The sequence below is a fragment of the Amblyomma mixtum genome, chromosome 9, assembly GCF_055824585.1.
Source record: "Amblyomma mixtum isolate Tamu chromosome 9, ASM5582458v1, whole genome shotgun sequence".
In the NCBI taxonomy this organism is placed as follows: Eukaryota; Metazoa; Arthropoda; class Arachnida; order Ixodida; family Ixodidae; genus Amblyomma; species Amblyomma mixtum.
This window is the reverse complement of record NC_143020.1, coordinates 64,760,243-64,830,991: the sequence shown is the minus strand read 5'-3', so window position 1 is coordinate 64,830,991 and position 70,749 is coordinate 64,760,243. Positions and strand designations below refer to the sequence as shown.

At 48.8% G+C, this 70,749-nt stretch overlaps 3 protein-coding genes and 1 pseudogene across 3 annotated transcripts; 3 read left to right on the top strand and 1 right to left on the bottom strand.

The window, feature by feature from the left end:
- Nucleotides 1-23,032: 23,032 nt before the first annotated feature.
- LOC149329395 (uncharacterized) lies at nt 23,033-29,696 on the top strand. The gene is made up of 3 exons (XM_089560239.1): nt 23,033-23,731; nt 24,776-25,461; nt 26,843-29,696. Exons 1-3 carry the CDS (start codon nt 23,623-23,625, stop codon nt 26,933-26,935), a joined length of 888 nt encoding a protein of 295 aa, XP_089416365.1. The 5' UTR covers nt 23,033-23,622; the 3' UTR covers nt 26,936-29,696.
- Nucleotides 29,697-47,445: 17,749 nt separating this feature from the next.
- LOC149329394 (uncharacterized) lies at nt 47,446-50,441 on the top strand (annotated as a pseudogene).
- A 1,662-nt stretch (nt 50,442-52,103) lies between these two features.
- Nucleotides 52,104-55,466, bottom strand: LOC149329393 (uncharacterized). The gene is made up of 3 exons (XM_089559238.1): nt 55,441-55,466; nt 55,270-55,291; nt 52,104-53,186 (listed from the first exon to the last, which is right to left on the bottom strand). Exons 1-3 carry the CDS (start codon nt 55,464-55,466, stop codon nt 52,104-52,106), a joined length of 1,131 nt encoding a protein of 376 aa, XP_089415364.1.
- An 835-nt stretch (nt 55,467-56,301) lies between these two features.
- On the top strand, nt 56,302-64,293 carry LOC149329392 (uncharacterized). Its single transcript, XM_089562196.1, has 5 exons — nt 56,302-56,476; nt 63,249-63,495; nt 63,575-63,748; nt 63,819-63,917; nt 63,982-64,293. Exons 1-5 carry the CDS (start codon nt 56,335-56,337, stop codon nt 64,226-64,228), a joined length of 909 nt encoding a protein of 302 aa, XP_089418322.1. The 5' UTR covers nt 56,302-56,334; the 3' UTR covers nt 64,229-64,293.
- The last annotated feature ends 6,456 nt before the right edge of the window (nt 64,294-70,749 follow it).

The window sequence follows — 70,749 nt, the reverse complement described above, 5'->3', positions numbered from 1 at the left end:
ACGCACGGAATCTATGCAAGCGGACGACAGAGCGAAAGAAAATGTAAGACTCAAAAATGCGACCCGTCAATTTCAACCAGTCGGGAGACGGGAGCAATTGAGACGAACGGACGGCGGATATGTTTTTTCTTCTCCTGCTAATACCAGAGGACGTCCTCACTTCTGTTCATTACTTCTTTCCTTTTTATTCTTTTTCTTTCCGATTCACATTCATTTCTTTCCTCTTCATCTTTCTATACCCCTCATTCGGCAACATCGAGAAAGGAATCGGGGGCAAGAAATTCTGATTGATTGAGTTTAAGTTTCTGCATGGGCAAGATTGCGTTTCCTTGAAGAGCGTTGAGGGCCTGCGGGGGTATATGCTTCTTAGGTCTGGCTCGCGACCCCCTCATTTCTTCCAGCTGTTTCTTTTTTCTCTTTCTGCTTCTCTTTTAGTTTCGTCGATGCCTCCGCATTTCTCTCTCCGCTGCCTCAGACCCTTCAAAACGCGTTGCATCAGCAGCGCAGCGAGCGCGCGAAACGCCGGCAAGTTTTCCTTGGCAGCGCGCCGCTCCGCAGCAGCGCCCTCTACAAGAAAATGCGACGCCTTCAAATTCGCGAAAGTGAATTTTGGGAACGCGTACACACCGGCGCTGAGAGCACTCACGGACGGCTGCACTGCCCTTAAAACAACGATGCAGTTTCGATTTTGGGTTCGCAGTACATACATGCACATACCTCCCATGCAAGTCTTCGTGAGAGGCTTGCTTCGTCCCAGCACTTCGGAGAGAATAAAACTCTCATATCCTGCTTCCTCTTACGCTAAAGCTTGTGGCGCTCCTGTATATTATGTAGAGGCGAGTTAACATGCTGGAAGCTTTACTTTTATTTATATGAACATGTAATCACAGGTCGGCCGCTGATCGTGGCTCCAACTATTACCTCATAAGGGCAAAAATCGAGCAATAAAAGAGGGCATGATAGGAGATAGAAAAGAGCTACGGCAGGAAATGAACGACACGGTTCAGAACACGAAAGTAATATCTGCAATGAATGGTGCAAAAAAAAGAGACAGGGACAAGAAATTCAGCTTTTTTTGAACAATGAACAGCATTATACGTCCAATGTTCCAGCAATTATTGGTATAGCCAAACTAGAAAAATAAAATTACAAGCAAACAAGAAATCAGCAACGAACCAGCTAGGCAGCATTACGAATGAGTGGACCATAGAAAGAGTGTTTCTGACCTTCCGTTTCCCGGAATAAAACACACAGAGCAAACCTACGAAGGAGTCTACTCTATAGAACACACGATGAGCAAAAAGAGAGAAGTATGACTGCATTAGGTCCTAGTTATAGTAGAACGTAGTTTTCTAAGCAGATTCTGTTGGTTAATTGGGAATCCTTTCATACGGATCGCCTTTATAGATGTCTTCATGGCAGAGAAGTCCTTCTTGAGACACTTCTCACCAAGGGTTTTTTTTTTTTTTTTCAGTCAGTAATTCAGTGCATACGGCAGGATATTTTACAGATACATTAGCTAAAGGAATTCTCTTATTCTTGGTTAAGGCAATTCGATTCGTTTTCTGTAGTTTACGCGGTTGCTGTAAAAAGCTACCATTATTTAAACAAATGTCTCTGCGACGTACAAAATGAAACAAGAACGGAATTGAAAAAGACCACCTTTTCGTTAAGCCAATTCGATTCGTTCAATTCTGGTCCTACACACATACAAGAAGTTCAAAAACGACGCTCCTCTGTCTTGTGGATTCATTGCATCTAATCCGCACCTCCACACTCGCTATAGAAAAAAAAAAACAACCGGGCGTCGTGCTCGAGAATTATACCGTCATTGAGCCGGGATTATCCCGCCAATTAATTACTCAGCACTCGCCGGTGTCATAAAAAATGTCCCACTCGTCCGCCGCTGTTCATTAGGACCAAACGCGCGGTCATTCTTTCTCATTGCTGCACCGGACCCTGTCCGATCGAACGGCGCCCGGTACGCGAAGCAGCGAATTCGGCTGGCGTTCCTTCGCACCGTTCACTTTCTTTGCCACCGCTTCCTTTCCCGACTGGTTCGCGTTTGCTTTATTTTACTGTACCTCCATCTTGGTTCAACGCTGGGCGAGCCCAGAATTGTGAATAAGCTCTCCCGACATCCCTGTATTCCTAGATGGGTTCAACATTGCCAGCGAGCGTTTGGGCTCATTTTGTATTGCTGGCCGAGTTCAGCGTTTCCAACAAGCGCTTGTGATCACGGTGCACTGCGGGCCGACAGGCACTTCTGTTATTCATGCAGTGCTGGCTCAGTTCAGCATTGCCGATAGGTGCTCTTGACCCTCCTGCGCATGGGACGACAAGCTATGTAAGTACAGCCTTTGTCAAAAGTAACCAGGCTGCATGGTTTGCTTCTAGCACGTAAAGTGGAGCCCTCACAGCTTCCCTGAAGCTGAAATGGTCGATAAAGGTATGAACTGGGGTTCTTCTTACCTTCCAACACCTTTAGATCTCTCGGAAGGCCACAAGGGCTCCACTATAAAAGTTAGAAGCAAACCATGCAGCTTGGTTACTTTTGATAAAGACGGTACGTTTCATGCATGCAATAAAATCAGTTGGAATTTGGCGCTTCGTCCTGTCACCTACCTATGTGTCTTGTCTGTTTTTTGCGCCTAGAAACTATTTAATTATCAACAAGCACTTGTATGCACCATGCATTGCTGGCCAAATTCAGCCTTCACAACAAGCGCTTGTGATCACGGTGCATTGCTGGTCGAGTTCAGCATCGCCGACAAGTGCTTCAGAATCTTTGTGGAGCACTGCCTGATTTCCGGATTGCCGACTGCGTCCTCTCTTCTTCGTACGGTGCTAAGTGAGTTCAGCATTGCTGGCAGCCACTTGTGCTTTTCGTGCAATGCTGGTTCAAGTCAGCATTGCCAATCAGCGCTTGTGATCGCCATGCATTTCTGGCCGAGTACAGCATTTCATACAAGCGCCGGTGCACTTCGTAAATTGTTACGCTACTACCGGCTGCGTAATATGGTGGCACATAGGTTTGTAATATTTATGCGTGACGATAGCCGCCTACACCCGGTCCTAAAACTATTGATTCTGACGGCAGAGGAGAGTAGATTTCTATGGGAAGATTCCAGACACATGTAATTCGTAGGTGATTTCTTCGCCTCTTCTTGAAACTTCGTGAGATTTAAACTGAGCGCAGACGAATGGGGAGCATCAGTCTGGTACGCGATGACCACGCAGTAGGCTTGTGTTATCACCTCAGATTGGTTCAGTTCTTCGTGGGCGCAAGTCAACCCTATAATGAGTTTGTGTCAGTTCCTAGGTAGCAGTGTCGTCAATATAGGGTCAGCTGCAGCCGGTGCGGTGGCCAGTACGCCATCCCCCCCCCCCCCCCCCCCCCCCCCCCCCCCCCCCCTCTGCTTTTCTAGTGCACAGCGCTATCGCCGTTCTCCGCTTTAGTGTTGAGCTCGCTCCATATGCGACTTATAATTCACTAAATAATTGCATGAAAAACCCACTCGGTGAATATATTTGCGTGTTCATATTAGGAGGGCCAGAAAAACAAAACCTCTGAAATTTGCTCTTTGAACAAAGACGTACTAATTAAGATATAAACGCAACATGTTTTGAAGACATGGATGAGTATGGCAATTGACAGTGCGAAAAGAATTGCAAGTATTTAGTCAGCATTTAAAAGGTTTACAACGATACGAGCAGGAAAATCTAGAAAGAGTTGTGATGTTGTGATGGTGTTTCCATCTGTTCATTATTGGTTTCTATTCAGCTTTCTATGCAGACATCAATTCAGTGGTTCTGTATATCTTGAAATAATCGTGGGCGGGTTGAAGTTTTAAATGTGAAAACACGTGTACGCATTACGCAATAATGATCTAGGACAACTGCAGTAGCGAATGGCACAAAGCCCGTCAAACATACCGAAAACAACTGAATTGATTGCCGTTGGGAGTAAGCAAGAAGAAAAAATAAGCCATTCAAGAGCATTTCGACACATACCGGAAGACAGCTCAATTATATTGCATGAATGACAAGGAAGCTTTATTTATTACTGCAAAACAAACACCTCAAAACCTCTAGTAAGTCGTTTTCTATAATATGCTGAAACCCTTCTAAACATTTACAAGCTAGCACTTCGGTACGGTTAAAAAATTGGAAGTGACGGGGTGTCAAATGTAGTTAAGTGTGGGCTAGACAGAAATCAAAGGATTTTGAACTTTGCGCAATAGAGGCATTAAGGTTTCAAACTTCATCTAAAGAAATTTATTGTGCAAATTTCAGCTGGAAAGATTACGGAGGCTCTAGGAGAGATTGCGGAAAAGTTTGCAATACAGGAGGCGTTTTATTACTAAAGCGCACGCCACAGAATACGATGACTGGAGGAACGTGATTCAATAACGAAGGCATTACGGGAGAAATCAAAGTGAAGTGCCGTTTGGAGTTGTCGGAAAATGCGTTAGGGCAAGTCTCTTCACCCGCCGCGATGGCTCAGAGGCTAAGGGGCTGGTCTACCGAGCCGGAGTACCTGGGTTCGAACCAGACCGCGGCGGCCGCGTTTCGATGGAGGCGAAACGCAAAAGGCGCCCGTGTGCTGTGCGATGTCAGTGCACGTTAAAGATCTCCAGGTGGTCGAAATTATTCCGGAGACATCCTCTACGGCACCTCTTTCTTCCTTTCTTCATTTCCGCAGCCACTACGGCGTCCCTCATAGCCTGAGTTGCTTCGGGACGTTAAACCCCAATAAACCAAACCAACCAAACCTTTCTTCTTTCGCTCCCATCTTTATCCCTTCCCTTACGGCATGGTTAGCGTGTCCACCGAGATATATATGAGACCGTTACGGCGTTATTTTCTTTCCTCGAAAACCAAAAACCAAGAAAAAAGTCTTTTCACGACAATGCGCCAACATACAAGCCCCGCAAATACAAGTTATCTGGGCGTGCGGCTTCATTAAGCTTAAGCATTCACCCCCTGCCGTTCAGACTTGGGTACCGGTGATTACTTTCTCATTCGTAACTCAAAGAAATTTCTGCATGGGCAAAGATTTCCTGACGAAAATACAATGAAAAATGAATGAAAAAAACGGCAAGAAGATTTCTTTAGCACCAAAAAGTCTCCTCGGCTGTGCAGGTAACCGTAAAACATGAAATGGAGTTAGTGTGTTATTGTCAAAGGGTATTGTACTAATAAGTAGTTATTCAATTTCCTACAAATATTTTGTTTGCATATGCAAGTAGACAACTTATTGACACTAGGTGAATGAATTCACTCACTCAGAGTTTGTATAGAGCGAAAAAAAAGAATAAAACAGAATATTATTTTTTTCTTCACCGTTAAGGCTGCAAAGGTGCTGATCGTTTCTTGAACTTTGATGCTTTTTGCCAGTTTGTTTTTAACAGATAATACTGCAAGGCAGAGAACTTAGACTTACCATTGTAGATTGCAGAAGTATTTGATTTGTTGCAAGTTAAAACCCCCGACCCTCTCATGATACCCAGGCGGGGATATCCAGAGAAATATTCCAACGTATAGTGAACAGGTTGTCCAAGAAGAAAAAATCCAATTTAGGGATGGGTGTGAAGCGCAACGCTCACGAATGCTGAGTGTCCCCTTGGTCAATGCGCGCCGCTTCAAGGTTTCTCCATAGCCGTGGTATTTCGACTTGCGCTCTCAAACAACTATAGTCAGAGAAGGCTTTGAGTTTCGGAACTGAAACATTGATCTCAATCACAGTTAAGAAAAGCACTGCGGGAACCCCGCCCACCTTCTGTGCTGCAGCTGCCCCCCCCCCCCCTCCTTTGAGCTCTGCACCCGGTGCGAGCCACACCCTCGCCCCCCCCCCACCCCCCCCCTTATCCGTCACCCCACGCCACTGCACGGTAGTCTCCTATTGCGTTGCCCTCAGCATTGCCACCAGCTGGTGAGAATATAGAGCACGCAGGACGTTCTCTATACCCATTTTACTCTTGTTCTCTATATGGGCTCTGAAAGAAGCTCTAATAAAGTTCCAGTATGTCTGGGGTGTTAAAGCACGCTGCTTCACAAATATTTTCCAACAAGATTTTTTTTTGTAGTGCGCTCGGTAGAAGCTGAGTTCTGTATCGTCAGAATCTGCATTCCAGAGTCTCCTCACCTTTCCGTCATCTCTCGTCACTTTATGCTGGAAGACATCAGTGCAAAATGGCACACCACCAGAGTCCTCATGCTTTAAACGAGGCAGGTGCAACAGTGCGTCATGAGATGCAACTGCGCACCTGACAAGTCAGGTGCGCACTAGTCTACCCCTACCCCGCAATGCACCCAACTATACACTACCCACACATGCGGCCCTTCTGCTAGAATCGACTGCCGCTCGTTACGCCTTGCGCGTAGGACAAGGTTCCGGGCCTAAGCGTAATTCAATTTTGCTCTTTCATTTACCTCTCTCTCTCTCTTTCTCACTCTTCGCTCCGTCGCCTCGTGCGGCAACAAATTACGCTACGAGCGAAAATGTCCGGGCGGCGTGGCCTCGACAGAGTAACCGTGTACGAAGCCCAGATGAGGATTTGCGACCCTTCTGTTTACCTTAGTGCCAGTGGAGAGGGGCGGGCCCGACGAGGAGAGAAAGGGAAGCCATAAAGATTAATAAAGGCGTACGCACGTGCCGTCGATTTCGCCCCCCCCCCTCCCCCCCCGTCCCTTTTGTCATCTCATTCTGCAGCTTGCCGCAGATGAAAGATTGTCATAAGCCGACGGGTCTTGCGAGCGTCCGTTCGTTTATGAAGCGAGATCAGGGAAACGTCGGCCCTGCAAAGAGAACTCCGCTAAACCAAATGCTTGCATTTCGTCTTCTTTTATATTTTGCTGCGCTCTCTATGAATAATATGCTGCATGAACTGACAGGAAAGACGAAAAAAAAACGTTTCGTACCGGCTCTGCAACGAAAAAATTGGCGATCGCAATGAAGACAGGCGGGTTAATGCGGTCTGTTCGGGGTTAGTACATCTTGCTGCACCTTGTAGTGACTATCCTATTTTCTAGCCCATCCTTTATCTGTTTTTAAAGCTCATCCTTTTTTCTTTTGGTAGGTTCATAACGAGGATTTATTATTATGTTGCCTTAGACTGCGACGTGGATTAAGAACAGCGAAAGAAGGTGTTCAAGTAGCTTTTTCCTTTGGGATGAACCAGCTCTCCTATATGAGAGGATATAAATTTATGAAAAGAGGACGAAAAGTGTTGAATATTAGAGGTGGCATGACGGGAGTCCATGCAACGTTGTGGACACTAGGGTGCAATTAAATGTGGATTTAGCACGCGCTACTAGCACCTACCCGCCATCTAAGCTTCAGTGTGTTGATGGTCGACTTGCTCTTATTTTACCACCTCTGTGCCGGAAAGCTCATCTTAAGATTCTATGGAATAAGTGAGGATCGATTCCAGATATGAATCAACGTGGCTAGGAAAACTCGTGCGTTCTAAAGTTCCTTTCAGAAATCCTGATGGCCTGCTATCCATATAACTATTATACGTAGACGAGCATTACCTGCTGGAAGGAGGTGGTTTGGCTTCTTTTATGGGGTTTAACGTCCCAAAGCGACTCAGGCTATGAGAGACGCCGTAGTGGAGGGCTCCGGAAATTTCGACCACCTGGGGTTCTTTAACGTGCACTGACATCGCACAGTACACGGGCCTCGAATTTCTCCTCCAAAGAAATTCAGCCGCCGCGGCCGGGATCGAATCCGCGTCTTTGGGGTCAGCAGCCGAGCACCATAACCACTGAGCCACCGCGGCGGCATCCGTAAATTTGGACGCCTTGGGGTTCTTTAACGTGCACAGTACACGGACCACAAGAATTTCGCTTCCATCAAAATTCCACCGCCGATGGAAGCGAAATTCTAGAGCGAGATGTGAGAAGTTGATATGACAAAAGACATGCTACACAACGCGTCCATTGTTTACAACATCTTTTCAAGCTTAACTTTTTCTAATGCTTTCCATTAGAAGAAAATTGGGAAGGCCTGTTAGAAACACTTCCGCCCATTGATATAGAGTGCAATTCTCTCAGCCGAAAAACCTAAACGGCAGTAAGCCTCTGTCCAAAAAACAATTTGAAAAATTCCGAGAAGTAAATCATTCTTAAGAGATCCACAACAAGATATCGAGAGGACGTTCTTCCGCCGTAACCAGAACGCCTACCAGCACTATTGCGCTCATTCAATTCCTGCGGAACAATTACTACAAACGTAGCTCGAAAAACGCCTCAACAATGTGCCTCCGCTCTGCCCGATCCCGCTCCAACAAAGCGTGAAACGGCTTCCTCGTATCTCTCCTGGTTTCCGCCGACTGAGCGCGCACAATGCGCCGATCGATCACCTTAAAAACGGCGGGTGGGAAAGGTTAATAACAAGCAGATGGCGTGAACGGGTTTCGTGGAAGCGACGGGGCGACCACGCGGGGGGATCATTCAGAGCGGCAGAAAACGACTTCCGCTTAACGTGTCCCTATCGCAGTTGTGCATTCATGAAACTGTACGTTAATTTAAATAAGCGTCGCAGTTGCATCGAGGACCACCCACTGGAACTTCTGTTTTGAGTAACATTCGACTGTTTGGCTTCCTGTTTTGCTCAGTCGAAGTTCATTGGGGCAGCCTGATTACCATTCATTGCTGAGAAATGAGAAGTAAAAAAAAATTCAGGGGGCGGCACTTTGTGGACCTAAAGTGCGATGAGGGGAAAGCCTTTAGCGCGGTGTTGCTGCTTGTGTCATTGATGTGTGGTTAAGATGTTAATTACACGATTGTTTGTGAATCTTAAATTCTGGAGACGCCGGAGGGCGTTTGGGAGGCATCCGTTTGATTCGACGCCTTTCTGCAAACACTCTCCAGCGTCCTAGACAAGGAGAACTACATATGCGTACATATTAGAAAGTAGCGTAACCATTAGCACGCTCGGCTGCGGAACGGAAGGATGGTGGTTGGAATCCCATCGTGCACTAAAATTTTTTTTCTGGTCTGACTAGAAGAAACGTGACACCTCTGCTGACAACCTTCTGTCGACAACGATGAGGCATGAAAGGCTTTCGCCTTAATAAGGGCGATAAGTTAGGTTGATGCGTGGGAAATGCTAGAGCATGTTTATTCCACTGGCCAATCCATTCCGATTCTGATACTGTTATAATTCTGAGTTCATTCTCTTTCACTCCATAATCTGCTCCGATTGCGATTCTATCCAATTCCGATTTCGCAGCAACGCAAAAGACTAGGTCACGCCTCACACGAAGATTTGCCAGGAACTGCGGAGTTGAGTTCAACATTCCCTATCATCTATAAGGCCTTGAACTAAGCAGCCCTTCCACGTTTGCTCTCCACGTATTGGTTTTCATCAAGCTCTCGCCGATGTTTTGAAGACATCGTGCCCCATTTCGCCCTTTCTTAAGACCACGGACGCTGTTGAGAGAAGAGTTAAAAATTAAAAGCACTTGTCTAAGCGCTCTATACAGCGCTTAGGTCTGTAGACTTTTTATTAACTCTTTTGACTTCCTATAGATATTGCTTTTTGTATATTCATAGTCTATATACTGTCTATAGACAAAAGTGTAGTAAAAGTGTATGGCCATAAATCTATAGACTGTCTACAGGATTTGTATTGCCTATAGACTGTTCTCTAGAATTTGTCAAAAGACAGTCTATAGACTTTATAGACAGAAGTCTATAGACACTCTACAGACTGTCTAAAACTTTTTTGTAAAGGTAGTGTTCGCGATGAATTCTGATAATGGTATTTCTATGCGAGATGTCTTCCTCGCTTCAGCCGTTATGAAAACGCTTCAGTGTCGAAGAAGAACCTCGTTTAGGATATGCGTTCTCTGGTGTAAAACTTGTCGCCTTGGTGAAGAAGTTTAATCAGGCTCCGAAAGAAGGCCGCTGAAGCGTGGACTGTCATGCGTGGACGTGATATACAAGGACCCAAGAATGCAGCTAGCTGCACTTTTAAAGCATTCTACAAGGTGCCCAGACAAGTCAGTTCAGAACATCTAGTGGAGCATCCACTATTACTTCCAGTTCATAGCTGTTCCTTAGACTGGCGTCCATATCGTTGACCTTTGCGTAAACTGAGAGGCCAGATAGATTTCTCCCACTACGAAGAGGCTCACAGACTCGTAGTGCGAGGGGAATGCATGCAGCCTGTAGAAGGTTCAGCCAGCCTGAGCTTCTAACTTTCGTCGTACAGGATAAGTTCTGAGTTACCGCTTAGTTGTTCTAGAAGCTACTCGTACTTGCGTGCCGCAAGGCCATATTATCCCGAGCGTCGTTTAAAACGTTAAGTACCAATCTTTAAAGCGCGTTTTAGAAGTTGGCTGCTGTCAACACAAGCATTTAAACAAGCGAGCTCAGGAAGTCTATTACTATATGCGCGTAGCGTATAGCATATACCCGTACATGTGAATATGCATATATGTGTATATGTTTGGTTTATGGTTTTGGTCTATTGGGGCTTAACGTCCCGAAGCAACTCAGGCTATAAGGGACGCCGTAGTGAAGGGCTCCGGAAATTTCGACCACCTGGGGTTCTTTAACGTGCACTGACATCGCGCAGCACATGGGCCTCTAGAATTTCGCCTTCATTGAAATTCGGTCGCCGCGGCCGGGATTGAAGCCGCGTCTTTCGGGTCAGCAGCCGAGCGCCGTAACCGCTGAGCCACCGCGGCGGGCTATATGTATATGTGTATATAGCGTATATGTGCATAGCGTATAGCGTATATGTGCATTGCGTATGTTACAGTGTTATGTCCAACATTCTTGTACAAAAAATTTCAGTATTGGTAAAGTGTCCGACACTGGTATAAAAATATTGTAGACAATGGTCCATTCTCCAGGTATGTAGCGAAATCTTTCTTTTGTGATGTTTCCATCGGTCTCATAGAGCAGTGAAGACTGCAATAGAAAACCACTGGGGAACGTTTTCGACGACAGCAAAACCGTTAATAGCAAAAAAAAAAAAAATTTAAGCCTGCCGACGGGAGATCTGCAGATATATTGACTGTTATAGTGAAGCATTACAATATGTGAACAAAATTGCGTTCATAAACTCTTTTCCGTTCAAAAATGCTTTTGTCCAGAATTGTTGGGTATGGGTAGATAGTATTGGCGCTGTAGGCTTCTATCACCCCCTACACGTTGTGATAACCATCGCTTGCGGCGGTTGCGCGGTACAACTAACCAAAAATATTGCGAGGACACTTTGGCAACTAAAGGGTTGAGAGGCGAAAGCCGAGGACACTGTGCCGTGACGAATTCCGGTGGATGTGACGTCACACCGTTCCCGTGGCTATATCGACGTCTGCGTTATTTCGACGCAGTTTTGACATTTCTGCCGATAATTAATTAACTAATTGGTCTACAGTGATCGAACGTGGCTTCTAGGTTCATTTTTTCCTTCTCTATCTCAAGCAGCCATTCGTTTTCTTCTATCTTTTTTAGTTCCCGAGTTAACACGCTGCCAAAGGTGTGACGCCCTCTGCTAACGGACGACAGTATGAGTCATTAAATGCTTTCGCCTTAAAAACATCCGCCCATTCTGCTCCTAAATAAACACCGGAAAGTCCACGGTTGTAACTCTTACCAAGACGCTTAATCCTCTTAACGGAGTGCACATGGTTCTCGGGGGTTAAAGAAAGGCAACTTCAGCTCTTCCCATCGTTTTGTGCGTTCTTTTTCCTTGCCAATTCTTTCCCAGTCTCCCATTACCGGTCTCACAGCTCGCGTTAACCAGAATTTATTACTACTACACGCGACAGCTTCTCTGTGCTGTGGCCTCTCGTTAGGGCACTCCCGCTGACTGCTTCAGAAATCTTCCGGGTTGTTATTTTCGTGGTCCTTCTCGCTTAGCTATATCTCAGTCTCGGTGCGTTCCTCTCGGCTCTAACGTATTGTTTTGCACTTTGATAAAAACGACACGGCCGCTTTAGTTCTTTTCATCCACGCCCAGGCCTCGTTCAGGTCTGCGGCCGAATCGAGTGTCAAGCAGTTTCACGCGCTGTGCGGCTGACTGAAAGTTGCATTTTCATTTTCATTTCATATTATTTGTTCTTAGTTTTCTGTGTACAGAAAGCTAAAGGATCGGGGACAAAAGGTGCTGTTCACCTGACTAGGTCCCTAGACCCTTACTTTGTTCGGAAACAGTGCAATTTTCAGAACAAACAACACAAACTTCGAACCTAGGGAGTTCAAATGCAGCAACTACAAATACAGCACTAAAAGAATAGTGCATACAGAATCAATAAAGGAGCATTACAAAAAACACATAATACTGCTAGCAAAACAGTAGTAGAACTTATCAACAAAGCGGACATAATTCACCATGTAAAGCAACACACAGGTCTTGTACGAAAAGCGATCATGTATTCATGAACTGAAACGTGGTCTGGTCTGTTGGGTCGGGTTGGTCTATTTGCATGTAGGCGTAACGTAAACGTAGATGTAACGAAGACATTTGGGCCAGTGATTTTTAAGTCTTTCTATTTAATTCCCAACAGTTCCGCCAGTCATTTGTCTCTGTATATAGTACATAGCAACGGCCACGGGTGGCCGAACATTTCTTCGTCGCTGTCCATATTAACGCGAGAAAAAGACATGGACTTCAATGGGCTTGCTTTGTGCATTCTCAGTATTTCCATTATACGGACAACGAGTTTTCGTTTTAACGAGGCGTAAATACATTGCGGAAGCCCCAGCAAAACTATCCCTAATTCGGGTTGCCCATACTAACGGAGTCGAATTAATGAAGCATGGCTGTTGTCCTGACATGGTATGGAGCAAAAAGTGCTCAAATAGACGAAGGCACCAACAGACAACCCCCCCCCCCCCCCCCCAATTGCGCTTCTTGCTTCTAACCAAATTTTTATCCTGACAGACTTCAGTAATTATGCTTGAAATGTTTCCATGCGCATGCTCCCAATGACCTTCGGCAATGAGTGTTGGACGAAGTATCTGACAGAATCGAACGCACCTAAACTACAATAAAAGATAAGTTAGACTAATACTTAGTTGGAAAGCCGTATGTAAGGAAAGCTCACATTTACCGCCAGAATGCATCACACCTTCGACGATTTCTCACGTCATTTGTGTTTAGCTCCAAAACACGTTTAACCTTTTTTTAAAACTCAGAGAAGCAGACAGACTCCCTGACCCTTTCATTTAAATATCTTCGTGATTGTCTAATCTTTGTATGCTTTTTTTTAACAAACTCATTTTCGTGGTGCCAAGAGCATCACATAAAAACAAATTCATCGGCCCACTACTGACCAAACTACTGACAGCCGAATCTGTTTCTAAGCATCCGCACCAACACACCGAGAACATAAACATTGAAATTTGACATGATTAGAATTCGTTTGAATTAGTAGGTCTAGTGCCTGCCTTTCTATGCCGTCGTCTTTCGTCTGTATTATGCAGAGAACTGTAATGTTCTAATCCGCAACCAAAAATTCGCTCAGTGCGATCGAAAAATTTCTAGTTCGGGCCCTTTTCTTCCTTCAGAAGCGTGAAAATTCTGACAATTTAGAGAAAGTGAAACAGTTTCAGCTCCTAAAATTTTCTCGAACTCTGTAAAACTCCCGCTTCGCTAGATTGCGCTCCTTAGATACCCTGAAAAAAAAAAAGGAAAATTCCCCGAATGGAGCCAGACTCACCCACGGTAGCTACAGGTATGTTGTCAAAAAAAAAGAGATGCCGATCAGTTCTGGTAGTGATGTCTTCTAGGCAAGAGCATTGCGTTATTTGCCCCTAGGCGACTTCGGCAAGGTTCACGAATCGCTCCAAGTTTACACGGTACTCTTCAATAATTTCGCAACAACGTTGGCGGTCTGCGGAGTGTTTCGCCACTGCGCTGTGCTTTACTCGATTAATCTCCTGCATTAAGTCAGTGAACTAAATTAATTATTTCGTGCAGAAGCTTGCCCCATCGTGGAAGGCCCACGACGGGGCAAATGCTAATTAAAGTCATAGATACGCTAGTGTCAGCCTTTTTAAAAAGTACGTTAGTGCGAACCAGCAGAAGGTGAGCACGTAAAACAAAAAAAAACTACAGAAACACTGATCCAGAACCTAACTGCATTATTCCGAAGTACAACATCAACTATACATTCTGGCAGGAGCGCTAGTTTCATCCGCTACGACCTCAGTCTGCCATCCATTTCGCAGGAACCGGATCATAAATCAGACGCCTCGCAAGGATGGTAATGGGAGGGGGGAAAACAGGCGAGGAGGACGGGCGCAGGGTGGCCTTTCAAGGTCACCTTTAGCAACAGTCTGTAGAAGACGGCGTTATTATCTGAAACACGTCCCTCGTCGAGAGTTCATTCCCCTTTATGCGGCACTCATATCTGACGCCCGTACCATCTCCATCAACATAAAACTTTATTATATTATCACAACTTAGGAGTTTGAAGCACGGCCCCACTGCGCTCAAGCGTTTATGTTCCTGAGGCTGGCAGTACGGTCGGTAGCGAGGGTCCACACAACCGGGTCCTGGGAGACCCGCCGCGGTGGCTTAGTAGTTAAGGCGCTCGTGTACCGAGCCGGAGTACCCGGGTTCGAACCCGGCCGCGGCGGCCGGTTTCGATGGAGGCGAAACGCAGAAGGCACCCGTGTGTTGTGCGATGTCAGTACGTTAACAATCCCCAGGTGGTCGAAATTATTCCGGAGACCTCCACTATGGCACCTCTTTCTCTCTTTCTTCTTTCATTCCCACCTTCCTTCCTTCCCTTACGGCGCGGTTCGGGTGTCCGCCGAGATATTGTGAGACAGATACTGCTCCATTTCCTTTCCTCAAAAACCAATTTAAACCAAAAAGCACAACACGGTCTCCCTGTCCTCCCAGGTCTTGAGGTCATTTAGGCCCCGCGTATGAGGATCCGCCGGACAATGGAGAGCAGGAGATGGAGAGCAGAAGCGAGAGATTCAGAACAGAGTATACAGGGTGACTCGAGGAAATGGGGGGGATAGAGAGAAATAGCGAGAGGGAGAAGGGAGTGTGTGTGTGTTTGTAATGTGCGCCTAAGAAACGCCTGTCGATTGACTTGAGCGGTAGTGGACGCACGCACCCGCATACGCTCCCAAGGCGATGACATACCTTTATTAAGGCGGAAGCCTTTAATGCCTCATCGTTGTAAGCAGGGGTTGCCGACAGAAATGTCAAGCTTTTCAATTGGTCGAAACGGTGGTGACGTCACAGTGCGCGAATTTCAAACGGGCCCAATTGTACTTTGGCTAGTAACCACGCAACCAATTAAAGGGATGGTATAGTGATGCTCCAAGGAGAATAAATACATAAACAAATAAAACAGAGAAGGAAATTGGTCGAGTTGGGGAACCGAACCCCGGTCTCCGGAGTGCGAAACGAGGGCGCTAACCACTCCGCCACGCAAGCTCGATGGTTTGGAATGAACAAAGGCGCGTCGAGTGAATACGGTGTCATCGTTCACTCCTACCTCCCTTCCTTCCCTGACGGGAAAATTAAAAAAAATTAAGAAAGAAAAATTAGAAAAATAAAAAGAAAGCGTTAAAAATAAATAAAAAATGAGAAAGCGGGGGGGGGGGGAGAGAAAAAAATTAAATGAACTAAATTGATATCGTTTCCCTGTTCCCGTTCAAAACCTTGTTCTTGTGTTGGATTTCAGGCCGACAGTGCGTAGCCGTAACTAACTGGGCTTTCTCCACAGTACGTCTACGTTTGCCGTTCGTACCAACTTAGAGCCACACTCCAGCTTTTGAGCAGTGTGTGCGTAGCGTCCGAGTAACAAGTCGTGCTGAACTCCTCAATCGCGCTGTATGTAGGTGGCATCCACATACTTATTGAGGCAGTTACGCGCCTCTTCCTTTTCAGTGATTCAGTGGAAGAATTAGACTCGGTTGATTTTGAGGAAAGGGAAGGCGCATAACTTACTCCCTGCGTCAGCGGACACCTAAACCGCACTTTGAGGTATGTGGGGATTTTAAGCCTTTAATGCCTCATACTATCGTGACCAAGACCTGTTAGCAAATGTGTCTGCGTTTCGGATGCGTGCCTTATGTAGGCATATTCCAATCAATACTTAATCGGGTGCAATCGAAAGACACCGAAACATGATATAAAAGGATTTCAGGATTATATCATTGTACTTAATCAGTAAATGACTAATTGGTAATTAGTAGTAGTCAAGAAGTGGCATGTGGGACGTACGGTGCACTGCGCCTGTACCTTAACTCACACTAATTAATCAGTGTACTAGTTAAGGTCACGTTAACTATCACTAACCATACATTAACTAGTATCACGAAATGTGCATTAACTATCATGTGTAACGATCATTAACCATCTTTAATAGTTAGACGTTGCTAGAAGTTTCATAGACATTGTGTCGAACATTCTAGACTAGAGAGTTCCATCGCTTGACAGGTGGCTGACAGGACAGGATGGATGGCATTAGAACAATGGTAAAGTCCAATTAGTCTAATCAATTTTTCTATTTAGACCACATATAAAACCGAGTAGGAAATTGGTCGAGTTGGGGAATCGAACCAGGGTCTCCGGAGTGCGAGACGAGCACGCTAACCACTCCGCCATGCCAGCTCGATGGTCTGGAATGAACAAAGGCGCGTCTAGCAAATACGGCGTCTTCTTCACTCTCATCTTCCTCACTTCCCGTTACTGTGAGGTTCAGGTGTCCACCGAGATATGCGAGAGAGATACATTTCCTTTCCTCAAAAACCAATTTACCGTCGAGCAAGGCGTAGAGCCGAACGGGCGATGGCGTTCTGTGGACTCCCTCGCAGAGTTGCTGTCGCGTTCCACTCTTAGAGGCGAAGATTAACATCTTAACCAGACATCAGTGACACAAGCAGCAACACCGCTGCTTAAGGCTTTCGCCTCACCGCACTTTAGGTCAACAAAGTTCCCCCTGAATTTTTGTGCTCGGCCTCGAGCAAAATTTAGAATCGCAGTTTTAGAGTCACTTAAAATATACCGGTCTTCCGTGCGAGTGATAGCAAGTGCAATGGCGGCTTCCTCTGCAGCCTCTGGGGACGTGTCTGGAGGGAGAGGTAGTGTGAGGAGGGTGGATGAAGAGGAGTCCACCGCAGCTGCTGTCGCTTCATCACCCGTGCAGGCAGCGTCCACCCATAGCGTCCGGCTCGGGGCCGTACGCTCGATGGAGTGCCTTCGCACGGGCTCTGCGGCGCTGCTCATGGTGGGACGGGTGCATATTCCTCGGGAGCGGCCTGATGAGGAGCTCCTGGTGAAGGCGTCGTGGGATGGCGAGGAGGGTTGGGTCGTTGGCCGGTATTCTGATTCCGAGGGAGTCCAGGATATGCCGACCTGTGGAAGTTTGTGTGAGCCTGATGTATTGGACCTGTCGGTGTGCCTCCACCCGGCCGTGCAGACCATCGCTACCGGTCGGGCTGCCAGTGTTATGGACCTTAGGAACATAAACAGCTGAGTGCAGTGGGGTCGTGAGGGGACCCAGGGGCGTGCCCCGAATTCCTTGTACAATAAAGTTTTTTTCTCTCTCTTCTTTTCACCTGCGAGAAAACATCGCGAAATTTTTGTGCTTAGCAAATCGTAAACCGCCACCCATTTTTTTTTTAGAGCGCAGCGCTTTGGTGCCCGTTTCTGCGTTTCGCGGTGTCGCCGTCGTCGTTGTCCGTTGTGACCAGCAGTGGACATCTTTGGGTATGTTCCATCCTGTCAAAGGCTACAACAACAACATCTTAGTCGCACTTTAAGCTGCGAAACCAATGGAGCGGGAGATTGGAAGGAAAGAAAGCTAAATTGGTAAGTAGGTAAATTGGTTTTTGAGGAAAGGAAATGGAGCAGTATCTGTCTCTCATATCTCGGTGGACCCCTGAACCGCGCCGTAAGGGAAAGGAGAATGGTGGAATTGAAAGAAGGAAGAGAGAAAGAGGTGCCGTAGTGGAGGTCTCCCGAATAATTTCGACCACCTGCGGATCTTGAACGTGCGCTGGCATCGCACAGCACAAGGGCGCCTTTTGCGTTCCACCTCCATCGAAACGCGGCCGCAGCATAACTACTCCCTTGGAGCAGTGGACAGCTCAATCGTGCTTTAAGCTACGTGGCGGTAATGATAGATGTGCGCTGCATGCGTTGGCATTGACAGCGTTGTGCCAGAAACGCGGCGCTGACGCCATAGGCCTTCGGCGTTCGTTGTTTCATTGGCGTTGACGTTGACATCGTTTTACACTCCGACCATTTTAAGGAAGTGCGCATAATTGGTTCCCTGAGTAAGCGGACGCCTGAATCGCGCATTTAGGTATGTGGGGTGATGAGAGAGAGATGGTGGCTGCATGCGTTAGCGCTGACAACGGTGAGCGCTCTCTCGCGATCAACCATTAACTGCCACCTGCCAGCTAAATCAGAATTTGTGCACTTACGTCCCTCCCCTCGGGACACAACACCGCTTCGCATCAGTCTCCCCTCGGGACCGATCCGGGAGGCCAAGGAGATCCGCGTCCTTGGCCTCTTCATACACCACCAACGCAGAGTCGACACCACCCTAGCCAAACTTCGAACGGTGGGAGACCAGGTGGGCCGAATGGTCCGCCGGGTCTCCAACAAGCGGGGCGGATTACGAAGCAAGGATGCACTGCGGCTTGCCCATGCTTTCGTAACGAGTAGAATCCTCTACTCAACTCCCTACTTGCACCTGCGCAAACACGATGATGACCAACTGGAGGTCATCCTGGGGAAAGTCATCAAGCGGGCTCTCGATCTCCCGGTCACCACGTCCAACCAGAGACTTCTGGCCTTGGGCGTGGTGAACACATTCCGGGAGCTTCGAGAAGCCCACTTAGTCAACCAATACACACGTCTTGCACAGACCACGTCCGGTCGCCGCCTCTTGGACCGGCTACACATCAAACATAACTACCACATTGAGGAAAGGGAGAGAGTGCCAGAACCCTGGAGACGCGCCCTCCGGGTCCGACCCCTTCCCCGCAACATGTCCAGAGAAGACCATAGCGGTCGTCGCCAGGCGCGCGCGGAAGCGTTGGCGCGATACTATGGTAACCAAGAACATGTGTATTATGTAGACGTTGCCGGCCCACACCACGGGGGTGGTACACGGCCGCAGTCGTACACAACACAAACACAGTCAACGGGCTCACTTTCAAAGCCTACAGCGCAACACACGCGGAGGAGATTGCCATTGCTCTGGCTCTCACGAATCCCAAGTCAAAACACATCATCACCGACTCGCGAGGGGCCTGTCGGAACTACGAGTTGGGCTGGGCTCCCCCGCTTGCCTGGCGCATACTGGAATATAGCTGTCGATCTGAAGATCCAACTCCACGCAACCTGATTTGCGCCCCCGGTCACCAGGGACTCCAGGGAAACGAACAGGCCGATCAGGCCGCCCGCGCACTCTCTCCCCGGGCTATCTCCCTGTCCTTGGAAGGGTACTCCCAATCAGACAATCTGGCCATTACATTCAAACAAATCACCGATTACTACAAGGAGGAGCACCGGCGCTACCTGGCCCCTTGTAAGGGTCTGGATCGCGCTGACGAGCGGCTCCTCATCAAAATTCTCACTAACACTGTACTGTGCCCGGCGGTGCTTAAACATTTCAATGCATCCTTTGATGGCACGTGCCAGTTCTGTGGGGAGGTGTCTGACACCTTCCACATGGTTTGGGCGTGTCAATCTAACCCATCTATCCCTCCCAACCCCAACCCCACCAGAGAGGACTGGGAGGCGGCCCTGCTCGGCTGTCAAGATCTATAGAGCCAAAAGGCCTTGGTTCGACGGACGCGGGCGGCGTTGCTTGCCAATGGGGCCCCGGAATAGGGGCTCCACCTAGTACTGTGAGGGGAAAGGGCCAATAGGGTCCTACCCCAATCACCTTTCTGTAAAAAAATTAATTGCCCATAAATGTTTTTCACCACATCACCAGGGTGGATAGGGACTTGAGATATAGAGACAAACAAGAATTACCACTTATGCGGGTGAACATCCCGTTCCTCTCGCTCGTAACGTCTCTCACGGCTGTGAAAACCTCGTGAAATACTTGCACAGACCTCGGCTTTGAGAACCAAGCATTGGCCCAGCAAGTGGAGCGTATATCCATCTATTTATCCGACCACAAAGCTTCCTTCATGACAAGAACTGTTAGCGGAGTGTTTCTTGGAGAACGAATATGTGTGAAAATAACAAGTTTATAATTGTACTCCCCTTTGCCAAGAGTAACCGAGCAGTGGGGTTTGCTTCTCAGTCGTACTGTGGACCCTTTACGGCACTCCTAAGATCCAAAAGATCGCGAAATTTGAGGACGAAGGTTCACCTTGCCTTACGCAAGTTTGGAGCTTAAAGGGCTGCCACAAGTGCTCCACTACTGGGCTAAGAAACAAAAGAAACAAAACCCGTTTACCGATTACTTTTGGCAAAGACTGTACGTACAAGTCTCGTTCGAATTCTTTGCCTCAATCTTTTGAAAACCTGAAACAGCTGATGAGCTGTGCTCAAAGTTAGCATTAGGAAGTAATGCAATAGTCGGCATTTTTTTTTCTTTTTTTTGCAGCGTAATCTTCACTACGCTAGGTAAAGACAAGGTCACAATGCTTGCAGATTTCTCCTTCATTTGACCTTGCAAAGGATGAAGAGCGGCAGCTTCGAAAGCCAAGGAAAGGCGCATAACTGCCCCCTCTCCCCCCCGCATGGGACAGTGGATACCTCAGTCCTGCTTTAAGCTACGTGACCGTAGTGGCAGATTGCGTTTCATGCGTTGGCGTTGAAAACGTTGCGGCAGAAACGCGGCACTGAACCCGGGTTCCAACCCGACTGCGGCGGCCGCGTTTCGATGGAGGCGGAACGTAAAAGGCGGCTCTGTGCTGTGCGATGTCGGTGCACGTTCAAGATCCCCGGATGGTCGAAATTATTCAGGAGACCTCCACTACGATACCTCGAAAGGTATCGGCTGAGGTGTCCACTGCCCCAGGGGGCCACTTATGCGCCTTTCCTTTAGTTTCGAAGCTCCCGCTTAGGCAGACTTCTACATCCCCCCGCAGATAGTTATCCCAGCAAACCTCAAGGGGTTGTGTGGAGGCGACTCTAAACGAACACCTTCCGCTTCCCGCGGTATATGTCCGCATATATCCTGAGATCTACCCCCCTTCCTGTCAACAATGTGGCCAACATGCCACTCTATCCCACACACTCTGGGCTTGCCCTCGGGACTCCCCTCCTCGAGGCTTGCAGCTCTCGTATCAAGACCAGTGGGAGGCCGCATTGCTCAGTTCCGGCTCGGACACACAGATCCGGATTGTGACAAGAGCCCTAAGGTCGCCGAACGCCACGGGCTCATGGCCACTTGATGGGGCTATAACCCCTCATCATCTGCTACTTTTGCCGGCGGAAGTAAAGTTTATCCTCTTCCTGTTTTGAAGCTCCCGCTCTTCATGGGTTTCGTAGCTTAAAGCGCGAATAAGCCGTCCATTGTCCCAGGGGGTCAGTTATGCACTTTCATTTCCATTGCTTTATCTGAAGGTCAAGTGAAGGTGAAAACCGCAAGCGCCGCGAAGAAAGCCCGAGGTCCCGTAGTGAAGTTCAGAAAATCACGCTACTATTCAGTCAGTGCACAATAGCCTTCATCGTCGATCGGCTGACTTTAAATTGCCTCGAAAGCACACGTCCACCGTTTCCTGCTCCGCGTTCTCGCCGGATGTTTTCAAATTAGAGGCAGCGATAACCTCTTGCCTTCCGTTTGGGACTTATTATACCCTCAAGGAACGAAAGACAGGATTGCACGAGGTTTGCGCCATCGACAAACAAGCGTGATTTTATAGTGAAATTTTTTTAAGTACGATTCTACCTAGCCTGACCAGAGGAGCAGCCCTCCGTAACTTCGCCATATTTTACCAATTGAAGCGCCCTCTATAGTTCGTCACAATCGCCAATATTTGGCATCATTAGGTTACCCTAGCAGCACTAATTTAATGGGCCACTAATTCATGAAGCTCTCACCAGGTACTCATATAGTTACTTCGACGATCTTTACTTCCCTTAAGAGCGTATCGTGAAAGGGATAGTTCTCCTTTAATTGTAGCTAACGCTAGGAATTGAGAATAAAGCGAAAATGTGTGTGCTCAACCTCAGTACAGCTGCGCAAAAAAAGAAGAAAAATACTTCTAACCCATTTCGATTGCGATACTAAAATTGTGACAGTAAAAATGGGAATAGCATGCCGGAGTTTGGCACATGGACGCGGGGCTTTTTTGACTGGTGTTTTGCACGCGAAGCAATTGTGCTATAGTCGGATACAACTTTAGAACGAAGCAGCCAAATCAGGTCAAAGGGGGCCTTCTAGTCAATTGCGTCTACCGCCTGTCATGACGTCGTGGTTAATCCCATTTCAAAGAGGCACCTGACAGCTACGTGCGACGTCACGGCATCACAAACGGTCAACGCCATTGTCTGGAGGGCTTTCTTTGGGAGCTTTATTCTTGAGTTGTATCCGAGTATAGTTCCCTAGCGGTTCCTGCATTGCTGGGTGACAGGGATGGCGGATAAAGGTCTCGCAGGTGCCCCAAACCTGAACCGGCGTACGCGAATGGCGAAAGCAATTGCATCGCGCCACTCTCTTGCACTTACCAGTAAGGTTACAAGACCGGCAAAACCGGCAAGGTCGACTTGGAGAGTTCTTGCACAAGTCTCCCTAGCGGTATCATAGCTTACTGCCGCTGTTCTTTAAGCGCAGGCTGCGTTATTGCACTGTCAAAGATATCCAGTGGCTCAGATTCCGGCTCACGCGAGAACGAATTTCGAAGTTCGCGCCTAGAAATGACGTCACGAAGGAGGCGCGCGCGGACAGGTCCGCTTTGCGCTTGCCCAAACTGGGCTGCCCTCGAGGGGAGGTCGAGGAGGAGGTGAGAAGGGCGCTCTACTTACGGCGCCCGCCACTCTCATCGACCGGCGCTGCGGTCGGAAGGCCCATGCTCCAGCGAACGCATGCGCACACATGGCGCAAGAGTCCCGGGCGCTTTCTTTGCTAGCTTTTTATCTTATTTTATGGCATCGGGCGAAGAGAACGAGTGGGGTTTGTTGTCGTTGGGCAGCGGTTCGGTGCGGCCGCTTCACCGCTGTGGCCGGTTCTCCCACCGGCGTCTTTGCTGCTTTCCTCGTCGGGCGCATTGAAGGCGAGGCCATCCGGCCGCTACTGCGAAACACCGCACATGGGTCCGCGAACGTCGTCCGCAACACGCGCAGTTCTCAACGGATATGCCCGCTGGATGCAGCGAGGGCCGAGCGGCACGACAGCGCGCCGGAGCAGTGCCAGCACTTGAGCCGGCCGGGACGCTCTCGTACTGTTTCCATCATTAGCGCCTCGGCGCTCTCGGAGAGCACGCTGTTGTCAGGCCGGCCGCTTTGCCTCAGCGTGCGGCCTGTTTTCGCTCACGCTTCGTCTTCGCGCAAGGAGCCGACGCGCAGTTAACTCTGCCGCACTCTGCGCTGTCGCCAGACCATTGGAAGCGTTCGACAATCAGCACTTGGTGTGTTTTTTAGTCTCTCCGAACTCGTTGTGAGTGTGTTTAGCTGTGTGTGCGTGTTTCTGTCTGGATCGAGACGGCGTCGCAATGTTGCACATTAATCAAGTTTTGGTGGCTCTTCTCGTCAACCTGGCGTCGCCCTGCATTGCTGGATCCGGCGATGCCTTCCGCAGCAAGGTGCCGCCGGGAACTGTCGGTATGTGTTTCATTTATTTTTTATTTTTTGCCAACCTTCGGCATCTAGCACTTCTTGAGAGCGGGGTCGTTCGATGACCGGTGCGCGGTTGCTTATCAAGAACACGTTAGGAAGAAGGTCTTTGTTTTGAGGTATATCTCTGGTGAGGAGCACTTGAAAAAAAACGCATAGCGTATGAGTTTTTTTTTTTTTTTTTCACTCTGAACTGAAAGTGTGCCGTTATCTAGTAACAAATTTTCCTACGCTAGCTATCTACGCTGGGAGGCCATTGACGTCTTGGGTGCGATGGGTAAAAAAGGTCCAGTGATTTGCGTTTCTTTTGTTCCTGCTGTTCACCGTGCATTTTAACCAAAAAGCGGTCTTTGTAACATGGTTGCAGTTAACATTACTTTGCGCCAAAAACAGAACATGCATTCTTTGCTGTCATAGCTAAAATAAAAAAGAAACGAATAAATTAACCTGCACTAACTCGTTCGATCGAGAAGGTGGCACATTTTTTTTTTCGTTTCTAATTCGGATCGCACACAGAAAAAAACAAAGTGCCACCGACTCCACGTCGTCTAAATAAAAGCACAATCGGCAGAAAGCCGGATATGCGCTGTAAAATATCAATTGAAAGCACATTCATGCCAGTCATTTCGGTAGCTTCGTGAATTGCATCAACATTTTACAGAAATCTGAAAAAATGTTATTGTATTCTGTATTGCCCATATTTATTCTATGTACTATGATATGTGTAGAGGGGTTCAGTGCTTTTAGAAAGATTGAACTTTATTTCCTACACAGGCTGTGGGTTTAAAAGGTGGCATCTGTTGCTGCCCCCACATATACTTGAATATGCCAGAGAATACAACTGGTATCTTTGTGAGAACTTATGTATAAAAATAAGCCTCCTATTGCTACATATCAATATTCTTTATCGCATTCTGACGGAAATTTATTTGTACAAAATTTGTGTTTTAGCTTTCATGGCTAGTTTTTTGAGCAGGATTTCAATCCCACGTTTTTTGTGTTTAATCGCGCTGTAACATCTTGTCATTCCAGAGCTGGACCTCCTCAAGATGTTGAACATCAGTACGCTGCACAAGGGAGTCGGTCGGACTACCGGCCCCATCCAAAGTCTTCCAGCATGGAGACTCTTCTCAGGCCTGAACGCGGTCCAGATACCGTTGGAGCCCGAGTCCAAGTTCAGGAGCCATCTGGCCAATAGTGGGGCCTTGTCTGCCGTCTTTGTAACACGGCCTAACCGACACAGCGTGGCCACATTGTTCAGCATTCACCTGCCTGGGAAGATGTCTCCACTAGTGAGGGTCGCCATCAATTTTAGGACCCGTCGCTTTGTGCTTTCGTACACTGTGCCAGACTCCATCGACACCTTTTTGTCAGGAGAGGACACAGATAAGAAAGCAGACAGGCGGGACTTCGACGTTGCTGACGAAATCGGTGAAGCAGATGGTGTCGAGCAGACAGCCGACGAAGGAGACGAAGCCTTTCACTTGAACTCGGCTGATGTACGGCATGTCAAGTTCAAGCTGGCTTCATCTAGAGCGCTGAAGAAGGGTCATGGCTGGACTTGGATTGGTGTCACCTTGACCCCAGAAAAAGTTACTTTGTACGAGAACTGTGAGAAACCAGTTGAGATTGAGTTGGTGCAGTCACCCTTGCTGAGGTTTCCAAGTGATGCATTGGTTTACTTCCGTCAAGAACCTGGCTTAAAGAGGAAGTTTGTGGTGAGTTTGTTCATTCCTTTCTAGATGTTGAAAGCTGATCGAGCTGTATTGGAACAGTGGAAAGCTGAATTGCAGAGACATGTTAGATCTGGAAGAAGTAAACATTTTTGCACTGGTTACATTTTCAGAAACCAAAGCGAAGAAAGTGTAACTTGTAATGTTAATGGCTGACATAAATAATTATTTTGTAAATTGACATTCGAAGCTTTGTTATTTTATTTACTGTATTTCTCTCTGCTATGATGAGAGCTGCATGTGAGCATATATATTTTATTCCTAAACTGTGTTGAAAGAAATGGGCCATCTAGCTAGAGCCACTGTATATATAGAGTACCACATTAGGTTCCACTGGCACAGTTACTCAATATCAAAAAGCTTTTTCTTGGCTCAGTTTATTTTTGTAAATAACTGACATTCTATTTAGGTGTTGCACTGTATTGCTCAAAATACTTTAGTACTGGAGTTGCTGCATTTGAGGAATAATTTCCAGAGGAGAGTGTGTACATTTTCTACAGTCAGTCCAATTTGGCCTCACTTTATGTCAAGTATTTCAATTAAATTTCAGTCAGTTATATAAATGGCTGCAATTGACAGCATGCATTTCTTATGTACTAGTTGTATGCACTGCGTGTTTGCACTTAACATGCTATTGAGATGACAGCCATTATGGTATCCTAATCAAAGGGATAATTACATTGCGCAACTAACAAGAGGAAGCACTGGCTGCTTGCTCTGTAGGTTTGCTGGGACAGTGCATGTGACCTTTGTTGAAAAAGTTATGTGAAGAAAAATCAGTGTTAAGAGTATTTTTCGATTTTATTGCAGCAGTTATAGCGCATTAGGTTTCAGAACCCACTTTAGGTGTCTTTCGAGCATTGTAGTTAATTAACAGGTATTCATTAAACCTGTATTCTGCATGATCAAGCTTCCTATTTTCGGTAAGAACTATGTTGCATTCACATGTAGAGATAAAAAAAGTTTGCACCATTGGTAAGAACTATTGCCGCAATTAAATCTTTTTGCCTTCAGAGAATGGACTGTTATTTGGTAGGAAATGCAAGAAAGGTCTAGGATAAACATGTGAAGAAGTTATATTTAAAAATACTTTAAAGGTTGGTAGGAGCCTTTGATGTTTTAAGCTCTAACTTATGTGATAGATTCTAAGCTTTATGGTTTAATTATTGTTGAAGAGGCATGTTGACTCACTCAGTGGTGTGGTTTTACCAAGCACATTTATCTTACAGGTAGTACAGAACTCAGAACACATTTCTCTCTCTTGTGCCATCTGTCATTCTCCGTGACAGCACATCCATCATTGCTGAATGTTCCCAAGATTGATTACGGCTGTTCTTTTTCACAACACAATTGTTTCTTTGTGCAGGGCTCTGTTCAAGTTGCCCGCTTGTACAGTAACCGCATGACATCACGGCCATGGAAATGCACTGGTACTGGTGCAGCAAGCATTGATGAATGAAGTTGGCAGCTCACACTATCTTGTTGCAGAGACTCTTCTCCATGATGCCATTGATGTATTCTCCATGATGTCATGATGCATTGGGGCCTGTCAGTGATCAGTCTCCTTTTTCTTTCTGTGGATCTGAAAGTATTCAAGATATTAAATGTAAATGAAGCATTTGAATAGGATTTTAAAATTCAGCTTTTACGGGAAGGTTGATCAACTGTTTGAGCGCATTTTGCGGGCTTCATTAACATGTGCCTAGACTGTGGCTTTATTACAAACTAACTTTATAGTGGGCAGAGCAGCAAAAGCTGAGGCTTTTGCTTCCAGTACAGGACTAAAAACCGTGGCGTGCCAAGCAGTACAGTGCATTAATCCTGAAGCATTACCCAGTCTAGAAAGAGTGCAGAATTGGAGTGGTCACATAATTCGCTGGACAGTATTGCAACTTTCTTCTGAAGAAACCTGCCAGTATTTCATTTCATAAGCTTTTGGAAGGGACTATTGCAGATTTGTTACAATGCTAAATGTCCTAGTCTAGAGAGGCAAAGTAATCAGAATAGAGATGGGGCCACGTTTTTTCTTTTTGTCACTAAGATTTAGAGCAGGGAACATGTACAGTGTGTATGAATGTGGGTGCCTTTAACTGGTGTTCATAGTGTTGAAACAGTTATTGTCAGTCATAGAGAATGTCAAGATTCTTCATTTGTTTCCTTCCTTGTGATACTTCTGTGTATGCTAGAACATAGCACTCCTTTTGCCTGCTGCATATTGGATGCTCATTGTCAGGGCAAGCATCTGGCTGTAGCAGACGAAAAGAGAGGAACAAGTAGATTTTTTTAATTTGATGAAGTATTTTCAGCATTGTTATTTCCTCCTTCTTCAGCAGTAATTCAGTCAGCTGCTTTTTATTACAATTTTTTAAATTTACTTCACTTTCTTCGACATTTTGAACAAATCTCTGGGTAAAAGCATCTTATATGCTATGCACAGTGTCAGTGTTTTGGGTGTTACCGCATACAGATTGTGTGTGATGCATGACTAGTGTTTAAAATCTGAAGAAGAGTAGTGCTCTGAGGTCCACTGAAAAGTAAAGGTATTGCACTTTGCATCACCTGGATTTATTTGCACCTGTTGCCTAGGTGGCAGCTGTTGACATTTGTTGTTATTGTATTCTTTATGTGCATGGTTTTCGAGCTCTTTGCAGCCTGTGACAAGTTTCTGTTCATGTGTCACATTGTGTTATGTTTGCCCAGCGCATGTATTATGCTGATGTATGCACACAGATTCGCCGCCACAGAAAACTCCATTTGCCTTCAAGCCTATTGTAGTCACCATGCTTAATATCAAGGCAGTTTTATGGTATTCGCTGGCCATATGGAGCCGACATCAACTTTCAATTGGTCCAGTCATTGAGTCACTAATTATGTAAAACTGCAGCATCCTGCTTTGGAGTGACAAAACTCGCTGGACATGGTCTAGCTGGTTACATTGGTGGTCGCGGATAATTTGCCTCATTTGTGACTACATTTTTTGTAGTGAAAGTTTTTCTAAGCTGTGTTTTGGGGGGCTGCAAACCATGGATTTTTATCTTTCCTTTTTCTTCATTGGGTGGTTGAGTGCACAAGGTCCACTGATGTTTTATTCTGAAAAATAGGATGTTTTCCAGTTGGCAGTTTTATTTCTTGTGAAACGCTGTCAGCTTGGAGCTGTCTGCCAGCAAGTATTCTGGAATATTGCAGTCGTGTGTACATTTTGAAGGTGCAATTCAAAGTATATGAAGGAACTACCCTGTGTAGTCATTTGAATAAGTAGTGCTTTGAGGTTGTGTTGAGTAGATGGGGTGAACTTTCTGCATTTGATGTGGAACGCATGTGTCAACAAGCAAGTTCCTGTTTGAGAGTGAAGTTTTTGCAGTACTGCAGGGACATAGTCAGGATAGATAAATGTTTGACGACTTTGCCCATGGAACACGTTTTTTTTTTTTCTAGCATTCTAAACTGCATACCAAGCGGGCAGTGGATAGGAGTCTCAGATATATGCAGGATTAACTAAGCAACTAAACTGTGGTCTCTTTTTGTGTTAGACGTCCAGCAAAGCACGCCTCCTCTCATGTTGCCATAATTTTGTGATATTTAAATCAAAGAAACAGTTGGTGTGACAAACAGGCTTATGTCTGGCTTAAGTCAGTCTTCTTAACCTTATTTAGACGTAAGTGGGCTTGCATTAGATTCCCAGCAGACGAAGCTTGTCAGCGTGTGGTTATTTTATGACGTGTCGGACAACTAGCCGACAATTTTCATTTTTTTCAGGATGGTGACCGCTTATGTTCCAGGCTGCATTATCCCACTTGCTGTTCAAGATGTTATCAAAAGGCTCTGGCACATACTTCGTACATTTATAGGGTTTATAGGGCTCTCGCCACAACTTTTGGCCAAAGGTGGCTGCCACTCGAAGGTCCACAGCAAGCAAACAAAGCGTGTATATTGTGCCAGTTTGTACAAATGATATTTGCTGTGTGGGGTCCACTTGTTTAGAACTTATAGCACAACTGTGCAGTGTCTGAAATGGCACTGCTGAGTTGAAGTACTCTTTGGTACTTGTGTTGTATATACATATCGACATCTGAAGGTCAACAATTAAAATCACGTGGCTCATGTAGGGAGTGGATGTTCTCCCTACAATCTTTTTTTTCCCACTGTGAATATGCAATTGATGTATGGCAGGATGCATGATTCTTGGAGTGATATTAAAACAACGTATCCGGCACCACTGATCGAGACTCCTGGTCTCCTTTCTTCCGAATTAAGTGCAAAGCTTTGGCAGACTTGTAGAGTGTTCAGGTAGTCCGAATATAAAACAGACCAATCAGTTTTCTCGCAAGAATGAATTCGTTTGTTACTTCACAGTGCAGAATTAAATGACTCTGGTGCTATTTACCCGTTCATAAACTATTTTTAACTGAGGAAAGTTTTAACTCATACTCACGAAGGAATCATTGGTTGAATGCAGGTAAAGTGTTTCCTTTCATGTTCGAGCTATTTTTAGTGGTTCATAAAACAGATCTACGAATTTCTCTTGCCAAACTTTCAAAATGACGATTTCATTAATTTCATATGTTGTCTGCATGGTTCAGAAGAAATTTAAGGCAGATTCATCAAGTTTTCCGCGCGATTCACGGGGAACATAAAGTTTATGCGGACAGCATGCAAAGAAATTTCTGATACAAACGGACGTAGTATGGCGTCATCCACGGCACACGAAAAACACATGAAACTCAGATGTAAGTTGTAAGAAAAACGCATGCCAGGTAGACGAATTTGTTAATTTTTTTATTTTATGTTAGCAATAAGCGTCCAACTAGTTCCATATGTGTGGCTGTTGCGGGAACTTTGACTGCCATTTGCTCAGAGGAAAACCAAAACTCTGGAAGTTAGTTTCTGTGGGCAGTGAAAATTCCTCCACCATGGCGTTCGCCAAAATTGTTTTAGGGGGCTTTAGTCAGGGGCAGCTCTGGAGGCATATACTGTCAGAACACGACCGGCTTTATTAAAGCCGGTCGTGTGTCAGAATAATTCCGGGTGTCTTTCGTGCACGCTTCTGCCGCGTAAAGGGATTAAGCGCAGCTCTGCCAAGGCACTGGCTCGCAGGTGCAGTCGCGAAGGAATGGTGCCGAGTTTCTGCTCGCCAGATGCATGCACGCCACAACTCGTAGAACAGAAGTATTCAAAGTTGCACCCAACTTCTCTTCCTTGGATGGGCCGCGCTGCCATGGCAGACGTATTTCTGCTATGCAGGAAAGCTGATTTCCGGGGTTCAGAGTCTTCTTCACGCTCAATCTTCGGGAATAGTCGTTAGTATCAACGCTGAGAAGTGCCTGCACCTGTACACTCTGCTTCGTGCACTATCGAAGCCAGGTCTAACACAATGCGTCGTGCTTTTTTGACACCGCTTTTGTAGCGAGATCTATATTACCCGCAGTCTCGCCGTTTCGCTGCGGGCCTTCGGTGAGTGACGTCGGAGCCGAGTGAGGTCACAGCCGCGCAGCTGGTGCGCCGCTCGCCTCCTACCGAACCGAGAGGAGCCGCCGTGTGACGTCACAGTTGCCAACGCCGCTCGCCTTTGACCGAGACTGCGCATGCGCGGCAAAGCGAGGAGAGGGATCACGGTGTCTAAATGATGATGATGCGGCGATGGAATAAGCAAAACAACTTGACGTAACCAGGGATATACCGCACCTCACGCTACATATATCCTGGTATAGCTGAGTTAGGCACTGCCAGTTTTGTAAATTTTTTGTCTGTGTGGGAGAATGGACAAAGTTAATCGCAAAGAATTGTAGAAGTACGCCCTTCCCGCACCGTTTCGCAATTGCCAGCTAGAACACCAATCACCAATCACCAAGCAAAGGAACAGCTTGCTGCTTTTCGACATGTCAAAATGGCATTCTTAATACTTCGCGTGTACAGAGCCTCCAGTGTATCAGCCAGGGACAAGCTGTAGGGCAGCAATCAGTGTACACGAGAGAGATGTTCTTAGCATAGTGAAGAGCTATATTGAACTCCGATAACGATTATGGGTTATGTGAAACGGATAGCGTGTCCGTATATGACTATTAGATAGTTCCGATAGGAAACCATGTGTTCTTAAGTGGCTATTGTATGCTTCCACGCCTTGATTACATTGTCTTACATAGAGCGTGCACAAGTCCACCAGGACAGTGCCGTGGGCTGGGCCCATAAGTGTTAAGCTTCTAGAAGCTCACCTCCAGGGCAGCCCATGCCTTGAGAAGGGCCGATAAGTTGCATGTACAAAACACTTCTATTCGTGTATAGTGCGTGCGCTGTATTTAATTTTTGGCGTTAGCCGTAATTAATTTTCTAATGCAGTTTTCTTTTCGAAACTGTTTTTTTTTCTGCCCTGCTCATGTCATGAATGCCTTCGCAAGGTCACTCTATAAAGAAGTAGCTTAGGTCGGTCTGTTGCGCAATTTTTTTTCTGAAGAGTGCGGAAAATATGGTGAGGCAATCGAGAAAGTCTGTGCTCAGGACGCTGGGTAGCGCCACATTCCGGATTGTAATGTGGTCATGAGTATGAGTGCGCGAATAGTACTTTTTCCCAAGCCGCATCAGATACGAATAGGCAGCTAAAAACCGAATAGAATACGATTCGAATATTTTAACGAACATTCGTGGCTATGTGATTATTCGTACACACCGAATAATCGTGCTCTGAAAGCCAAACGCAAGCGGCAGCGATACGGTACACGGTGCTATATAACTTTGGAGTTATAGCTGTGGCTGCCAAAACTGCGACATTGACCGACTTCAGGGATACGCAACAGCAAGTCACTAAGTGAAACGCAGGGTTCGGCGCAAGCATGTCTGTAGAATGTGGTTCATAGCGACTTCGCAAAAAAATTGGCAGTGGCTTAGCTCTGGTTAAGCCTGGATATACATGCGAAAAGCTGCAGTTATGCTTTGTTTGACGTCAGGGCTGTCATAGTTCGCGCACAATGCACTGGGCAAGCGCGTTATTTAGCCCGCCTTCCGCATGCGTAGTAACTGTGGTAAACACGCTGCCGCAAGTAGCGTCATACGAGGAAGCCGAGTGCGCGCCGCTGCGCACTCGGTAAACACGCGCAGAGCGCGCGAACGACGGAGAAGGTCGACCGGCGGAGCCGCCGCCGAGTGCGGCTCCGCCGACCACCTGCGCCTCTCCAGTGACGTCACACTGCGAACTCGCGCATGCGCAGCTGCGGCTAAAATTTATCACGGCGCACGCCAGACCCGGTGTTGACTAGCCTAGCGAAGCTTTTCGCTTCAAAAAAAAAAAAAAAAACAGAACTTTTGCTCCTTAACTAGGAGCTCAACGCCGGCTACATCCCGGATGCGAGGAGCACGACTTGTGCAGCCGAGCTTCCAGTAGGAAGACTGACATCCGCCCAAGCGGCCAAGCCCGCTCTCGCGCCATCGGAGCACTGCGGAAGTTGCGAAAGGAAAAAGACATCGCACTCTCACGCTCCGAGCAGGAAGCACTGAAGGGTTGCAGAATAAAGAGGCAATCGTGATCGTACCAGCCGACAGGGAGAACGCCAATGTGGTATTAGATACGGTTGACTGCATGGAAAAGATATCAGTGCTTCTCTGAGATGAGGTAAGCTACGCTAATTTAAACCGAACTTCAGAAGCTACTCATATACATCCGCTCCTCCAATGGTCAATAAACGGGTTTGGGTGGCACTATAGTACCGCTTGTGCCATTTGTGGATTAAACAGGTTTAACTCACCAGGTACTCGCATGTTTAGCTAGGAAGCAACTACGCACGTCCGGATCTCGGTCGACTTTGTCGGAAAGGTAAAAAACGCCTTCATTTACGGTAGGCAAATCGTGGCATCGTTCAGTGCGAATTCGATGTTCATATCTGCGCCTGTGGATTTCATGGTCGAGTGACTCAAGAAAGCCCTGAACGAAGGCGCCACTTTGCCAGAACAAACCTCGATTGAAGCTGACGACCTTAGCCCACTCCTGAAAGTTTGCCTCTCTAAAACGTGTACTTCATATTCAATGATACTATTTACAGACTACTGGAACGGCCACGAGTGATTTCGTTTCGGTGTTAGGTGCTAACCTTGTCTAAGAATGCACTGAATCCGCAACGCTTCCTTCATTCAACCCTTCGCCGAAGCTTTTTTACGTTATATCGATTATTGTTTCTGCATCATAGACTGCCAAGACGAGGAAAGGTTCCTGTCACGTATCAGCACGTTCAAGTAAAGCATCCAGTTCACCGCGGACAAAGAAGTGGACGGCCACATCGCTTTTCTCGGCGCAACCCGAGCCTTTTCGGTTTTCAATAAACGTTTTCATCATCATCGACGCACTCGTGGAACGCACAGCACACCCTCCGGAGACCACTCTTTTTTGCAAGCACACTCACACCGGAAGGTACACCTCCCTTCAAAAGTATACGGCCCAAGGGGTTTGCTTGTGAGCCCTGCTGTAGTGCCTCATTATGCATCCTCAGCGACCGTAACCTCTGGAAAGAAGGATGGCTTACGTCCTCATTCCTCCTAGGCTTTGGACTGTTAGATGTGCATGGGAGCCCAGGTAAACAGCTTACAAGCAAACCGGTTGGGCAGTATACTTTTGAAGGGGACTGCAATAAACCTCCACTCGTCCCATCCCATATCGGGCACAAGTCGATTTGGCACTGTTCAACCGCGCCTTCAAGATATGCTCGAGTCCGGAACACAGAGCATTAGATGTAAAGCAAGTAAGGCCAGACCTAGTAAGAAACGTCCATCCACCGAGGTACTGCGGTCACAAACCCAGCCGAACATATAATATCGGCCCAATATTGGGAACGTATTGGCAAATGCCGGTCCTACAAAAGACCAGAGTGAAACCATCCATGGTCAGTATTTGGCCGATTACCTGTGCTGCTTGCGTTAAGAGCAGCGTGCCTGTGTCCAGCCAAACCGAACTGTGACACACGCAGTAAAGCTGGCGCCTATACCCTATGTCCGTGGAGTGAGTGAAAACCTTGTTCGCATTTTGTCTAACTGCGACGTTAGTGTGGCCCACGTAAACTAGGACAATCTGACGAGCCAAGGATACCATTGACCAAACTCTCTACTCAAGACCTGTCTACAAGATACCCTGACGGGACTGGTTGCCTACATAGGCGAACCAAAAAATTCAATGCAAAGATGAAGCTACAACAAGATGGCGTCGCCCAAGGCAAAACTCGCTCAAACGCTTTGGCGGAACACAAGCAGCACAGGTAATCGGCCGAGTATTAGAAATGGATGCTTTCACTCTGGTCCTTTGTAGGACCAGCCATTCCCAATACATTTCCAATAAAGGGCCGATTATTTGTGCTGCTAGGGTAACATCATCAAGGCATTGGCCATGCCATCGACTGGGACACGGTATGTGCGATTGCCGAGTAAAAATCATTGCCAGAACGTCTGCTTATGAAATCTCTGTGCACTGTCAACGCCAGGTACGATTAAACGGACACGAGGCAATCTCCCGAAGATAAAATCCGTTCCTTTCGAACAATTGTCTAAAAACGTCAATCGTTTTTATTTTTTTACAACCTTTGTTGTAAAGTCGCTAAGCCACTGAATGAGGGTATATACAAGTAAGCTCCATCCCAGGAGCGTCTGCTTACCTTCAGAGAAATCCTTACCCACTACCGAGATACCCGGCGCGTTTACGCACTGCCGGCTACCTCTCAAACCCAGGCCTCCCACTGGTGCCGACTCCAGACCCGTACTGCTCCTTACCCTATTCTTCTTCATGCCCGCTATCTCCACCAGTCCCTTTCCTCCTGTAAGCTCTGTGGGAAACCGGGAGTCTTTATCCATATCCTTCTGACATGCCCTACCTTCCCACACCCTCCATCCCCAACCACGGCGGAATCATACTGGGAGACTCTCATGGCCAGCTCCGCTGCTGCTGACCAGCGCCGGATAATTACCGACTCCCTGAAGCGGATAGCCCTCCAAGGGCTATCCTTTGCCTTGAAAGGGCAGCTCCTAAAGGTTTCCCTGTGCCATGCAAGGGAGGGCGGGGGGGATGTTGCTTTCCTCCGTATTTCTTGGCAATATATGTTTTCACCACCACCGATGACCGTCATGTGATGCGTATTGCAAAATTTTCTTTGCTATACTGATGATGACATCGAACAATTAGTGGTTTCTGAGAAAAGGAAATGGCGCAGTAACTATCTCACTACTCGGCGGACACTTCAGCCGCGCCGGAAGGGAAGTGATGAAGGTGAGGATGAAAGAAGAAGCAAATGAAGGGGTGCCGTAGCGGAGGTCTCCGGAATAATTTCGACCAGCTGGTAATTTTTAGTGGGCACTGACATCGCCCAGCACACTGGCGCCTTTTGCGTTTCGCCTCCATCTAAACGCGACCGCCGCGGTCGGGTTCTTATCCGGGTATCCATGGCTCAGTAATTAAGTGCCCAAACTACTGAGGCACCGCGAAGGGCGACATCGGATAATTTGTACCCGCAACTCAGTACGTAAGAGCGGTGAGAGCTACTAATGAGCCGTGGCCTCCGAGATCTGACATCAAGGCATCGTTTGTAAACATGCATGAGCCCTACCGGGCCGCGAATCTTGGACAGGTACTGGAGCGTAACACACCCCACCGCTCTAACCAATCACAAGTAGGGAGCACTGCCCAGCCAAGTTTCCAGACAAAGTCCCGTAGATGGTCTGGGAGAGGTGTCGACGCTAAGCGCGCCCACTGAACGCGCACATAGGTGAGCGCCGAGACACCGGCACAACAGGCAACAATAGCGAGCCCATAATGTCCACCACACGGACGGCGACGATGTTGGCATCAGGTGCTACTGCTCTTACATGCATGTAAAAGGCCACTGACAAAGCATAGTAAGCGGTAGGTTGCTCTGACTGAGGTCCATGATTAACAGGTGCCGCGGTATCCAAAAAGCGTAAAGAAAGGCCCAAAAAGTACCGAGTCAGGGTTCGTGCCGGAGACGCGTTACCTAGCACGTTACGCAAAATACACTTCAAAGCTTACAGCGAGGACGTGGAAGACAAATTTAGAAAGGCAAAACCTCCTCTCTCGCGTGGTTGTCCACGAACAGCACGAGCCACAAGCTCGGTTCCGCCTGACCAAAAAAAGAGAAAAAAAAAGTGCCCAGGCTTAGCTTGGTTAAGCCATAGTCCTTCAATGCTTTTATGGTCATGAAACTTCTCCGTAACGCTATAGTAACGCTATGGGAGAGCTTCATATGTTGACCGCGCCTTCCACGAGGCGGCGCTAAGAGTCCTGCACGCTTTTCCTGGCAACACGACTCAACTGGCACAGAAACTTCGGGACCAGTATCTGTGTACAGCCCAAGACCCCCGTGGGTCTGCGTACTCTTACGCAGGCAGAGAGAACACGGAGCTGGATCAACCTTTCCAGCTCCATGATCTGCGGGCGGCTCTCGCCAAAATGAAGGGGGGCACTGCGCCAGGACGGGATAAGGTCACCGTGAAGCTTTTGACGAACCTGCCCGACCTGGCATACCAGTCCCTCCTGGAATACGTCAATGCGATTTGGCGCGGGGACACCCCCCTGCCAATCGAATGGAAAACGGCTTTGGTCACTTTTGTTCCTAAAGCTGGCAAACCAATTGACACAGATAACCTCCGCCCCATCTCTCTCACCTCATGTGTGGGCAAACTAATGGAGACGATGGTGCGGGATCGGTTATCTACATATCTTGAAAACAAACAAGTCTTTGCGAGCACCATGTTCGGATTCCGCCCCCACAGATCCGCACAGGATGTCCTCCTGCAACTCAATCGGGAAGTCCTTGACCCCCTCGAATGCCCCCATAATGACCGGGTAGTACTCGCCTTGGATCTTAAAGGGGCATTTGACAATGTAACACATGAGATCATACTCACTAACCTAAGTCACACCGACTGTGGCCTCAACACATTCCAATACATAAGCCAATTTTTAATGGATCGTCAATCCTACATTCGAATTCAAGATAGAGACCATGGCCCTTACCTACTCGGCACGCGGGGAATCCCTCAAGGCGCGGTACTTTCCCCGCTGCTCTTCAATCTGGCCATGATGCACCTGCCGGCCCAGCTGAGTGGTGTCGCCGGCGTGCAGCACGCCCTGTACGCCGATGACATCACTCTGTGGGCCACGCAGGGCAGTACAGGAGACATTGAAACCAGCCTGCAAACAGCGGCGACGATAGTAGACCGCTACGCCCGCCGCTGCGGTCTTCAATGTTCCCCTCAAAAATCGGAATTTGTGCACCTCCGCCCCTCACAGACGTGCACAACTAAAATATCTCTCTCTCTTGAGAGTGGTCCCATACGCGAAAGTGATGAGATACGGGTACTCGGACTCTACATCCACAAACACAGGCGGCCAGACACTACATTGGCCAAACTCCGTAAGGTGGGGGACCAGGTGGGCCGCATGGTCCGCCGGGTTTCCAACAAACGCGGAGGGTTACGAAGTAAGGATGCCTTGCGGCTGGCAAACGCCTTCGTAACTAGTCGAATTCTCTATTCGACTCCTTATCTCCACCTACGAAAACAAGAGGAGGACGCCCTTGAGGTCATCCTTCGCAAAATTGTTAAACGTGCCCTTGACCTCCCCATCACTACTTCAAACAGCCGGCTTATGGCTCTTGGGGTGGTGAATACTTTCCGGGAGCTCCGGGAGGCGCACCTTACAAACCAGTACACGCGCTTGTCGCTAACGGAGTCGGGTCGCCGCCTTCTTGCTCGACTCCATATCCAACACACCCCTCCAATGGAAGACAGGTTTCGCATCCCGGAACTGTGGAGACGTGCCCTCCACGTGCGGCCTCTTCCAGCAAAGATGTCACATGAAGACCATAATGGTCGGCGCCTGGCACGAGCGGAAGCTCTAGCCCGATATTATGGCAACAAAACAGGTTTATACTACGTGGACGCCTCCGGCCCTCACCACGGGGGATGGTACACGGCCGCGGTAGTTCACAACAGCAACACAGTTAACGGCCTAACTTTCAGAGCCCGCAGTGCAACACAAACAGAAGAGGTCGCGATTGCTCTCGCGGGCTCACATTCCAATTCAAAATACATAATCACCGACTCGCGAGGGGCCTGTCGAAACGTCGAACAAGGCTGCACTCCCTTCCTAGCCTATCGAATATACCAAAATTGCATACGGGATATGGACCCCGCACACCGTTACCTCATATGGGCCCCTGCTCATCAGGGGTTGGCAGGAAACGAGGCAGCAGACGCAGCCGCCCGCGCGCTCTCTTACCGGGCTGTTTTCTCCTCCTCATCCGATCAGGAACCCGATTTTAATCCGGTCTATACATTCAAAGATATTACAACATATTATCAAAATTGTCATCGCCTTTACCCTAGCCCATGTAAAGGCCTGAAGAAGGCGGATGAGCGGCTCCTTCTCCGCCTTCTCACCAATACATTGCTGTGCCCGGCAGCGCTAAAACATTTTGACCCCTCCTTTAGCGGCAGCTGCCCACACTGTGGTGCAGTGTCTTCTGACACTTATCACATGGTGTGGGCCTGCCCCTCCAACCCCGCTATTGCCCCCAACCCAACCCGGGAGGACTGGGAGGCGACCCTGCTCGGCTGCCACGACTTACAGGCCCAACAAGCCTTAGTCGGGCGCGCCCGGGCGGCGGCAACCGCCACTGGGGTCCCACACTAGGGACCTCCACCTAGTGTTTGTAAGGATCGGTCCCTTACGGGCTGATCCAAACATACCTCCTGTTCATTCGTAATAGATGTTTTCACCACCACCCAAGAGTCCTGTGCGGGCAACGACGCGAGGGAGCGAGCGTCGTTGCCCGCACAGGACTCTTGGGTGGTGGTGAAAACATCTATTACGAATGAACAGGAGGTATGTTTGGATCAGCCCGTAAGGGACCGATCCTTACAAACACTAGGTGGAGGTCCCTAGTGTGGGACCCCAGTGGCGGTTGCCGCCGCCCGGGCGCGCCCGACTAAGGCTTGTTGGGCCTGTAAGTCGTGGCAGCCGAGCAGGGTCGCCTCCCAGTCCTCCCGGGTTGGGTTGGGGTTGGGGGCAATAGCGGGGTTGGAGGGGCAGGCCCACACCATGTGATAAGTGTCAGAAGACACTGCACCACAGTGTGGGCAGCTGCCGCTAAAGGAGGGGTCAAAATGTTTTAGCGCTGCGGGAGCGAGCGTCTTCGGCCGCGAATCTACGGGCGGAATGGGACTCCGGCGGTGCGGCAGCAACTATTTTCTCATTTCACTTTGCCTTCGTTTGCAAAATAAGTACAGTGCACGTGACGTGCAAGCCTGTGATGCCGAATACTAGCTGCGTGACGGGTTGCCGCTCTGGCTACGGAGGTACGCAGGAATAGGCCTCGCTGTTCTGTCTGCCGAGCGACGCCTAGCAGAGCAAAATATGGAAGCGGGCGATACCCCGACAGGAAAGCGGTGGCTTTAGCTTCGGCTCCAAGCATGTCCGTGTCTGCGAGATGCATTTTGCCCCACGGATTCGGCCTCACGAGTTTATGATCAACAGAGAATCAGTGTCGCTGCAATGCGAGGAACCGAAACTCAGGCCCGGCGTCGTCCCATGGATGTTCGAAGGCCTATCAGCATACTTGGGCACTTATCTATGACGATGTTGCATTTCAGACAGCTGTACTCTTCAATGTGCTGATGGTGGCTTTTCGTGCGAAAGCACTACTTCATGGGGTGAAACCCAACCAAGAATCTTGGGGCGTCCCTGAATTTAAGGGTGCAGGAATAAAATAAATATTGCCGCGACTGGAAATTTCATACCCCCGCGAACGGATCAGCTTCGCTGACCACTGCACGAGAGCAGCGTGCAATCGCAGCAGCCGATCACGCCTCGAGTTGTTGTTGCCTCTAAAACGATGGCACATAACCACGGTGGGAGATTGGCCAGGGTTTCGTGCAGATCCAAACAGGAACAAACTAAACTGCAACCCACTCTCGCGCTGCGCGCATTGTACACCGTCGTCTTAATCAACGTCCACCTTCGGAATGAACACATCAGACCAGCCTAACCTGGATCAGAGCTTAACTTCAGTCTAATATCGTCGCCAGACGTTCCAACGACCCATCAAAGCAAAACCATGAGCCAAACAGCCTAAACACATGCGTTCGCACGTCTGCTGGGTTTAACCACGTTGAACACTTAGCGCTTTTTATTTTTTGTAAATGTTTATCCGCGATTTCTATCAATGCTCATTTTTGGTTTATTGCGTGGTCGTTCACAGCTTGTCTCTTATTTTGGTACTGCAAAGCGAGCACATAAGCAATGAACAACAAAAATTCACAATTTCCTTGCACTCGTCAGCGCCTCCGTAGTCACAGCGTGGTAAAGTGTAAATAAATGGCTTATGTAGCAAGAGTCTTCAGCAGCTGGCTTTGTCACCTCCGAAAGTGTCAGCAAAAAAAAAAAATATGAGATAGCACCATCAAACTACCGGTGCATTCATCATGTGATCGCTCTTGTAGCGCGCACTCCAGTTCTTAAAATACCGCCATAACGTCTTGTTTTCAGCATTACTGAGATTGCAGTATTTATCACAAGACAAACGCCAGCCTTAAGCAGCCTTGTGCACTTAGATGAAAGCGAGGACTCGGCCGATACAGGCGCAACCCAGACACATATATATACATGTTACTGATCGCTACGCTAGATCTTCCAGAATAACGTTGTAGGTAAGTTACGGTAAAAATGAATGCGAATGCTGGACCAATGTAGAAAAACCGCTTTTTTGTGAAAAGCAACGAGAGAAAGTAAGCGCGTTGATTGTTTGCCAGAAAACAGCCGCTAACAAGGTTTACTAGTGGCCGTCGTCACTCGCAGGGGGTTTTTAGTATCTCGACGTTGCAGCCATGCTTTCAGGTGATAACCGGTAACGTAGCTTCCATCCTAAGCCCAAATACCGATTCCCAGAAAGCATAACTACCAAGCGAATATGAGCCTGTTGGCTGGAAAACAGCCGCTGCGAGCAGGGCTCGAGCAGCGACTCGTGCCCCCTCGCCGACAGCCGCGCCACTAGCGGCGCGCGCTGTCCCTATACGAAACTTTGGCCGGAGTTTCGTGACCAGAAAAAAACATTGAAGGTTTATGACCAAGCTAAGCCACAGAGAATTTTTTTAAGGAGTGACGCCGAAAGGCGGGCAAATCTGCCGACGCGTCTGTCGACACGGCTGCCGACAGCGTCTGCTAACGACAGTATGAGGCATTAAAGGCTTTCAATAAGGGAGTGGCGATTGACTGCCAAGAGGAAAGGCTCTAATGCTGACAAACAAAAGGGGGTAGACGGACGCCGCGCGGCTTCGCCCGCTTATCTGTTTTTTCAGCAGCGTCCGCTCCGGCGGACGCAGTTGTTGCTGCGACGCGCGTCTTTCCTTTCCTCTCTCTCCTTCCTCTGATCTTTTAACTCTCCTCTATCTGCACGTGGCAGCGGTGGTGGCTTGGCTCGAGCCTGTAGCAGGCCCGTGCAATTTCCTTTTCATCCTTCTCTCAGTCACAACAACAACAGCCGCGGCGAACACCGAATGCCTTTTGGGTCTTTAGGTCCTGACAGCCGAGCAGGGCCGCCTCCCAGTCCTCTCTGGTGGGGTTGGGGTTGGGGGGGATAGATGGGTTTGACTGACACGCCCAAACCATGTGGAAGGTGTCAGCCACCTCCCCACAGAACTGGCACGCGCCATCAAAGGATGTATTGAAATGTTTAAGCTCCGCCGGGCACAGTACAGTGTTAGTAAGAATTTTGATGAGGAGGCGCTCGTCAGCGCGATCCAGACCCTTACAAGGGGCCGGGTAGCGCCGGTGCTCCTCCTTGTAGTAATCGGTGATTGTTTGAATGTAATGGCCAGATTGTCTTTGATGGCGCGTGCCAGTTCTGTGGGGAGGTGGCTGACACCTTCCACATGGTTTGGGCGTGTCAGTCAAACCCATCTATCCCCCCCCCCCCCCAACCCCAACCCCACCAGAGAGGACTGGGAGGCGGCCCTGCTCGGCTGTCAGGACCTAAAGACCCAAAAGGCCTTGGTTCACCGGACGCGGGCGGCGTTGCTTGCCAATGGGGCCCCGGAATAGGGGCTCCACCTAGTATTGTTAGGGGAAAGGGCCAATAGGGCCTACCCCAATCACCTCTCTGTAAATATTTATTGTATTATAAATGTTTTTCACCACCACCACCAACACCGAATGCGGTACTTTCTCGGCCGGCGAGGAACAGAGAGAGAGAGAGAAAAAACTTTATTTCAAGAGGAATTCGGGGCACGCCCCAGGGTCTCCGCACGACCCCACTACACTCAAGTGTTTATGTTCCTAAGGTCCATAACACTGGCAGCCCGGCCGGTGGCGATGGTCTGCACGGCCAGGTCCTCCGAGCGCAGCAGGGTCTCCCAGTCCTCCCAGGTCTTGAGGTCATCTAGGTCCCGCGGGGTAGGGTCCGCCGGGCAGAGGGAAAGGATGTGGAGGGAAGAAGCGAAGGATTTTGAGCATAGGGCACATGCGGGAGTGGGGAAGGATGGATGATAGTGGGCTAGGGTAAGGGGTGAGGGTGTTTCGGTAGTCTGCGCCAGAGTGTTGCTTGTTTGTTATCTAGGGAGGAGTGGGGCGGGGGGTAGAGCTGGCGTGATGCTCTGTAGGCCTGCGTCAGCTCGCTGAATGAGTGCATGCGCTCCTTCGCGAATCCCCGATCCGAGGCCACCTGAGCCTGGTTTAAAGAATCTCGGGCTAAAAGGTTGGCGCCTGCGCACTCCGGGAATCTCGAGGAACACAGTGCTTTCTCTAATGACGCCCACACTGGCGACCTTTAATGCGGTTTGGTTTATGGGGTTTAACGTCCCAAAGCGACTAAGGCTATGAGACGCCGTAGTGGAGGGCTCCTGAAATTCGACCACCTGGGGTTCTTTAACGTGCACTGTCATCCCACAGTACACGGGCCTCTAGAATTTCTCCGCGGCCGGGATCGAATCCGCGTCTTTCGGGTCAGCCACCGAGACGGTACCTTTAAAGCGTTAGCTGTGCTAATACCCTTACTCAAGCTCACGTTATTATGAAACACAAGGCATTCAAGTGGGACCAGTGGTTGATACCATTGGTACACAGATTGTGGACCACCTAATTGGCGTAGAATGTTCGGAGTGGTATCAAACGATTCAGCGCCTTACGGAGCATAAGGTTATTAGTCAAATCAAAGCGTGGCTCGTCATAGGGATTCGCACTGACGACCTTTGGTTCCCCAAACCGTGACTTCTTTAAACTTCAAACGTCCATTACGACCGAAATAATTGATGTAAGACATTCAAAGTGGTTCCAAACGATTTCTTTTCTCGCGCTACATACGCTGGCATCAAAAATAGCAGATATCCAGATATAACGAAAAATTTGTTCCGGATATAGCAAAGATGGCTAATTACGTAATATTCGTTCGATATCGCTAACGCTCGATACTCATACGCTGCCTCAGCGTTTTACTCTTTTTCAATCAAGGCTCCCTAGGTGTCGCCATGTTTCTCGATGGGCTGTTGTGAACACTTGGGACAAGCGCGGTGGAAACGGCAGCGGAACCGATTTGCAACCGCCCAGAGAGGAGGAGTTTCGAAAACTCGCTCACCTGATGGAAAGGTGTATATAAGGAATGTTCCTCTTGTTACTGTAGTGTATTGCTCAGAACAAAGCAGGCGCGGCACACTTAGCCAAACGCAAGAGATACACCGTGGTGGCCAAAACTCCTGAAAACTTGCGGGTGGACCCGCGATAGTGATGCCGTCAAAAGACATTAGATGAAACCTTCCGAACTCTATACGTCCATTTCTTGAAACAAGTATTCTTTCGTACAGTATTGGGTAACATGTATCCACGAGGGACCTCCAGACTTCCTTGATGTAAAAGAATGATAATAAACTCAAGCCAGCATTAAAACGCCTATTATATTTTTCCGAAGCGCAAGCTATTAACTCCCTTCCAGCAGATATAAAGTAAGACTGAGCTCTGATATGACGGCAAGTAAATAGTCAAACGAGCTACATAGCCCATCCTGTGCGATTCACAGAGCTTTAACCAGCTTGTAATACCTGTACCTCTTACACATGCAGTGTAGGAGTTTACAGGCGGTCTACAGCTGTTTTCTTCTTTCTGGCGATGTGCGTATGACTCAGTAGGTGGGAGTGGAGAAGCGCGTTAATCATCCCACATGAGCTCGTTCATTGTAAGAGTTCCTTCAGAAAAGATTTCGCCTGACTACTTCCTGTGAGTAGTTGGCGGGTGCTCACGTGTGCATCGACGTCTAGCATTTCTGTCACGCATCGTAACCCTGAGCTGTGAGGAGTTTTTTTTTTTTTTTTGTTCTTGAGAAAAGACAGTGCGACAAGCGAGAATTAAAGCAATGGGACATGTTCTAGTTGTTGGAAAGGTAACGTTTTATGTTGTTTTTTTAGGAGGATAGGAGGACAGTCTGAGGAGCAGGCGTCCCACTGTACGAAATCGCAAAACGCTGTCAAAGCCGCTTCTAATGCTGATTGGCGTCGCCGAAAGCAGCGGTCATTCCTCAACAACCTCAGTTGCCATTAACGGATGAGCCTCACTGGAGGAACACTTGGTACTTATTCAGCGTTTCGTTTAAATGATTAATGTAAGTCATTGGACATAAAAAAAAAATCCTCGGATCTTTAACTTTTCTCTGGAGCGGGAATTGAGAGGGAAAGTGACAGCACGAGTTTAACATGAACCTTTGACTACCTGGACCACATGACCCTGCAGCATATTACGGTGGGAAAGAGTGCGAGAGAGGGGACATCTTTTTAGGCTTAAGCTGCCTAAAGGAGTCTTTTTTTTTATGAGTCGTAAAAGGAAGTTCTAACCTTCGACGGGATCCTGTCGTGAATTTGTTGTTGATGATGACGATGATGTGCCCACGCCCTTTGAAGCGGTTGAGCATTACGTACACACGTGTACAGGCCATGCACGAATAAAAAATGAAAAAAGGAGAAAAACAGGGGGAGGGGGCGTGATAAATTTTCAACACAGAGCTAGGGAAAGGGAGGGTAGCTTGTCTCGCTCCTGTTGCTCACTACTGCCGGTTTACCACTGCCCGCCACTCAAAGAGTCGTCGCTTCGTTGTGTTTTTCACAGACGTGCACACCATCTATGAGTTGAAGCGGACGTACGGAACGAGCAACAGACTTGTGAAACAGCAATCTCTGTATGGTTTTTCTATCCCCGATAGGTGTCGGTACAATCTCTAACCTGCTCCCTACGTTCCGTTGTGCATGTTCATTTTTTGATGAGCAGGGAAAGGCGGAGCTTCGAAACTGATATGACCTATAGGGACGTGGCCGGAGGCCATTTTGTTGCCACCTTTTCTTTCTCCTTTGTACGGGCTCGACGGTTGCCGGCGGGCTCTGTCGTCTAGCATCCCGCCGAGCGTCCGAAAGCCGAAGCGGCTGCGTTCCATATAGCATGTTCCGTGGGGGCGTCGTTGCGTTATAAAGAAGGCTGGTTTATTTTTTTCTGCTTTCCCCATCTTTCCATCCCCCCCCCCCCCCCCCTTTCCCGCCGCATCTTCTCGCCAACCATGATCCAGGAGGCCGGTGGCCCGTTATTGAATTTCGTGTCACGTCCGCTCGCCGTATTATCACGCGCGCCGAGGCGGCCTGCGGCATTCATCCAGCTTGTACAGTGTACGTCGCCCGCTTCAAAGAATTCCGGCCCCGTCTCTGTGTCTGCATTTGTTTGTACACTTTTTACACTTTGATTTCAACATGCCTGGCATTCTCCCCTCGTCCATGTGTGTGCGCGTTTGTGTACTTTTTACACGTTGCTTGGACGTTCGTAGAGAATTCTTTCGTTATTTTGTTGGGAGCCGCTCTTTCTGGCAATAACGTCGCCGAGGCGTTTGCTGGCCTCTTTCAAAACATGCCACGCGCTGCTCGCAGGGATTTTAAATTATTTGTTTGATCCCATTTTTCTTTTCTGTCGTGTGGTTAAAAGTTCCTTACGCAAGCTCCCGGCATCGTCTGCTTAACGAAGCGCGACTTCAGGTTAGGGAAGTTTCGCACTTTAATTTCGAGGCAGTTTTGTTTCCTCTTTAAAAACCCTTTTGTTTTTTTTTGCATCTGCTGCTGCTTGTTTCAATTCCACGAAAGCCTCGTTTTGGGTTCGCGGCACGCACGAGCATATGTGTATGCGTCGCGACGTGTATATACATCTTCTAGTGCTCTGTGTGTAGACACGATGTATTATAAGTATTATTGTTTTTTCGCTTAAACTTGCTTTTTTTTTTACTGCTGTTTCTCGCCGGCTCGTTTTGCGAAATTCCCCGAAAGCCAAGAATGCTGCGTCCACGCATTGTGCTTCTTAGAAAAGTTGTGGTGTCGTTTATTTCAGAAGCGTTAGCTCTTATTCATCACCATTCTTGATTTCTTTGGGTTTGGTACCACCTCCCTTCGGCGTGAAATTTTCTGAGTCCGAGGAATCCAAGATGGCGGCCCCCGTAGTAAATCGATATAGCAACCCAATCGGTGATTGATTGGTGACATCATTAGTATAAATCGAATTGGTGATTGGTGACGTCACTGATTTTGTGACGTCTTAATTAATTAGTCACATGGGTATGTTTCATCGCTTTTAACTCTGTAATTAATGAGGCAACATAAAACGTATTAGATATCTGGAATCCTCTATATGAGTAGAACGGGGCACACACAAAAAATAACTAATGAAGTTAATATTTTCTTATGTTTATGCTTATATTTAATTGCTTATAATTAACTAACCGATAACGTCATGATCTAACTAATGGATATATGTAAAGGGCTCGATGAGCAGGATATGGTTATGCGCTTGATATAGTTCAGATGAAATGAGTATAAGCAAGGAGGTTTACCGTTTAAAGCAAAAGTGGCCAACTCTTAGTGAAGATTAACTGACTCACGTGTCGACCGACCGTTACCTATTTCTTGCGCGGCGACTATTCGCAACTTTCACCGCCTATAGGGGGCGCTACTGGAGATTCAATATGGCTGTCGTTGAGGGGATCGCGTAGACGCCGCCTGCTAGTGTGCACGTCGCATCGGATCGCGCAGTGTTCCCGGCCGCTATCTCCGTGTTGTCATGTCTTTATTTAGACAACCACTGACTCTGGGATGTATTATGTCCCACATCGGGGGTTCAGAAACGCTGGTTCGGTGCCTGATAGAAGGGGAAGAAGTTTTGAACGCAGGAGACATCATTTGCTGCGGCTTGAAAGGATGCACAGCCTCGTCATACACGATCCAAGGATTGTGCCTGCAGACATCACAAGTGCGGCAAAACCCGCACGAGCTGTGGTTCGAGTTCAGGAGCGACGAAACCATACAGGTAGGCACATGGACTATTTAATAGCATAATATGTTTTCTTTGCGGTGGGAGACCCCATTGCTCCGTGCGTGCGTCGCGGCTTCGGTGCACGGACCTTTTCCACGTGTTGCACGACAGGAAGTGTGCTGCTTGTATGCGCGAGTAAACAAACGGCATTTGCTTGCATTTTATTGCCGAAGCGCGACCTATGCAATCGCAGAGCACATGGCAAACGGTAAGGCATTCCAGAAAGCCGCTTTTATCGCTGTGGGAACATTGATTTTGTCATCCTCCGATGAACAAGTTCCGAACAACTCAGTTTGTACGCCCGCGAAGCAGTAATGTTTCTTCCACTACTACTTCGGATTGTTTATTTTAGAGCGAAAGCTGCAATAGCTTTGTACAAGCCATTTAGGGGGTGCAAGGGCAGCCGTTGTTTTTTGTGTGGAGGCGCAGACGCGAAAGGCCGCTACGAAGAACGGCATGATTGTAGCGCGTAGTGTGCGATTTGCGATGCTCTCATCCAAATTTAATATAGCGAGATACATGCTATTCAAAACGAAGCAGGAGAAAGAGCAATATATCATTCATTCGTATGAGATCAAGAGTGCCTGTTTTGAACTGCGAGTACTTTTTTTTTTTAGCGCGGTAGCACTACTAGGCGCACTTTCCGATTTCGCGCATACGTACTATCGGCGGCGAAAGTTTGCGAGACGCGATTTCAAGGGAAAACGTTTATTGTAGGTGCATATCGGTACCCGCTCGCCCGACATTGTTACCAGAGGAAGGAACATGCATTTTTTGTCCCGCACACCCACCAGCCGTAAACATTTGCTGGCGATAGTACGTACGTGTTTGAAGCCTGCTTTCTGGCAGGCAGCCCACCTGCCTAAATAATGCCCCGTCCCTACTGTGAGGGGGCCATGGAGCAGATTTTTTTTTTGTTAGTTATTACCACTAACTCAAAGTTTTGCCAATTATCATTTTTAATCACCTGGCAGGCCTTCACCTGGGTGAAGGACCTCAAGGTAAATGCCTTCAATGTAAAGGCCTTTAAACCAAAGGCCTTCATAGTAAAGGTGCTTAGGTTAAATACCTTTAGCATGTACGGACCTTATGTGCTCCCTGTAATTAGTGCTACTGCACGATATTCCACGCTTGGCTATGCTAAACCATCCACTATTTTTCCCTCTCTTGCAGGGCCACTGCTCGTGCAAAGCTGGAAACTCGGTACGGTGCAAACACATGATTGCAATGCTGCTTTTTGCACACAGGTAAGCATGCACAAAGATGATTCCTAATTTAGGAGTTCCACTAGCTGCATTCATCAAATTGTGTCTTTTCTATGTGTGTTGCAGTTCAGTTCCAACGTACAATTAAACACAGTTTGACGCCGCTTCTTATCTATGAATGAACATGTTACTCGTTTCTCACAGGATTTTCGGGTTGCTCTTGAGAATGTTTTATTTACTTAGAATACAATCTGTTCACTGCTGCAGAACTGGCATCCAGAACTTGGACCTCTTCACTTGCACCGACGTGAAGCAAGCGTGGGGCAGACTGAAAGCGAAAAACATTTACAAGGCCAGAAAAATCAAGGACTTGTGCCACGTCCAGCCGAAACCAAGGATTCAGTTGGACACTGAGAAACTCAGTGCGATTCGGCAGCAGCTCATTGCTGCTGCTCCACGAAGCGCCTTAGCAAGGTATGTGGAAGGCCGCTGCCTTCAACATGAAAACCATGGAGAAAGTGATGAGAACCTGTGCAGTGACAACACGGGCTGTGAACCTGATATGGTACTGCAACATATACTTGCCAGCCAACATGCAAAGCAGTTCAAAGAACTACAGTACCATGAAGTGGCGTTCAGGGACTGGAACAGATTCAAACTTTACAGAACTCGTAAGGAGCACTCGAGCCCCAATCTGTTCAAATTTATATGGACATGGTTGCTGTGAGTGCAGTACAAGCAGCTAAAATTTGTTCACAAACGATTGGACAAGATAGTGCACAATGGAAATGGGAGCGAATGCTCCGTATAACCGGAAGCAAGTGTCACACTTTGTATCGGTTTGCACCATCACCAGCACACAGCTGGGAAGAGAAGATCACAAAAGATCACAAGATCACAAAGATCAGAAAACTTTCCAGGAAACGACGCCACAAGATATGGCAAGGCTTGTGAGAAGCCAGCTCTTGAAGAGTATGTGCTGAACACTGCTGATGCAGTCTCGACATTGGGCCTGGTTGTGAACCCTTTGGTTCCATGGCTTGGCTTCAGCCCCGACGGAATTGTTTTCAGACATGGAGAGCCAGCTGTCTTATTAGAGATAAAAAGCCCAACACGTTGCAAAACAGAAAAAATTTGAGCTTGTGAGGCAGAAGAAAGTGCCGTACATTCTATGCCAAGGCGAAAATTATAGCTTGAGGCCTACCCACTGCTATTACACGCAAGTGCAACTGGGACTATTTCTTTTGGATTTGGAAGAAGCCCGCCTTATTGTATACAGTGAGGTGGAATCTCTGATAATCGTTGTGAGGAGGTGCGTGCCATTTATTGACAGCCTGATTCGACGTCTGCAGTATGTGTATTTTACACACTACCTGCCAGAACTTATTAAGTATATGAGATGATGGAAGTGTAATGGGTTTCTCGAGCACAGGACACAAAACACAGCATGGCACAAAGCAAGAAGCGCGGAACGGCGTTCACCGACAGTCAGCGGTTCCAACAGCACCAACAGGAGGCACGCGCTCGCCGAGAGCAGTCCTGCTGCCGCGCGGGCACTTTTTCGTCATTACAGAAGGAATAAACAAGCAAAAATGTATGCATTGTGGTCACCAGTGATGTAATGAACACCCAAAACAAAGAACACAACCCTGTCATTTGTCAGGCAATGTTCTCCTAATACCCACATACTGATAAAGCAGAAACAGTATGCTCGCGTGAAATGCCACAAAATCTGTGCATATTTAAAAAAAAGATACTATGAAGATGGAAGCAATTAGTTCTCACACAGGACCAGGATGAAATGCCCCTGGGTACTTTCACACGTAAACTGGTTCACCAAATTGTACGATTACATGCACATAAAAGAGGGAGAAAAAATTGGAGATGCCACAATGAGATTTTTAATGAAGGCAAAAGACAGCATGGCACCATCCCTCTCGATGTCAATTATATTCCCCTGCATGTCTCCAGTCTCTGCGATTCTGTTCGCACTCTGACAAGGTGAGGCTTACAGAATTGCTCCTGGTGTACAAAGGTAACAACCAGATCTGCTTGCTTCACCTATTTAGCTAGTTTACTACACAATATGTTTATTTAACATGAGGATGTTGGGTGTAAAAAGCCACTGAGAAGGCTCAACGAGGCGGGCGCACCCTGCACATGTTTGGCAGCGGTACACTTGAATATTGCAACAGCATCAGCATGAGAGCACTTTCAGAGGAAAAAAACGGAAGAAATCAGAACGCAACAGAGTTCACACTTTTTAGCTATACATCGATTCGAATTTATCAGTTAAATAGCCAAGTCAGAATCCAGCAGCTAAAATATGACGCCTCCCTCCTGCTAGAAGGCCATGCAGCAGAACTAATTTGTTTTGTAAAGAGTTATGGCCACTGACTGGAAATTTTGCTCATTTTTTGTTCACTTGACATGTTTTATTATAGTTTTTATTAATGTTTGCATTTATATTGGCTCTGGCATTGTCGAAAACACAGTCCCTTAAGGCCTTCCAAAGAAGGCTGGTGCTGCAGTCGCCACATGAACGACAAGGCTGGTGCTAGGAGTGGTCACACAAGATCTGCACCTTCAAATACATTTTTCTGATAGGCTGTGATATCTGAAAGACATTTCCTATATCTTTCTCTATGCATGTGCATACCAGACTGTGACAATGTAATACACAATGTACCTGTGGTTACTTACACAAAAATATAACAAAATATTCCATGCGTTTATTGTTCAGCCGCCACGGTGGCTCAGTGGTTACGGTGCTCGGCTACTGACCCGAAAGACGCGGGTTTGATTCCAGCTGCGGCGGTCGAATTTCGATGGAGGAAAAATTCTAGAGGCCCGTATACTGTGCGATGTCAGTGCACGTTAAAGAACTCCAGGTTGTCAAAATTTCCGGAGCCCTTCACTGTGGCATCTCTCATAGCCTGAGTCGTTTTGGGACGTTAAATCCTAATAAACCAACCTATTGTTCAGACGTGAGCAAATGGCTGAAATTATTTAGCCACAACCTACCCGCACCACTGTCTGTATGCTCATATGAATCACAAAGACCCCTAAAATCTTTTGTCTGCGAGCACAGGTGCAGACAAATTAACAATTCCCGCTATAATAATCATTGCCTCATCAACAACGGCCAGCATTTCCCAGGGCAACGGGCCTTTCAGTATTTTAAACAGCTTCAGGCGTTGAATTGCCCTTTCAACATGTACACATGCCCGAGCAATTTGCAGAGTTTTCGCTGCTTCATCTGGTGAAAACTGTGCCTTCCGCAGAAATGGAGGCAACACAACACCAATCCCCAAGGCAGCACATGTACTGTCGATGTTGAACCCCTTGTCCACCATCACATCATATTTGAAAGGGTCTAGTCTGCGTAAGATATCTGTGTCCTCCACACATGCTTTATCAGAGGCACGGCCTCCAAATGAGTCGCTCAAAAAAGTGATGAGTGCACCTAGTGATACACCAATCAAAACTTTCATTGTGTGAACACCTTTGTAGTGCGAATATGTCAGAATGCGGCAGGACACACAGTGGGACTTTTCCACCTCAGCTTCTGTGCATTCAAGCACAATCCTGACATCCTTGTATGCCACAAAGCATTGAGGCTTATTCTGTTGCACTTCTGCCTTGCTTGGCCAAGGGATAGCTACTTCCAGGACAGCTGCCAAGGGGCGTAAGGTGCCATAAAAATAGCGGTGCACTGTCGCCTCAGACACTGCAAATAATGTGGCTAAGCACCTGAAGGACAGAAAGGTTTTCAGGCGAACAAGCACTATAGTGACTCTTTCTAGTACACTTCTTTCTGTTTTCAGTTTGTCAATATCAGCCACAGCATCAGCAATAAACATCAGAAGCTTCATATTCTCTACACCTGTGAAGGCTTTCACACAAGCATCGCTATGAAACATGTCAATGAGAGTGGTGCTAGGTGCTGTGCTTGGATCAACCTGCACAGCCTTGTGTACAAAAGCAGTCTGGCTCTTGTTGAACTGCCGGAGGGTCTCGACTGCAGCACTGTCCAGGCCTTCAATCTCTATCGGGTGGGCATCAAGTAGAAGAAGGGCCTCAGCAGCGTCATTTTTCCTTGTACGCTCTGTGTCCTTGTTGGCACTGCTTTCGCACTCCGGTGTTTCCTGATAATACAGACAGATAATGGACTGACAAACTGTAGAGAAAAAAGGCCATAGAAAATGCCTTTTTTTTCAATGAATATAATACAAAACTCAATACGGAATTAAACGCTGCAAATGTTTCGAATAACTTCATGTAATGTTTGTCAGTAATAAATACTTACACACCTCATAGAACAGTCATGCCAAAGTTACACATTTTGAGAATTTGATAGTATTTTAGGCACACTTAAACTCGTTTGAGTGTTGAACTGATTTTCCTGATGTAACCAGTTATGAAGCAGGCCATACTGAGCTTTGTAAACTTTACCACATGAAGTTGAACTCAAACTCACACAAGCCGCCGCGGTGGCTCAGTGGCTATGGTGCTCGGCTGCTGACCCAAAAGGTGCGGGTTCGATCCCGTTCGCTGCCGCTAGAATTTCTTTGGAGGAGAAATTCTGGAGGCCCATGCACTGTGCGATGTCAGTGCACGTTAAAGAACCCCAGGTGGTCGAAATTTCCGGAGCCCTTCACTACGGCGTCTCTCATAGCCTTAGTCGCTTTGAGACGTTAAACCCCACGAAACCAAACCAATCAAACTCACACAGGCTAGGCTTGTACTTTCTGAATTATCCTGTAGTGATGAGGAAGAAGTGCTTCCAAGTGGATTGACAGCATGGAGTCCTGAAAGAAACATAATGAGATATGTAACTCAAGTTTACTTGTTTTGCTAGCAAAAAGTGAGAATGGATTCACAGTTTGCCGGATTCAGATCTGGTCGAAATAATTAGTGGCTCAGGGAAAAAAATGCTGCCCACTTTCCAGAAAACGATAATTTATAAAATGCCAAGGAACATCTGGCAACAAAATTTAGAACGCTGTTTTATGCACTTAGCTAATAAAAAGCATCATATCGCATCGGTGTAAAAGTAGTTATCATTTCATACTACTGTGGTACCACAAATACAAGGACGGAGACGGAGTGACCACAACACAAGTGCTAGAGCACTTGTGTTGTCGTCACTCCGTCTCCGTCCCTGTCCTCGTGGTGCCACAGCAGTATGAATTCGTACCAACTTGCCTAATTCTCAACCCTTTTGAAGTTATCATTTCACTTCATAACCGTTTTATGGCAGTTTGTCAATTGCAGATTTTGCATAAAGTGGCTTACTTGCTGCTCTTCTTGCCGATGCTCGCATAGCTCTTTCAGCCGATGCCTGTTTTCTTGCTGGATCTTTGTTCTCAAGGCTCCTCACAGGCAGACGCTGTGATGGCACTGCAGTCTTCTTCTGTTGCCTCCGGGCTGGTCTCCAAACTTCTGGTGCTTGACAATATGAGATCACGTTGTTAGTAACATATTTCTCATGCCGTCATTTGGAGGAACACATTCTTTATGCAGTCAGCAGGGACACATAACAATGATTAGTATATGCCAGAATCAAGGACAAAACAATTAAATCTAATGAGGGGAAAGTAAGAAAAGGAATACCATAAATCTGTGCTTAGTTGCAATGAGCAAGTCTGACAGATTTTTGTAGTGCCAAGAATTACTACTACAGGGTTGTGATTGTACCTTAGACAGTCTTGATAAGTAAATAAGTATATACACAGTGGCTCCTTTTAATCTCACAGCTTCACAAAAAAATGATGGCAATGGTCACATGAATGCTGCCATCACTGAGTGCGTTTTGGGCTCAACAAGAGCTAGATAATGGTCATGGCTATATATCTAAGTAGCTGAGATTTAACAATTATGTTCTTAATCATTTTCGTGCGGCATGATGTAATCACACTCTTGAAAACTGTATTCATTGAATCCTAATCCAATTTACAGAAGCTGTTCAAGTGGAATAGGTTTTCAGATATTCATGTGCAGCCAGTTTTGATGCATGCTGAATGACACTGTAGAGCAAGGGGCAGAAAAAATAGGGAATTGCTTCATGAATACTCAAGAGCTACTGCGCTTCATCAGTAGTTTTCAAGATTGTGACTGCAATGTGCAGCGCAAAGTGAATAATTAAATCGGTAATTAACAAAATGTGCCTAATCAGTCGCATAGACGTAGCCGCTATTTCGCTATCTTGTCTCTGCCAAGCCCACTCACACTCAGTGAAGACAGCACGAAGCTGCAAAGATTAAACGGAAATCATACTGGGAAACATGCTCACACTTGCATAGCTAGTCAATTCCTGCAAAGCAAGTAAGCAACCACACAATTTGATTTCTTTCCAAGGCATTGTTGGACATCACTACACGCGTTTGTCCTCCCCCTCACTTTTTGTATTCCGCCTTCTCAAGCATCGCGGCAAAAGGCCTCCGAAAATTCAATGATCTTCGTAATAACTCAACAGTCTAGAGGTACAATAAAAATTTTTGTCCCAGCTCCGTAGCTTTGACGCTCGAGTGCCGTACAAAAGTTGATGGATTTGACGCCGGTCACTGCGGCTGCATTTTGATACAGGCCAAATGCAGAAAAACACTAGCGAAGGGATATTTTAGTGGGTGTTAAAAATGTGAAGTGGTCAAAATTTATCCTGGCACTCCACTAAGGCCTGCTTGTAAGCAGCGTGCTTTTTCTGGCAGGAAGCCCAAAACGATTCCAACGCATGAATGCTAACCGCGACTTGACTTTGAGGTGGTCTGCCGTTTTATCAGAGCTGGCAGCGCGAACATTGATGTTGATCAGACAGTAAAAGAGAGCTATACAAGGCTCCCGACAAGAAAAATGTTCCCAGTCAATCTATCGCCGAACAAAGAATAATAAGTCGTGCTGGCGTGTGTCCCTCGTGAAGAGACGCAAGTATAACGGAAAGACAAAATATTCACTTACCAGTTGTACCCCAGAAAAAATCTTCGGGCACAAAGTGCGCGCTGCACACCATCATCGTTTTCGTGACAGGCTTCCCGATGCGAAGTTTCACTGTCCACTCCTTTTTCGCTCGATCGTCACAGGGAAACGAGTGCAGGCTTACCTCGCCTTTAGGTTTACTCGATTTGGCTGCACTTTCTGAACTAGTTCAGAGAGTGCAGCACCTCTGTACTCGTTTTTTCAGTGCAGCGCGCGCCCCCTGCACCCCGATATTTCTTTTGCAAAGGTGCAGGTCTAGTTCAGCGCGAGTTCACAAATTTTCTGAACTGCTTGGCGAGGAAGTGCAGCGAAAGTGCAGCGATGGGCTCTTGCATGCCAAATTCCGAGCAGACGACGATGGTCATTCGTGGTACCGACGGCAGAGAAAAAGACGCTACGATTGTCTTAAATCCTGACGGATCATTCCTGCGGGACGGCAGCGGCTACGTTTATCAGACAGCAGGTGAGTACCGAGGCGCGACTGCCTTGAGCACGGTGTCACCGCTTGAAAAGACAAAAAAAAAATAATAATAAACAGTACGCGCGCAGTTTTGAGCGCTATTTATATGTATATTTTCTCTTCGGTGCTCAATTTAATGTCTTGTATTACACTACGAAACGTGGTCCCTTGTGTTTTAAGGTCGGTCATGTGCGGTTATAGTGCGCACGTGTGTGCGGTGCGTGTGCGCGCTGTGCAGACATAATTTTCATTGCACAAGTGCATCTTTGAGCGGCATTAGTCGCCTGTTTCGATGTTATCAGTTTTTTGAGCGACAGCAGCCGCTTTTTGTGCTTTATTTAGGAAATACATTTTTACTTACACACAAACGCAAAGCAGTCTCGGTGATTCTAGGCGCGCATAAATGTTGGCGCTCGTCAAGGCAGCTGTAGTCTGAAAAGCTCTGCTGTCAAAATGGTGGGTAGTGGTAGTGGTTTATTTAAAAAAAAGATAAATAAATAAAAAAATAAAAAGTGAAGCAAAAGAGTGTTGCCGGCCGCGGCAATTGCTATCTAATATCTTAAGCACCCGAGCTGCAGCCGGCGGAAATGAAAGGGAAAGGATAGTGAGGAGAAGTATAGACGGGAGCGACAGTAAGAAAGGGTAGGGGAGAGCTTTGTACACTATTTACAAAATACAAAAGTAATCAAGTTCGCGCCGCTCGCGCGCTAATGTCCAAGCATTGTCCGAAAATAAGTGCGCGCGAGCGACCACTGCGCACAATCACAAAAGATGTAAACACAATGTACATAGCCGCGCGCACATATAGCGTCCTGTCACGGACTAATCGCGCGCGCGACACACTGCACTAGCGGCCGGGGTGGGGCGCCCGGCCGCGTATACCGTCCGAGGTAGCACCAACGGAGCGTTCCTGTCACGCGTGCACTACCTGGCGAAGAGCAAGCGGGAAGTCAAGCCTGCCTGCTCGATGAACACACAGAGGCTCACCATTGTTCTGTCGCGGGTGCGCGCACTGCCGCGCGGCCACAGGAGCGCTTCGAGACTGTCCGGGATGATTCCCAGCGCCCTGTAGGCCGCGAGCATCTCGCGACGCGGCACCGCAGAAGCGGTACAGCGAAGGAGCATGTGCTCCAATGTTTCCACTGCGCCGCAGTCAGCGCACGCGTCGCTCGACGAAAGTCCGTGGCGCACCCGTCTTACCCCGGGCCACACGCAGCCGACGCGCACTCGGATGATCATCGCCCGCTGGAGGCGCGACAGTGAGCGCGCGCCGACGAGAGAAATGCGCTCTCCTCGCGCGATGCGAGGGTCCGGGTGTTGCTGACGGAGGTGGTCGTGGATCACCGCACGCACGTCTTCCAGGGCGAGCGGTTCGTCGCTGGGAGGAAGCTGATGTGCGGCGGTGGCGAGCTCGTCGGCTTGCTCGTTGCCGCGGATGCCGCAGTGACCGGGCACCCACTGCACGCGAATACTGCATCTGCGCTCCGCGAGGCGCTCAATGCGCTCGCGTAACGCGCACAGCAACGGGGTGCCACGGCCGGGAGTCTGCAGGCGGCTGAGGGCGGCACGGGAATCACACAGCAGAGCACACCTGGGTGGCGGCGGAGTAAGGGTGAGCACCAGGTCCAAGCCCAGGCTCCGCCGTGGTCGAAGAGCCCAGGTAAACCACTCTTTGCTGGCGGTGCAGCTGCAGGGCGGGGATGGTGGCCGCTGCAGCGAGCGAGCAGTTTTCGCTCACCACGGAGCCGTCAGTGAACACAAGCAGATGGTCGCGCAGTTGCTCGTAGATGACGGCTCCGGCTAGCTGCTGCACCGCACATAGTGGTGTGCTGCGTTTTCCCGCGATGCCGACGATCTCTCGCTGTACCTCCGTCGTGAGGGGCCAGGGGGAGCAGAGGCCGTAGGGGGGCGTGGCGCGCGTCAGCTGGTCATATTCCTGCAGTGCCGCGCCCATTCTTGAGCGCGGGTATTGACGAAGGCGCTGCAGGAGTTCCCCGCCGTCCGGAGCGCGGTGAAGGCGGTCGATGTGGTGCAGCGAGCGCTGCGTGGCCTGTAGCTGCAGCGGCCACGCGCCCGCCTCGGCCAGTGTGGCCTCGCATTGCGAGTTGCCGGGTAGGCCGAGGCAGGTCCGCAGCGCTTTGCGATGCTGCACCTCCAGTGCCTTCCATGATGGTTTGAGCACCGTGACGAGGGGCAGCGCGTAGAGTATCGCCCCTAAGGCTGCGGCGTTGTAGAGGCGCAGCGCAGCCTGCTGAGAAATCCCCTGGCCCCGGGCGGTCAGCTTGTGCACGGCGGCTGTAGTCCTCTTCATCTGCTGGCAGGCCCTGGTCGCCGCGGGGCGAAAGGAGAGGCGCTGGTCGATATCCAGGCCGAGGTACCGCACGGAGCTCTTCCACGGCAGCGGCGTCCCAGCCAACGTCAGCGGCGCCAGGCGGGCGCATCTGCGAGCTCCGCAGGCCATGGCTGCAGACTTCCGCGCGCAAAGCGCCAGACCGAGGCCCCGCAACCGGTCGCCGATAGCGTCAAGGGAACCCTGGAGGCAGTCTCTCACGCGGGAAGCCTCGCCCGGAGGTCCCAATCACCACAGAGCGATGTCGTCCGCGTATATGGAGATGTACACGCGGTGCCGGTTGCCTGTGGGCAGACAGCCCGGCACCGCCGACATCGCCACATTGAACAGGAACGGGGACAACACCGACCCCTGCGGCACGCCTAGATCCACCGGGCGGGGCTGAGAGAGAGCCGCTCCCACGCGCACGCGAATAGTGCGAGCGTTAAGGAACCCCTGCACATAACGCAACAGACGACCGGCCACGCCCGCCTCTTCCAGCCTCGCGAGAATTACCGCACGGTGGACGTTGTCAAACGCACTCGAGACGTCGAGCAGCAAGAGCAGTGCTACCTGCCGCGCCGCCACGGCGTGCTCGAGTGCGGAGACAACGTCCGCGATTGAATCTGCCGCGCAGCGCATCCCGCGAAACCCTGTCTGACGCTCGTCGAACAAGTCCGCCTCCGCGGCCCGCGCATGCAGGCGTTGGAGCGCCATATGCTCCATCAGCTTGCACGCCGCCGACGTCAGCGCCACTGGACGGTATCCGCCATGGTATCCGCTGAGCTCCGTGGGTGGGCGGCCTGGCTTCGGTATCGGGCAGACGACCGCTGTGCGCCACTCCTCAGGTAGCACCCCGCGTTCCCACACCAGGTTGAGCTGCCGCAGGAGGACTTGACGTTGCTCCGCGTCCAGGTTGCGCAGCATCTGGTAGGTAACCCCGTCCGGCCCGGGCGCTGAGCGGCGGGTGCAGTGGCGCAGCGCGTCGTTCAGTTCCGCCGCAGTGAAGAGCGCGTTGCACGGGCCGTCATCCGGGGCGGGGGAAGAGGCACTGGCGTCGAAACTGGGGCCCGATGTCGTCACTGCACTGCTCGCGGGGCACTGTGGCGCGAATCGGTCAGCGAACTGCTCAGCCAGCTGTTGGTTTGTTTGGCCGCTCGAGATGGCGAGAGCGGCCAGTGGCTGAGGGTTCGCCTGAGGTGTAGTGATGCGCCGCAGTGTGGTGAAGAGCCGTCGCGAGCTGCGATCCTTCTCCATCGTGTTGCAGAGAGAAGCCCACTGCCGTCGATATAGCTTGTTGGAGTGACGTCTTGCCGCTGCGTCTAGCCGATTGTAGACCGTCCAGTCTTCTGGCTTGTCCGTCCGTCGCGCCCTGCGCTCCGCCTTGTCCCTTTTGTCGCGCAGATCGAGCAGCTTATTGTCGGGTGTTGGCTGACCTGCCCGCACCTCTGCGCGACGCGTGGCTGCGAGGGCGCTCCGGACAAGACTGGTGAAGTAATCGGCGCCGGACGCAGCGGCGGCGTCCACCTCTTGGCGGAAGCGGCCCCAATTCACGATAGCGTACGTACGCATGGGGCGCGCCTCTTTAGCAGTGGGCTCTATGGTGATGGAGAAGTGATCCGAGCCCCAGAGGGATGGTGCACGACGCCAGGTCGCCTCGATGCCGCTGGACGCGAACGCAACGTCGATGCAGGAGCCTGACGATCCACGCCGTCGGAAGGTGGGCTGGCCAGTGTTGAGGGGAGTGAGTCCCAGCTGCGTTGCTGTGTCATGCAGGTCGTCGCCGCGCCGGTCGTTGCGCGCACTGCCCCACGCACAATGATGGGCATTGAAGTCACCAACTATGAGCTGGCGCGGGGCACAACACGACGACACAGCACGAAAACACAGCGCGTTCCACGCCACAGCTGGGCGCACATAAACACTGGCCACTGATGTGTCAACACCCCCGACGCGCACTGTCACTGCCACGCACTCCTGAACGTCACTCGTCGCCGCCGCCGTGCCGACGAGCGCGTGCTGGACGTCGCGCCGCACATAGATGGAGGCCCGCGATTTTCCGGGTCGATGGGCTGGGTCGCCGCAAGGGATTGATGCACATGACCCCTCCTCACACTTCGTTGGTGAATGGTAGCCGATGTAGCCGGGCAGCCGCCTTTGGGGCTCCCCATCCCGCAGCCGGACGTAAGTTTCCTGCAGCGCGATCACCTCTGGTTGTTCGGATGTTATGCGTGAGCGGAGCTCAGCGTATCGCGCTGCAAGGGAGCGCACGTTCCATTGCAGGACTGTGGGAATGCGGGGTGCTGCCCGGCGACTAGCCATGTTGTTGGCTGTTTAGTGCAGGAGGGCCTGTCGCTTCCTCACAGATGCGGCGACCCTCGGAGCCCTCTGGCAGGAGCACGCTTAGTGCTCGCAGCGCGGCCTGCAGGCGCTCGATTAAGGCATCGCGTGCGTCCAGAGGGGAACCACCGGAGGTAGTGGGTGCGGGCCTCACTGGTGCGGTGCGGGAACCGGCCGGCTGCTTGGGATGCTGCCACCGCTGCTTCTGAGGCCGGAGCTGCTGAGAAGGCTGCTGCTGCTGCTTGCTGTGGCCCACAACCTGCGCATAGCTGCGCTTGCTTGGTTGCTGCTGTGCAGCCTGCGGCGCCGTTTCTTCACGTACAACCGCGCGCACGGCCCGTCGTGAGAGAGGCACCTCTGACGAAGCCAAAATCGTGGCGACATGCCTCTCTCGTTGCCAGTGGGGGCATGAAGGGTCCGTGGCAGGGTGTCGGCCGCCGCAGTTTGAGCAGCGCGATTTTCCGCTGGTGCACGTCCCAGTTTCGTGTGGTCCACCGCAGCGGGCACAGCGGGCAGCAGCTCTGCAGGCCTCGGTGGCATGGCCCAGGCTGGAACAGCGGGAACACTGCAGTGGGCGCGGGCGGCAGGGCCGGACAGCGAGGCGCCGCCTGTAAATGAACACATACGGTGGCGGGATCGGCGCCGCAAATCGGAGAAGCAGCGTGCTTCCCGACAGCGACGCCGACGTCACTGCCACCGCCGATTCCACGGCGGCAAGCAGCTGGTCCGCTGAGCGGCGCGCGTCCACGCCGAACACGAGCCCACTGGACTGGTTGCGAGGAGCTGGCTCCCTGGCGCACACAGCCAGGCCACGGATGACAGTCGTGGCCAGAAGCGAGCCGAAGGTAGCTGCGCAGCCGGTGTCCACCGCCACCACATTCCTCCGCGTATTAACGCGAACCGCCAGCACGCCTGGGCGCGGGCCCAGCTCCTCAGCAATCTCCCAGCCCTGTTCCCTGCTTATGGCCACGCCGCGTTCCGCTGGCCGGAACAGGACTGTCCAGTGGAGCTCCTCATGGACCGCCACAGCAGCAGCAGCTCTCTGCAGGGCAGCCTTACGCCTTCGCTGTGCTCGGGTTGAAGCCTGGCGCCAGGGGATCAGGCCGGCGGCCTCCAGGGAGCATGAGGATGCCGGGGGGGCGTGGCACTCGTTGCTGTCAGGCACGCTGGCAGCGTGCGCCGCGCTCCGTCTGAGAGCCGCAGCTGCGGCCTCTTGGTCACGTGCCGGGTTTGCTGGCTTCTGCCGCGCCGCGTCAGCCGATGTCGTCACCGGCCGCTGGTCCCTCAGGGTGGGGGCTTGCGTTCCGGCGAGAGCAGGGGGAAAGCAGCTAGTACTGGCAGACACGCTGTTGTCCGCTGTCACCTCCCTGGCTCTTTGTCCTGTGATCGCTCCCTCTGGACGCGGAGGGGGAGGTGAGAGAGGTGCAGTGAGCTGCAGCGCTTCGCGCTTGGCAGCAGATTCCTCGCCCCCGCTGCCTTTGTTCCCCTCCTCAGACTGGGTGGAACGGCGCCGCTTGCGATGGGTGCTTTGATCCATGGCGTCGTCCCCCTCTGGCTCTTCTACGGCTGCTACCACCGCTGCCGGAATTTGGCCGTCGCCGTGTGGTGGCTGCTGGACCGGGCTGGCAATGGCGGCTTCCACGTGTTCGTCCGCGCGCGCCGCCATCGCAGCAGCACGTGGCGGAAGGGCCAAGGTGCGTAACGTTGCCTTCGCCGTCTCCGGAGTCAGGGCAGCTCGCTGTGTTGCGCGCTGCACGCACTCTATCCACCTCTCTAGCAGCGGAGATGATTCGAGAGACCGGTCGCGGCGTGCGCTCTGTGAACGAGGTCCGTCTGGCACAGTCCTAGGCTTGCGCATTCCGCGGCCGCGGGCCTCCTGGTGGGGCTCCATGGCCGGGGGCCACGTGAGGTGCTTATCCCAGGTCCAGGTCCGTTGCCTGCGGGCCGTACGTGCAGGCGATGCGGGCCCAACCCGAGTGCTGAACGGCGTAGCTAGGCCAGGCCGAAGTCGAAGGAGCGTCAAAAAACACGTCCGACTCGGTGAAAAGTCAGAACCGGTCTCCTCGTCAAAATGTGCTGTGAACGAATTTCATTTTTCTTCTGCAGACGGGGAGCGTTACACGCTGGTATTCTCCCAAGAGGCTGCCGGAACACCCCCCTGCCAGGCACCGCCTGCCAGCCCCCCTGCCTTTGAAGACCCCCTATCTGCTTCGGCCGACCATCCAGATTCTGAGCGGCAAACGGGAGGCCATCAAGAAATCGATTACGACCTTTGGAGCACCCGGAAAACAAAATTTCTTATCAGTAAATATTCCGAGTTGATAGACCTTGTAGGCAAGAAAGGGGGATTTCGGTGAGTTTTTGTTTACCTTGCATACCATCCATGTATTGTAGATCAGCGCCTTAAATTTAATTATTTGCTTCATACTCAGAACCAAAAAGTTGATGTGGCGGAGGATCACTGACCTTATCAACGCGCAGTTTGGTGGGAGCCTGACGCTGACACAGGCGGAAAATAAATGGAAATCCCTTGAACGGGCCTACAAAAATGCAAAGAAAAAAAACAATTCGTCGGGTCATAACCGTGTGATTTGCGACTTTGAAGAGTAAGTTAGAGCTATTATATTTTTGTCCTATTTTGCTCTTAGCGCTGCTCTGACTTACTGTGACATGCAGGGAGCTATCAGGCCTCCTCGAGAAGGAGCATCACATAAGCCCTCCAGTTGTTCTGGTGCCTGGAAGGGCACCACTTTTGTCGCAACCAGGAAATTCGGAGTAAGTGCTGGTTAGTGAGTGATAAAGCGTTCATTATTGAGCATTTGTGAATATGTACTTCTAGCAACACCACCGGTGACCCAGCCGAGGACACCGAGGAACCGCCGCTTTCGCTGCCAGCTGCGGTTGAAAGGCCAGCACAGCCACAAAGGAAGCGACGTAGTGTGTCGGCTGCACAGAACCTAAGCCGCACTTTGGAAAGGATGGAGGACGGCCGGCAGAAGCGCCACAATGAAAAAATGATGCGGCTGGACCGCCTTATTGATTTGTTTGAGAAGCAAGTTCAGGGCAACAAACCGCAGCAAGTATAGTACTGTCAGGAGACACCTCCTGTAGAAATTACCGGCATGAAATAAACTTTTTTCAAAGAGCTCAGGTTCATTCTTGCCATGGTGGTATTCTTGTCAGATTCCTTCGCACTCATTCCAAAGCACTAACAAAAGGACATGCAGATTGCTAAAGTCCGCTTGTTACCGGGCCAAATCAACTCCACTCATGACTGAATAATAGTAATGTGTCAAGCAACTAGCCAGGAATGTGGTAGCAGTAATATCCCTCACCTTAACTTCTGCAAAACTTCAGTGTGAACATTCGTTATCGACCAACTAATATAGCATATTCATAGGCGATTTGTTCACCAAAATACTCAACACTTTTGCAACCATCAAGATGACAATGAACACACCATTTGGTAGGGAAACGGAAGAACATTTATTGTTGACTTTAGCACACATCTTAGCACTGCTGCATCGCAATGGCATATCTCTTGGCTTCGGCGGTGTCTACCAAAGTGCGGTCGACATCGTGCTGCACATCTTCATTGCCCACGTCTTCCTGCTGTGGCACAGATGCTTCTTGCAGAGCATCTCTGTCCTCATTGCACAGGTTGTGCAAAACACATGTTGCCATAACTACGAAGCATGCCTGCATTACTGTCTTTGAATCTGCAAGGTACAGCCTTCTGAAACGCTGTTTCAGGAGGCCAAACGAGTTTTCAATGGTAACTCGCTGTTGGCTGAGCCTCCTATTGAACCTTTTTTTCCACGACGGAAACGTGGCCTCATTATCGCGATATGGAGTGAGCAGCCAAGGCATTAGCGGATACGCACTATCCCCCAATAGGTATCCATCGCTGCACAGCGCTGCAGCATTCCCATAAAATGGGCCCTCTCTCAAAACACGGGCGTCATGCGCAGATCCCGGAAATCCGATACACACGTCAAGAAATTTGTTTTCATGATCACAAATGCCCTGAAGAATTATCGATGGCCATTTCTTCCTGTTATTCTTCCATTTCTTCCTGTCGACTCATCTGGCCTCAAAATATCTATGTGGGAGCCATCAATGCATCCCACTGTGTTGCGTGGCCCTTTTCCAGAACTTTTGGCTAAAAAGCCAGCCTTAATGCGGGCGATCTCCGCACCTGTGGGCCAGCGTATGACTTCTCCGCTGATGGAATGTAGAAACTGCACGACTCTCTGCACGCATGCGTTCACCGATGAGTCAGTCACATCAAACTTGTCTACAATAGAAAACATTGACGTCTGCGAACCAAGGTAGGCCAGCGCAATAAGGCACGTCTTGTCTGCGGGGATTTGCGGCCGTCCTCGTCCAGCACTTGGAAAAAAAGACGACATTTTAAACTGTGAATACAGGCCTTCAAAAGTTTCCCGTGAAAGCCGGAAATGCCTCTTAAATTCCTGATTGTAATATCTAGTCACAACACCCTCACAGTACATCGGCACACGATTGCGCTGTTGTCTCGAAAGTACACAAGCCACAGCCACGAGCACATCGTCGTCGTCTTCGCTGTCCGTCTCCATAAGCTGTATTGCCGCCTCCACATACATGCCTACATTTGGCACGCGCGCAAATGAAAAAACAACCGCATGCTTTGATTTTTACCATTTACTTTTCTTGTTACTATTCCTTCCTTTTGCCTATCCGCCACCATGTATTGATTAGAACTGCATTTTAACATTTCCTAGTGTACTCCAGTTCTTTTTGTTTTTCTTTTGTTTTTTATTCTTCTTGCATTGCATTGTGTTGTATTTTACTGTATTAACATTGTTATTCTCTTTACTTGGTATTTCAACTGTTCCCCCCCCCCTTATGTAATGCCCGAAAAGGGCCTTTAAGGGTACAATAAATGAATGAATGAATGAATTCTCTTCGACAGCACGCAGCACTGCAGCAGTAAAAGTATCGCGAACCACAGGTCACCGCAGCCCAACACCTCGACAACGCATGGAAATGAGCGCTCCGCTTTGTTTGTGGCGCGCAATGCAGACGACAAGGCCTGCACTGTGTGCATTCGTTTTAAGTAGCAAGTGAGGAGCGTTGGTGGCGCTGGCGTCGTGCTGCACTTGAACCAGCTGAACTGTAGCTGCACGCCATCTGCACGTAGTCAGAACCTTCTTGGAACTTACCAGAACTAGTGCAAACAGTGCAGCCAAATCGAGTAAACCTTTTGACTGCACGCTTCGTGCACTGCGGCACACAGCACATTTTATTACTTTTGAACTTCTTGCTCATAGTGAGCAAATAATGTGCCAAAAGAATGCCACTGCGTGAGGTGAGAAAAGCCGCCGTAAAAATGATCTGAAGCCAAACACAACACAAACGCACCACACCACCGATATCAACTGGCCGCGGAAGCCGCGGGCATCCCCTGATGGAGGGTTACGACGGTTGCCGCATGGCGTCGCTACCGTCTGTGAAAGTTGCGAATATATATACACACGAAATTACACAAAGCACCACTGACTCTGCCGTCTGAGGTCATAACCCTCATTTTTGCATGCTTGTGTCGATCCTTCCACCTCCCCCCACCCCGGTTTCCCACACCTTGTGGCCCCGCAAACGACACATAATTTTTCTTTTCTTTCCTTTTTAATTTCACTACTCTATAAGCTTACATTTTTAACATTCCTTCCGATACTTCCCCTCTTCTCCCCCCCCCCCCCCCCAACCTCTTTTCTCTCATAGCCCAGAGGCAGCCGCTAAACCAGGGATGGGTGCATTATTGCAGAGAAAAAGCACTGCCTTAAAGTTTTTCTTTTTTCTGCTTCTCTTCTTTTATTTTCCTTTTTTTCTCTTTTCTTCTCTTCCCTGCTCTCTTTGTTGTGGGGTTAAGATATGTTTTTTTCTTTTTTTCTTTCATTTTTTCCTGCCCTCGCGGCCAGGAGGAGGGCCGTTCCCACAAAAGTTGCTGCACGGCCACGCACCCTGCCCAGCATCTCAGAGCTGGACATACCTGTCCATAAGCAAGCCTGCAGTGCTTAACAAAGCAGGGGCCGCATCTGGACATTGTATTTTCCTACTGAGTACCTGTTCTGCGAACTCTTCATTTTTTTTTTCGCGTGGGTCCCATTCCCCTTTTCTTCTTTGTATCTTACTTGTATTTTTATGTGAAGCATACTACTTTAGCTACCACTTCAGCCCTTCACCGTGGTTATGCGCCTCCAAATCACGTGATACATGACGTCACACCACGTGACACGATGACGTCACGGCAGTGGAGAAACGAGGGCCCACCTCGCGCCGTCGCTGTGGTTGTACGCCTCCAAATCACGTGATACATGACGTCACACCACGTGACACGATGACGTCACGACAGTGGAGAAACGGGGGCCCACCTCGCGCCGTCGCTGTGGTTGTGCGCCTCCAAATTACGCGACACGATGATGCTTCGCATTCTCCAGGCTTAACCAAGTTAAGCCTCAGCCATTTTTCTTCCATCCCCTTATTTGTGTTTCTCGCTCACCTGTTCTGTGCCACCCCTACAAAAAGGAAAACATCGGCAAATAGAATTTACCCTTGAAGAAGGTCAGTCTTCCGATTGAAACGTCGAGTCAAATAAATAATTATGTTTCCTTTAACAAAGCGTATGCTACTGCTGTAAGCAGTCAAGTACTTCATGCTTTCGTAGCCTATATATATCAAAACTGATTTCTTGGCAGCTGATTGATCAATGTAAGATAAAGTCACCAGAAATTGAAAAACATAACGGATGTAATTCACGACGTTTCGGCTTGAGAACCGGCCTGTTTCGAATTTTCGGTCCTCCAGCCGAAACGTCGTGAATTAAATCCTGTTATGTTTTTCAATTTCTGGTGATTTTATCATATATATATATATGAGAGAAGCCAACAGCCACAGAAACCAAGAGACAGAGGAGATTTTAATTAAATTATTTATTTTCTGCTGTTGTCAGATTTAGAATATTACTGAATATGTTATCGCTTACAGCTAATTGATTAGAAAAGCAGGAGAAAAAACAATCACATACCGCCGGTGGGATCCGAACCCACGACAATTACGCGTCCGGTGCTCTACCTCTGAGCTACGGCGACGGCTGTCAAATCTTCTGCTTTCGGGGATATTTATGTTTACAAATACACCTTGAGAGAGTTCATCAGCGCCACCCACGTATATATATATATATATATATATAGGGTGTTTCACGTAAGATTTTGCGCAATTTTTAAAAATAAGTTTTTCAGTTAAAAGAGCACTTTTTTGTCACAGCATTGTCAGGGGAGGAGGAGGTATCTGTGCGCCGGATTCGGGCAGGAGCGGCTCTGACTCCTTCTGTGCGTCATCGGTGGCGTGACAAACGTTACGAAGTGACAGACAAGTGTCCCTATTGTGGTGCTGCGCCCGACCAGTGTGATGAAAAACACTTGCTGTGGACTTGCCCGGCTACAGCTTCCGTGAGACGACGTTTACTAAGAAAGGTTGGCCTGCGATGGGACGTTGCAGACGACTATACCAAGTGGACTCTAGATAATCGCTTTATCGTGAACTTTTGCGACTTTTTAAGCGAGGTTGTTTACACTCCTTTTTACAATTTTCTTTCCCTTTTTCATTATGCCTAATGGAAGACATCTCCAATAAAATAAACTAGTAGGCTGGTTAATTAATATTGAATAGTTAACCTTTTAATTACAACTGTTAGGCTCCTTAATTATTGAGAGTCCTGTAGCCCATCGTAAGAATTATCCATATATGTTTTTAGAATTTCGAAAACGCGTTACCTTCGGTGCGGTGGCTTAACAAATTTTGGCTGCATCGCGCCAAAACACATGCGCTTTCGAGAAGCTTGCTGGCAAAGCAGTCTCTCCAGCGCACATAACTCGTCGAAATAGTCAAAATTTGTAGGGCCACAGCGCCGAAGGGAACCGAATTGTAAAACAGTGACCATATCGCGGGAACAACGCAGAACAATGACGAGACGAAACAAGCGCTCTGAGTGTCAGATATTCTAAAAAGTGGTGTGGATATTAGTTACCGTGGGCTACGCACCTCTCAATAATTAAGGAGGCTATCATTAATGGTTAAAAAGATAACTATTCAATATTAGGCGATCAGCCTGCTAGTTAGCACGTCTTAGCTGTATTCCGATGTACTGCACCGCTGACAATGCTATGCCGAAAAAAACCACTCCTCAAACACAAAAAGCCTATTTTTCAAAACTGTGTAAAATCTAGGTGAAACACCCTGTATATATATAATTTTACGCCGCGCTGTGCGCAGAGCAGAATTTCGTGATATCTTTCATGTCTCCGGTTCCCGTTTCTATCGGCACATCTCTGGTTTTGGTTGCTAAAACTTATTCGGTGAACTCAGTGCGTCCATTACCCGCTTTCCGCTTCAATATATTTATAGTATCTGCGAATTCCAGGGTCCAGGCAGCACTTTTATTCTCGGTTCTTCTCTGCGATTTGGGAATATAAGTAACAGATTTACCAGTTTTACCTTTTTCCGGTTGTGCATTCCTTTTACATTGCTCAAATTTCCAAATCATCTCAGAAAGTTGATTGAACACCATTTTTTTTTCTTTTCCTGCCCGGGCATTCTTCCGTTCAGTTCGCTTCTGCATTAATGTCGACCATGCGGCGCAGAACGAAACGTAATCTTGGATGAAAGTTCTCTCGTTTCGAATAATAATTGTTGCCCTTGCTTCCTATCTTCTTCCTTGAAACTTTTTATTTTCTTAGAAGCAACGAATCTTACAACTTTTATATTTTCATGCACAACGAGCTCACTCTAAACATTAAGCGCCTTTTAAAGGGGTACAGACATAGTTTTTGGCTGCTCCATTTTGTGCCTTGAGAAAAAAAAAAGTCCACGGGCCTATAGTAATCCCGAAAATGATTTGAAAACACCAATGTTCAACGTTAATAATTGGTAGACACCTGGAGCATACCGTGTACCGTTATACTGTATTCGCTACTGGAGTACTGGGAGGCCACGCGCCGTCACTGCGCATGCGCGGATGGCTTTGAGTCCGCCAGATGGCGCCAGGTACCCGGAAGTTGCGCGTACGCCTGCTGCATCGCGACCAATCAGGGCATGCGCACAGGCGGAAGGCGGGCTGCCGCTTCTCCGGCAACGGTAACATGGTATACAGCATGCTTAAGGCGCATATATCACAAACAATATTTATGGGATGTTTCAATCTCGGGCAGTTTAGAGGCTGACACATTCCTCATGACGTCGGCGTCGCCGGCAAGCACTGATTGTTCCTTAGAACAGCCAGTGGGCTCAGTGACGTCACACTCATTGTCGCAAGTGCATCTTGACGTCATTCGACGCGGGAGAAAATTCTGAGCGGCTCGTTTGACATCATTCAAGCCCATGTTAATTTCGGTCGCAGGGGTCTGGGACTGAAACTTGATAGAAGGCGTCCCCCCGCGCCCATGAAACAAATAATATTTTTGTTTGCGTTCGAAATTTTATGCCTGTACCTCTTTAAGCAGAACGCGTTCGGACGATGTTTTTTTGTTTTTACGATAAATCGAGTGGTATGTTGGTTTCTTAATGTTTT

Excerpts from the sequence above, each read along its gene's own strand:
- LOC149329395 (XM_089560239.1), top strand. The coding sequence starts at position 23,623 with ATGTTGCACATTAATCAAGTTTTGGTGGCTCTTCTCGTCAACCTGGCG. Across the intron at positions 23,732-24,775 it reads GGTGCCGCCGGGAACTGTCG|AGCTGGACCTCCTCAAGATG; the intron begins GTATGTGTTTCA and ends TTGTCATTCCAG. Across the intron at positions 25,462-26,842 it reads GCTTAAAGAGGAAGTTTGTG|GGCTCTGTTCAAGTTGCCCG; the intron begins GTGAGTTTGTTC and ends TTCTTTGTGCAG.
- LOC149329393 (XM_089559238.1), bottom strand. The coding sequence starts at position 55,466 with ATGCTTGAGAAGGCGGAATACAAAAA. Across the intron at positions 55,292-55,440 it reads GAGAAGGCGGAATACAAAAA|CTTCGTGCTGTCTTCACTGA; the intron begins GTGAGGGGGAGG and ends TAATCTTTGCAG. Across the intron at positions 53,187-55,269 it reads TCGTGCTGTCTTCACTGAGT|GAAACACCGGAGTGCGAAAG; the intron begins GTGAGTGGGCTT and ends CTGTATTATCAG.
- LOC149329392 (XM_089562196.1), top strand. The coding sequence starts at position 56,335 with ATGGGCTCTTGCATGCCAAATTCCGAGCAGACGACGATGGTCATTCGT. Across the intron at positions 56,477-63,248 it reads CTACGTTTATCAGACAGCAG|ACGGGGAGCGTTACACGCTG; the intron begins GTGAGTACCGAG and ends TTTCTTCTGCAG. Across the intron at positions 63,749-63,818 it reads GTGATTTGCGACTTTGAAGA|GGAGCTATCAGGCCTCCTCG; the intron begins GTAAGTTAGAGC and ends TGTGACATGCAG.